The sequence below is a fragment of the Gymnodraco acuticeps genome, unplaced genomic scaffold, assembly GCF_902827175.1.
Source record: "Gymnodraco acuticeps unplaced genomic scaffold, fGymAcu1.1, whole genome shotgun sequence".
Lineage (NCBI taxonomy): Eukaryota > Metazoa > Chordata > Actinopteri > Perciformes > Bathydraconidae > Gymnodraco > Gymnodraco acuticeps.
The window spans coordinates 3,823-75,911 of NW_022990686.1; the positions used below are offsets into that span (position 1 = coordinate 3,823).

At 41.2% G+C, this 72,089-nt stretch overlaps 2 protein-coding genes across 3 annotated transcripts; both read right to left on the reverse strand.

The window, feature by feature from the left end:
- Positions 1-26,197: 26,197 nt before the first annotated feature.
- Positions 26,198-36,163, reverse strand: LOC117555404 (nuclear GTPase SLIP-GC-like). Of its 2 annotated transcripts, none has more exons than XM_034230310.1 (24): positions 36,091-36,163; positions 35,293-35,355; positions 35,044-35,128; positions 34,491-34,603; positions 34,332-34,379; positions 33,853-33,886; positions 33,639-33,725; positions 33,277-33,367; positions 32,819-33,035; positions 32,487-32,702; positions 31,801-31,995; positions 31,541-31,716; positions 31,024-31,117; positions 30,857-30,944; positions 30,602-30,723; positions 30,117-30,290; positions 29,878-30,032; positions 29,622-29,745; positions 28,321-28,429; positions 28,094-28,227; positions 27,779-27,866; positions 27,575-27,662; positions 27,449-27,494; positions 26,198-27,362 (listed from the first exon to the last, which is right to left on the reverse strand). In XM_034230310.1, exons 3-23 carry the CDS (start codon positions 35,108-35,110, stop codon positions 27,458-27,460), a joined length of 2,457 nt encoding a protein of 818 aa, XP_034086201.1. In that variant the 5' UTR covers positions 35,111-35,128; positions 35,293-35,355; positions 36,091-36,163; the 3' UTR covers positions 26,198-27,362; positions 27,449-27,457. The 2 variants fall into 2 exon arrangements, with proteins under 2 accessions (XP_034086201.1, XP_034086200.1); XM_034230309.1 differs by having other exon boundaries at positions 27,449-27,497.
- Positions 36,164-38,717: 2,554 nt separating this feature from the next.
- On the reverse strand, positions 38,718-56,095 carry LOC117555406 (tripartite motif-containing protein 16-like). Its single transcript, XM_034230312.1, has 2 exons — positions 55,399-56,095; positions 38,718-39,587 (listed from the first exon to the last, which is right to left on the reverse strand). Exons 1-2 carry the CDS (start codon positions 56,071-56,073, stop codon positions 38,718-38,720), a joined length of 1,545 nt encoding a protein of 514 aa, XP_034086203.1. The 5' UTR covers positions 56,074-56,095.
- Positions 56,096-72,089: the final 15,994 nt, after the last annotated feature.

Genomic DNA, 72,089 nt, shown 5'->3' on the forward strand with positions numbered 1-72,089 from the left:
AGTACTTTTCCCACAAAGGTTCATGAGAACTTAGTTCATGAGAACTCTTTGAACCTGGGGGAGGATTAGGCAAATGAAGCCGCTGACGTCACTTCTTCTTCTTCTGCATTGGGTTTACTGGCAGGCAGCAAACCACTTCACGTTGTATACTGCCGCCCAAAGTCCCCGGTCGGAAGTCCCCGGAGTTGGGGACTGGCTTCAGTAGAAGCTGCTGGGAGTCCCAGCAGCCTTCCGAGTAAATCGCCAGAACGCCGACACCTCCTCATATCCACCGCTCCCATGTTTTATTTTGTGTTGCCATAAGTTAGTCTCTCTGCGTTTCTGCGCTGGGCTAATGCTAATGCTAATAATGGTAATGCGAGGATAATAAAATGGCGGCTTCACAAAACTTTTTGGGAGTTTTACGGGGCGTGGTTTGCAATCCGCCCAGCCAATCAGAAATATAGCTCTTTTCTCACAAGAGAGCCGTACGAAAGTCCCTGCTCTCTAGCAGCTCTCTGCTCTCTAGCAGGGACTTTCGTGGGGGTAAAAAGGTTCTCATGAACTAATTTTAGTACCGGCTCTTTTTGGTGTGAACGCGATAAAAGAGGCTAACGTCCACGCTAGCTTCCACGCTAGCTGCTATATGTTTTGCATTGAGGTGATACTTGAGGCTTGATGTGCTGCGGTGATATGCGAATTCCTTTTTGCATAATTTGCACACAACCGTGATCTTATCGACGCTTCCATCCGTCCGTTTTTTAAAACAACATTTCCCACTGTTGTTCACTGTGGTTTGTTGTTGTCTGAAGTCATGAACGTTAGTTGGTGCTCCAGTATAATCGGTACGCCTGAAACTCATCCAGTGAGAAACGTTCCGCGGTGCAAAAATAAGTGCGATTAAAATGCGTTAATTTTTTTAACCCGTTAATTTTTGTGTAATTAATTAATCTTAATTAACGCGTTAAAGTCCCGGCCCTAGTAAATATACATCAAATGCTTCATCAACTGCAAAAATAAAGGTAGCAGATTAGGCAAAATGTATCTCTAAATAAATGTACTCACAGATTATGCTGTCTCAAATCAGAAAACAAGTGGATGGAGATAGATTGAGGCAGGAGCCTACACCCCATGTGACTCTCATACAAAATGGTAGAACAGAAACTTAACAGAAACGTTTTAACTGGGAAAACAGACGTGCCTGCCCCTAGAGGCCACAGAAGATATATCAGTTAAAAGGCAGTGGCGAGCCGTGACTTTTATACCTAGGCCCTCTGACCCCCCCCCCCCCCCCCCCCAAAAAAAAGAGATATTACGTCACAGCGTATACTTCAGCGGAATATCAAAACAGCGGCCCGGTTGCAAAACGCATCAATGACAGCGACCATCTACCCACACCCACAGCCAAGTAACAATTACAAATGAATTAAGTCGGCGCGGCGGCCCACATTGAAAATGACTTAGGCCTACCTTTGATGATCAAATCACTGAAACACAAAGTCCATCCTCCTGTCCTTTTGGATGAAGCACTTCATGGCGGGGTCATGCAGCTGATCCTTTGCCACTCCAGTTTATCTTTGTAACTCAATCTTGAAAATGACTCGGTTAATAATTTCGCAACGATGTCATCACTATCACTGAAGTGAGCCATCATGAACGAACTTATGCTAATTATAAATCTATCGATCATAAATCTATCGATTAGATTTATGATTCGAAAATAATAAAAGTAGGGTAGACATGTGGACATTATCCGGCTGAACAAAACGTGCATTTAACAGGTTCGTTTTCCACAGACCTTATTTCGAGCTATTTTCCAAAATCCTATGGAGAAATCCCATTGTTTCTGTCGAGGGAATCTGAGCGAAGCTTACTTCCGGGTTTTAGGACGCGTCACTGCACCACTTGCATAGACCTCACAGCGGGCGGAACTTGTCATTTAGGCCCAATCCCAAACCACTCCCTCGACCCTACCCCTCCGTGACGGAGTGAACTCTGTCTGTAGCCACACTCGCAGCTCAACGAGGCTCCCTCCTGTCAGATGGAGGGAGTAAATACAGCAGCAAGCTTTGGGACGGCCTCACCTCTCTCCGGCAGAAACAGGAAATGCCGTAACTGTATGTAACAACGGTTTCAAATCAGCATCTCTTAGACAAAAAGTTTAAATTAATAACTCAAATAAAACCCCAAACATCTTTCATTGTGTTTCAAAGCTCTTTTAGTTTTAAACCTGATGTTTATAAGCTTCTTAGTTTTTGCAACGGTCTGTAAATATACACAACTTTAGTAAAATGCATAATTTTACCTTTTTCTAGACTAAACACAGGTTTGATCCTAAGTTAAAAACATATGAGGTCATCATGAGGTTGTTAACATCGTAGTTTATCAGTGGATGTTTGCAGGAACTACTTGTTAACAGCTTGTTTCCTGACGGACACACACAGCGTGACTCCGGTCAGGTAGAGACCGGTCTCAAGTCAGCACCGATGCAGACTCGCTGTTTGAGGGCTTGATAGCCCACTCCCCCTCCACACCGCTCCACACTCGTTGGTTTGGAACAGCATTTAATGTGGCGGACCCTCCGCGCGAACGCGCAAACGGAGGGGTAGTGTGTAGGGGTAGGGTGTAGGGCGTGGTTTGGGATTGGGCCTGTGTGTAAGGCAGTGGGTGTGTGCATGCATGTCAGTCATAGGAAAGAGGGAAAACACATACTGCTTTTACTAATTATTCGTCTAATGTAATTGTTGCACTTGCGTGTTTATGATTTAACTGCAGATATCATTATCTTCCCTTCTCAGTGAGAACAGACTACACAGCTTTTTCTAAGTCTAACTCTTATTGTCTTATTGTAGTTCAGTGTTTCACGTCTTCTTTCAAATCAACAGACAGATGATCATTATTTGGAAGTAAGTGATGAAATTATTGCTTGAAACATATGGCAATGTGCAATGAAGTCGCAATGAGAGATAATAACAATGACAGCAATGATCTATGGCAGGCTGTTGACTGCTGACAATGTCCTCGTTTGAGCTTTTAATGCCCTCGCCTGCTGCTTGACTCTCACTCTATCAGTTTGAGTGATTGGGTTTCATTTGTCTCTAAATGTGCATTGTATCCATCATGGTGTTTTTTCTTTTAAATTATGATCAGGCAATCAAGGTCTAGTGACACTACCATTCAAAGGTTTAGGGTCTACTGCGACACATGATTGATTAGGGAACAATTGCATGGTGGACAGAAATATGTTTTTGTTTTGAATTGTCTTTCATGCTTTTAAGTTGTATAAAGTCTTCTTTACAAATATATGTTATTTTGTAAGACATGTTTCCAACCTACTGTACTGCCTGTTGAAATTGCAAAAAGAGACAAAATTCAATAAGAAGAGAAAAAATCAGCAGCCATTGGTTCGAAAGACTGGAAGCTTATCATCCAGATGTGTGCAAATGTAAAATGGTGTTCCAGGATTGTTTTGGGATTCACTTCTGGTTCAGTAATGTTTGTCAGTAAGTAACTTTGAATTATTTAATTGCTCTTCTTTTTGGGTCAATACTATTTCAAGTGTCAATAATACATTTTTGGTCTGGATTTCTTGTGTTTTTTTACCCAGTCTGCCTGATGGCCCCTTTCTCCAGTAACTTCTCACTCCCTCCAGACCCACCATGCACCTTCCTATGAACCCTCTGGACATGTCATTCCCAATCCATCCACCAGATGCCTTAAGACTTTTGCACTTGACTCTCTGATCCATCTGCTCACCTGTTTCCACTTTACTTAATCAGCACTATCAGTACATATACCCACCAACTTTTCCACAGTCAATTGCCAGATTATCAATGCTGCTTCTTGCCTTTATTTTCCTGTCTCTTTGCTCTGCAAGCGGGGATCTGTTATGGTTACCTATGGATCCTCAGTTACCTCTGTTTGGAATCGCAACTAATGTCACTACATTTAAGTAGTGATGGCGAGATGAAGCCTTATGAAGCTTTGAAGCTTTCCAGCCAATTGGTTCGCAAAAGGGTTCATCTCATGAGGCTTCATCATGGGCTTCATTTGAACACAAACCCCCTGTTGGTCAAAGTGTGTAAAACAGGCAGGTTGGACATCTCAACAGTGTGCTCTCTCATACCGAGTTCCCAATGAGTAAAGCCTTAGAAAACATCTAAACAACGAACATTAAATCATATTTTCATGTTAACAATATTGTTTTTATTCCAGTTGATTGTGATTGAAAAGCCTAAGGAGGCTGGTAAACATTGCAAAGAGGGATTTGTATTCCTTAATAATATTCGTAAACTTAACCATGTTGTAGCCTGAGAAAGGCTAAACCATATCACAGAATACATTATTAACTACATTATCTCATTTAGCTGTAGCTTTTATAAACAACAACAAATAGGTATTGTTCAGTCGTTGAACCAGGGACCCTGCGGTCATGAGTCAACTGCTTTCCAGCTGAGCCACAGCACACACGCTGAGTCTCCCTGAAAACACTGTAAGATATTTATTCCTGTATTTATTCATGTTTTTATTCCTACATTTATTTATGCTTGTATCTATTTATACTTATGACATGTTCCGACCTCTATAAGTGAGGGTCTGAGCTCTCTTGATTCCATCGTGTCACCAGGCCCAGGTACAGGAGGGGTAATATGGTTCTTATTATACATCCATGGGTATTATGAGCGTTGTGGTTCAACGGGTCAACCGATCTGAATCGCTTCCTGAAGCAGTCACGTGGTATCGACAGGCAGCGAGGCTTCGTTTGTCATCGATGACGTCACTGGCCCAAAACGATACAAGCCTCGATACAAGCTTCACAAAAAGCTTCCGGGATTACTCGACACACGCTCCGAAGCCTCGGCGCAATACGTAACATCACTACATTTAAGTATCTTCACTCTGTCAACGACTAGTGAAAATATCCCACTCTGCCTTAATTATTGCATCTTGAATTTCCTGGAAAATGGCTTCTCCCTGAAAAACAGTGCCTTTTCTGTAAATGCAACTGAAGTTGTCCAACAGCTGATCAAAGTTGTGGATTTGGTTAACCTCACTCAGTAAGTACCCAAGTCTGAACATGCATTGAAGGAGGATTTGGTATCAAGTTATTCTTTTTTACTTAACCAACCCTGCTTTGAGGTTAGTTCATAATGCAGATCAGAGATGGCAAAAGTACACACATCCTTTACTCAAGTAGAAGTACAGATTTGTGTTTAAAAATACTCTGGTAAAAGTAGAAGTACTGACTAAACTTCTTTACTCAAGTAAAAGTAAAGAAGTATGGGCATTGAAATGTGCTTAAGTAAAAAGTACCCATAACTAGCAGCTGCTTTAAAGAGTACCTGACCTCCCTTTATATTAAGAGAACAATAATGTCATTGTTAGCTAATGAATGTTTCCATGCTGAACAACGGCAACATGACAACGTTTCCATTGGTCCCTCTTCTTTAGAGAAGACCAGGAAATGATGGATACACGGATCGTGTTCAAATCAATAGGCACGCAATGACTCTAAAGAATAATGATCACGCATCAAACACACATTCAGACTAAAGGAACCAGCTGTTTGGAAAATGAGAGAAGTAGAAAGTACAGGTATTTGAGTTCAACATGTAAGAAGTAGAAAGTACAGGTATTTGTGTTCAACATGTAAGAAGTAGAAAGTACAGGTATTTGAGTTCAACATGTAAGAAGTAGAAAGTACAGGTATTTGTGTTCAACATGTAAGAAGTAGAAAGTACAGGTATTTGAGTTCAACATGTGAGAAGTAGAAAGTACAGGTATTTGTGTTCAACATGTAAGAAGTAGAAAGTACAGGTATTTGGGTTCAACATGTAAGAAGTAGAAAGTACAGGTATTTGGGTTCAACATGTAAGAAGTCAAAGTAAAAAGATGGCATTAAAATAAGTAGTGGAGTAAAGTACTTATACCAGAAAAATGTACTTGAGAACAGTAATGAAGTATTTGTACTCCACTACTTCCCACCTCAGATGAACAGGAGACAAACAAAATGTAGAAAACACACATGCCGAACATCTACAGATCAAACCCTTTCAATCTAACTGTTTCGTAGTGTTTTAAGTCCCAGAGGCGATCCAAACTCAAACTCTGGCAGCAGCAGTTCTCTCCACATTGAGCTGCAGAGGAAATGAGACCCCTAACCCTTGAAGACTTAGTATCACACTTTTCCCCGCTGAGCATCCCTGCAATTAAGTTAAACGGGCACACAAACCATATTGCTAATGTTTCCATGAAGCGGGAGCGCAAGAGAAGTGTGGAGATTGCAGAATCCATCAGTGAAATTGCTCACTGACATGCCCCACTAAGTTTGACTGCACGATGGAGCTCACTTATCCAAAATGATTCCAATATAGAAATATGTCTAAATATGTGACACGGCATCAGAAAAAAACACTGACAGGCTGTTGCAGACAGCAGCTGTTTGTTCCATGTTGGAGAATCATAATCCACACAGAAAAGCGGGGCAATCAAATGTTTTTACTCCGACCGGATTTTACAGCCAACAAATGACAGTTTGTTAAATTTAGACTGAAAAGCCAACAGAAGGGGATTTTACAGCCAAATGGCAATTGATTTGCATGGAAAAATCCTTATTAATAAAATCATTATGAACTCAACAGACTTTATCCAGTAATCCCTAACAGGGAGGGATCATTTATGTCACTTTTGTTATTCATAACATTTTAATTTGACTTCTATTTTAACCCAAATCAGAAAAGCGTGCTTAATTGCTAAATCCTCAACAGCAAAACGTCCATGAATTAATTTCAACAGTGGTACCTAACATATAGGATTAAAAACGTAAGAATTTAAACCAAATTGAAATCCAATTGGACTTTAGACGGTTAGCTTTACATTTCTTTATTCGTAACATTTGATCTGTTTTCTATTTTAAACATGTAAACACATAATGCTTTTTGGGGTTTTCCATTTCCTTTCATGAGTTTTATTGGTTTTTGTGCATGTAAATGGTTTGCAAAGGCTAAAATCCCTGTGTTCCCTCCAGAGGAAGTTTCTCTCCCACGTACAGGACATCTCGAATTGGTTGACGAATCACAACAGAGCAGGCCAGCCAACCAATTAGAGCAGACTGGGCTCTGATTTCAGACAGAGGGTGAAAAGAGGTGCTGCAGCACAGGCAGTATGAGAACAATAAAGAGCTTTTTGAACATTAAAGCATGGAGACATGTAGAGACACTACATACTGATATACACCTGAACATCAGCAGGAGAGGACTCTTTAAAGTAGAGACACTACATACTGATATACAACAACCTGAACATCAGCAGGAGAGGACTCTTTAAAGTAGAGACACTACATACTGATATACACCTGAACATCAGCAGGAGAGGACTCTTTAAAGTAGAGACACTACATACTGATATACACCTGAACATCAGCAGGAGAGGACTCTTTAAAGTAGAGACACTACATACTGATATACACCTGAACATCAGCAGGAGAGGACTCTTTAAGTAGAGACACTATACTGATATACACCTGAACATCAGCAGGAGAGGACTCTTTAAAGTAGAGACACTACCATACTGATATAACACCTGAACATCAGCAGGAGAGGACTCTTTAAAGCAGAGACACTACATACTGATATACACCTGAACATCAGCAGGAGAGGACTCTTTAAAGTAGAGACACTACATACTGATATACACCTGAACATCAGCAGGAGAGGACTCTTTAAAGTAGAGACACTACATACTGATAAACACCTGAACATCAGCAGGAGAGGACTCTTTAAAGTAGATACACTACATACTGATATACACCTGAACATCAGCAGGAGAGGACTCTTTAAGCAGAGACACTACATACTGATATACACCTGAACATCAGCAGGAGAGGACTCTTTAAAGTAGAGATACTACATACTGATATACACCTGAACATCAGCAGGAGAGGACTCTTTAAAGTAGAGACACATACTGATATACACCTGAACATCATCAGGAGAGGACTCTTTAAAGTAGAGACACTACATACTGAATATACACCTGAACATCAGCAGGAGAGGACTCTTTAAAGGCAGAGACACTACATACTGATATACACGTGAACATCAGCAGGAGAGGACTTTTTAAGTAGAGACACTACATACTGATAAACACCTGAACACCTGAAAACTCGAGCAGGAGAGGACTCTTTAAGTAGAGACACTACATACTGATATACACCTGAACATCAGCAGGAGAGGATCTTTAAAGTAGAGACACTACATACTGATATACACCTGAACATCAGCAGGGAGAGGACTCTTTAAAGTAGAGGACTGCATACGATATACACCTGAACATCCAGCAGGAGAGGACTCTTTAAAGTAGAGACCTACATACTGATATACACCTGAACATCATCAGGAGAGGACTCTTTAAAGTAGAGACACTACATACTGATATACACCTGAAACATCAGCAGGAGAGGACTCTTTAAAGTAGAGACACTACATACTGATAACACCTGAACATCAGCAGGAGAGACTCTTTAAAGTAGAGACACTACATCTGATAATAACACCTGAACATACAGCAGGAGAGGACTCTTTAAAGTAGAGACAACTACATACTGATATAACACCTGAACATCAGCAGGAGAGGACTCTTTAAAGTAGATGACACTACATACTGATAAACACCTGAACATCAGCAGGAGAGGACTCTTTAAAGTAGAGAGACACTGCATACTGATATACACCTGAACATCAGCAGGAGAGGACTCTTTAAAGTAGAGACACTGCATACTGATATACACCTGAACATCAGCAGGAGAGGACTCTTTAAAGCAGAGACACTACATACTGATATACACCTGAACATCAGCAGGAGAGGACTCTTTAAAGGAGAGACACTACATACTGATATACACCTGAACATCAGCAGGAGAGGACTCTTTAAAGTAGAGACACTACATACTGATAAACACCTGAACATCAGCAGGAGAGGACTCTTTAAAGTAGATACACTACATACTGATATACACCTGAACATCAGCAGGAGAGGACTCTTTAAAGTAGAGACACTACATACTGATATGCACCTGAACATCAGCAGGAGAGGACTCTTTAAAGTAGAGACACTACATACTGATATACACCTGAACATCAGCAGGAGAGGACTCTTTAAAGTAGAGACACTACATACTGATATACACCTGAACATCAGCAGGAGAGGACTCTTTAAAGTAGAGACACTACATACTGATATGCACCTGAACATCAGCAGGAGAGGACTCTTTAAAGTAGAGACACTACATACTGATATACACCTGAACATCAGCAGGAGAGGACTCTTTAAAGTAGAGACACTACATACTGATATACACCTGAACATCAGCAGGAGAGGACTCTTTAAAGTAGAGACACTACATACTGATATACACCTGAACATCAGCAGGAGAGGACTCTTTAAAGTAGAGACACTACATACTGATATACACCTGGACATCAGCAGGAGAGGACTCTTTAAAGTAGAGACACTACATACTGATATACACCTGCACATCAGCAGGAGAGGACTCTTTAAAGTAGAGACACTACATACTGATATGAAGCTGAACATCAGCAGGAGAGGACTCTTTAAAGTAGAGACACTACATACTGATATACACCTGAACATCAGCAGGAGAGGACTCTTTAAAGCAGAGACACTACATACTGATATGCACCTGAAAAGGAGCATAATAGGACCTTTAACATGTATTTTGTCCAATGAAAGGGCTAAAGACAGCTTTTAAATATATTGAAGGCGTATTGCAGACGAACCAACAGTGCTACAGAGAAAACTTCAAACATTGCTGAATTATTGTTGGACGAAGAGGGGCTGCAATAATCACAACACATGAGTTTCCCTCCTGCTGTGCTTTCAGAGCGCTGCATTGTAAACAAAGACGTGTGCCGTTTGGGGAAAAGATGCCACCTTCTGCTAGGACAGCTGGCATTAAAAGTGCAGCTCATTGTCGGATGCAGAGGAAGCATTAGCTAAGTGCTTTCTGGCCCTAAAATAGCGGGATTTGAGGCGTTACATTGAGTAATGATTTCTCAAAGAGGACACAGTTTTCACTTCAGCGCTGATGCAAAAAAAAGGCCAATGGGTCATTAATGAGAGTATAGGCTTAGCGCTTGTTGAATAACCGTTGGAGTTCATACAAAAGCCATCAGGAGTAATCTGCAGTGTTTACGGAGGATTTGCATGTGCAGAACAATGCTGGATTAATCCTAAAAGGCTGACCTGTTGCCCAGACGAATGTAATTATGATTACCAGAGAAATTAAATGTATGCACATACATGACACAGAGTCAATAGAGAGAGCACTGAAGTGTTTTCAGGTTTATCAGACTGTCGGGCCAGTCTACTTGTGTTGGTCTTTTTGAACAGCATTTTTGTGAAATATGAGCGGATATAAGCAAAGACTGACACTACGATTTCCAAGATATTTGAAAATCAACAATACGTTTGGTTTGGTAATTGATCTCGGTAGCAAAGGTGATGCTATCAACCCTTTCCATTAAATCCAGACATTTCTCATTTACACAAAATCCACATACACCATATACTTAATGCTTTCTCTACTGGAATATTAGTTAAGATGCCATTTCTAAACCGTGCGCTAGTAGTCTTGCTAGTTATCTAAGCTAAGAGTTGCTAATTAGAGCTAAACAAAAAGTATAGCAGAGGCTGATAAATGGGATTATCTTATTATGTATCCAAGAGGAAAGTCGGATTACAGTTCACCCTGATGGGGAACATGAATTTGCAAAGCGGATAGAGTGCTGTACATTTTTAAATGACTTCTTGTTCACCTTCTAAGTCAGGGGTCCAAGGAAGCTCATACCTGATGCACATTTGACTCCTTTAAGCTCTAAATTGGTGCTTTATAAATAAACTTGATTTGATCCGACGAGTTTGATTGCAATGAAAGAGATTTGGTCTGTAATGGACGTCTCTTTAAAATGACCGCTCAGAGGAGAGGAATTCTCATTTCTCTAACTATGAGTTCCACAAATATATAAATATAACCTGCCGCAACGTGCGAGTAAACCCAAATATTCTAAAACAATGGATTCAGAAAGTTTAATTTATAATTCGTTGACTTTTGGGATTTAGTTTAAATACTCATCTGCCAATCATTGGTTTAACCCAACAATATGGTAATTTCTGCCTAAAAAAACACCAAAAGTATAATAAAGTCACTATAAACAAGCTACAGTTGCTAAAAAATGTTTGGTTCAAAAATAAACGTCATGATTTAATTACAATATTATGTAGAAATAATTTATTTCACAAAATTAGAGTATTTGGTTCTGCCCATTGAAGTTAAACTCAAATAAATAGGCTATTTCTGCATCCAAAAATGTATAATGAAGTCACTTTAAAGACAATTCAGTCGCTGGAAAAATGCTAGAAGAAGATGGTATTAAAGCCCAACTTATTTGGGATACAGACAGGACCTGTAGTTTGATGACATGTAGATTGCACTTTGTTGTTTCTTTGACAAAAGCACCAGCTAAATCAATAAGCAGTGTTTATGTACGGCATACACATTTAATACATTGAGGAAAAATGCCATAAAGTACAAAAATGTCTCTTCAGACGGATGAAAGAGAAGAGGAACCTGTTGAGGATCATTTCAAGGAGGCCATAAGGGATTTAAATCCATCTCATTCAATAAAGTCAGTTTAAAGCAAGCCACATTAACACGAGTAAAGGTATCACGTCAGTTAAACCACATGGACATCACCAAACATCTCTGCTCTCACTCACCTTTGCCTTTGCACCTCCTCCTCCTCCTCCTCTTGCACTTCCCCTTCACATCTGACCTCTCCATGTTTCTGCTCCCATGCACCGGAGACTCCTTCTTCTTCTCCTTTTAATCTGTTCCAGTAGTTTGTCCTCTGCTGCTGCTTCTTCTTCTGCTTCTTCTGTGTGAGGCAGAAATGCTCAGAGAGGATTGTGAGTGCAGCTCTGCAGCGAGAGTCCTTTACAGCGAGTGATCCCCCCCCCTGCTGTTCAGACTGTGACATCATGAGGAGACGAAAAGCTCCGGTTCAAGCTGTGATGCAGCGTCAATGATATAAAGACACTCCGTTTTTAAACATGGCTTGTTTGAAGTGAACATGTCAGTACTTCTCTTGTCGTCCTTTGTTTGAATCCCTATGGTTATCCCTCTCTATACCGTATATCTCTATATGGTTTATTCTACTTACTGTCGCTTTGGATCAAAGCATCAGCTAAAGGCAATGAATGAATTCTGTTTGGAGGGTAATGTTGTTCTAAGATGGTTTGTCTGCCACTTTGGTCCAGTCTGAATTATGTCAACAAATATCAGAATTCGAATAAAAAAACGTTATAAATCCCAAGTTTCGTGATAGTTGCTCGTTTTTAAAATGAAATTGAATTAAAAAAACGAAACAAAAATATATTGATAAGCACAACAAGTTAAAGAAAAGGATTTGCAGTAAAAAAAAAATTGAAATTAAGGAGAATAAATATAGTAAACATAAGAAGTCAATAAATCGCGTTAAAAATTATTTTATAAGAATTTAAAGTGAGAATATGCAATAAACAAATTAAGATATTTATATAAACATAACATGTTGAAGGGGAATAAAATATCAAATACAAATTATACACATTTATTTTTTAACACAAGAGTACAAATTTGCAATAAAAACATAAATAATATAAACAAAATAAAATGTAATGTTATAAACACATAAATAACCATTAAGAATGTAAGTCCAATAAAATAAACACACACCAAATAGTCGCTTTAGTTTAAATTGCAGTATAATGCATCTTGTACACACATTATGTATTTTATGTATGTATAGTAGGGAGGCTGCAGTGGATAGTGCGTTGGTGTTGGGATCAGGGGAGCACAGGTTCAAACCCCACTGCAGTCAGCATGTCGTTGTGTCCCTGAGACCCTTCACCCCAAATTGCTCCTGTGGGGATTGCCCACAGTATTGAGTATGTAAATTGCTTTGGATAAAAGCGTCTAAAATGTAATGTAATATATTCATGTAGTTATCATTAAAGGACTTCAATGCAGGTTAGAAAGCGATCCAGCTGTGTTTCTGCAGCAGGAAACAAACTGCTTTTGGAGTCATTCAACACTTGTATGGAAGATTAAAAAGGGCTAAATTATAATACACAAAACAATTAAGTGAATTACAACTGTATGTATTTCCTTTGTATGTATGCCGTCATAATTAAGAGAAGACGTGCTTTATAGCCAGAAGCAGATTTTAAAATTCTAGTTTTCAAAGACACCAAATACGTCAAGATGAATTTAGGGGATATGTTGATGATATAATTCAGAGGAAAGTAGAATATCTGATAGAATAATAGTAACGAAGGCTTGTGTTGTGAGGTTTAATGCATTACACACAACATGTAGTATCAATAACGAGCTGATGCAGATAATACATAGGCCTAGTTTATGTGATGCAGCTTTTAATTGGTGAAAAAACATCAAAGATAATGACAAAAAATACGCTTTTTTAAGAGCAGTCCACCTGCTCCAATTTGAACTCTCTGCTTCACTTATTCGCATCATAATTGTTTTATATTAACAAACACATGTTAATCGTTTGATTGGCTTTTATCTGCACTGTCCCCTTGATTCTTATATATGGAAGAAGTATTCAGATTCTTCATTTGAGTCAAAGTAAAAAAATACCCCATTACAGTTAAAAGCCCTGCATTGATAATGTTACTTAAATAAAGGTGTAAGGATATATCGGAGTAAGACCCTTTGTTGTCATAAACATGTGCTTCTTATTGAATATGTAGGTCTTCTTGTTTCATTGCCTTGTATCTGCATTGTCCGCTTTGCTGTAACAATGTAAATATCCCCGCTGTGGGACATATATCAAGAGGAAGTATTCATATCCCTAATTTGAGTAGAAGTACACTGAAAGAAATCTCTGTTACAAGTATAAGCCCTTCACTAATATGTTACTTAAATGAAGGTATGTTGTTGGGTAACTGACGCCAGTCCTCCTGCTCTAATTTGAACTATCCTCGTCACTCATTTGCATTATAATACCAATTTTGCATAATCTCCCCCTCTTCACATTTACTTCCAATTTACAGCGGCTGTCTAATCCCTGCCACTCACCTTCCTCAAACTGACAATCTCACTGCAGTAAATTCAAGATAAGATCAAAAATCAATCCTCTGTTTTGCCCCCCAACATAATTTGATTGTTGTTATCATGACATTGAATCACTTCTGGCCTTTCCCGTGTTCCTGAACCTCTGCTGCTGCAGGTTTCCAGTGACTGACTCCTTCTTCTGCGGAGGATTATCGGGTCGCTGTACCTCCTTTTGTTTGTCTCTCGCTGAAGGTGGCGTGCCGCTGAGCCTCTGGGATTCACATTTTTCTTGTAATATTTCACCTCACTGACTCCCCAAAGCCCCACTGCTGCCTCCTTTGTACGATTATCCACATTGTCTTATCACGTGCCGGAGTGAAAGAAGGAATAAAATGAACTCTCCTTCGTTGATTTGTTTTTTTCTTTTTGAAGCATTATTCTAATCTGTTGCTTGAGTAGTGTGAAGGATTTGATTTGGATGTATTTGTAAAGTGTACATTTGGTTTTTAGCAGAGTAGTTTTACAGGTCGAAATGTCCTTCACTTTGGTTCTGACTGAAATGTATTTTAACAACTCCACTTATAATTACAGTGGCAGACAGGTGCAAACGTGTTACAACAACCCAACATATTTCCATTAGCAAAAACACATTGCGGTTTAAAAAACGATACAAATATAACATAAATGTGACGCACACAGCTGGGAGACCAGGGGTGTTTCTCAATGTCAAGGAAGGATCCTTCAGAGCCACTATTTCAAGGATGCTACGTCATCGAATCCCGCCGAAGGACTGTTCCAATGTCCAGGATCCTTGCAATTCTACCGAGGACTGAATCCTTCGTTGCGGGAAATTTCGAGGATGGACATGTGTATCCCCGGCGGTCTTAAAATCCCCACAATGCTTTGCGCACGGAGCAATTTCCAAAATCTTAAGGCGGGGCCTTTCATATGACGCACACCTGCACACTTGCTAGCCTGTTCCATTCTTCGTTCTCCGAATGCCAGGAAGGATTAATGCCTAGCCTCTGAAGGACTTGACTCGGAAGACATGTCCTACCAAGGAAGCGTCCTCGACATTGAGAAACACCCCAGGGGACACTAAAAATTGACGCACACAGCTGGGAGACACTAAAAAGTGACGCACACAGCTGGGAGACCGGGGTACACTAAAAAGTGACGCACACAGCTGGGAGACCGGGGTACACTAAAAAGTGACGCACACAGCTGGGAGACCGGGGGACACTAAAAAGTGACGCACACTGCTGGGAGACCGGGGGACACTAAAAAGTGACGCCCACAGCTGGGAAATCGGGGGACATTAAAAAGTGACGCACACAGCTGGGAAACCGGGGGACACTTAAAAGTGACGCACACAGCTGGGAAACCGGGGGACACTTAAAAGTGACGCACACAGCTGGGAGACCAGGGGACACTAAAAAGTGACGCACACAGCTGGGAGACCAGGGGACACTAAAACGTGAAGCACACAGCTGGGAGACCAGGGGACACTAAAAAGTGACGCACACAGCTGGGAACCGAGCGCTTGGTGACGTTCAGGATTTTAAAGCTGGACAACTGTTGTTGTAAACTCACCTAAAATGTAAGTGTTATTGGTTTATTTTAATGATGTCAACACATGATTCCTTCAGATGTTATTGCAGATCTGCTGTAAGCTAGCTAGCAAACGTAGCTAACCTTTTAAATATACTGACAAAAACACTTACAGTTATGAAACAGATTAACTCTGCCAACTCTTTGAAGCATCCACGTTTAAAAAAAAAGATAATTTAACTTGTTTTGAAGTCTCTGGATCTGTGTCAAATTAAAATATAAGTCCATAAAACCCTAAAAACAAAAGCGTACACAACTAGATTTGATGCCAACTGGATGAATTTGAGCTTGAAAATCTAATTTATAAAGTGTGACGGAATGATACAATCATATCCATCATCTCCTGCTGTTTGCAGACATACACACAGGTTTAGGTGAGATTAATAGGGACTTTAGCATCATGCAGACACAACAGAGAAGCTATTACTGCGAGATGAAAAACAGATACTGTATCCCAGCCTGTGGCAACGATCCCACAGGGCAGGCAGAATGAACCGAGTCTCCCAAATGATCTCAACATCGCAGCAAATAGGACACAGCAGCTTCCTGAGGCCAAACATTACTGTGTACATTAGATCCATCTCAGTGTTCCTGCGTGAGAGCCTGCAGGCGCTCGGCAGCATACAGCAATAATGAATGTGTGTTGTTGATCCACGTGGACATATTACACAATTTGCATATTTATGTTTTTCTGAGGGTCTCTTACCTTTTTATCAGTCCACACTTTCTTTGCCTGGTTTTGTGTCTTTTTTTCCACTCCTCGACTTCCTGTTTGAATCATTAAAATGAATAACTTTATGTTTCGGCACTTCTATAGTTTAATGCAGAATATATTTGACGGGGTTGATAGTAGAAGGGTTATTTTGCAAACACAGATACCTCTATTTCTTTAACTAAATCGTATTTTGTGTGTGTGTCTAATCCAGGGATTATCAATTCAATAGGTTGGTGTGTTTTGACAAGAGGTCTCAATTTATTATTTTCATAAAACAAATTGAACATCATTCAAACTTACTAAATGTAAGAAATGCATCTTGTCAATCTTCTTTCCAATATGTTGCTTCGTGTTTGAAAACATATATTTACTTTTGTATTTCTTTAAAACGCTTCGAAACGCCTCCATTGGAGTCCTTTGTTTAATTCCAAAACAACACTCGCTAGCGAGCTAGCGCTCCAACATATTGTACGTGATAGTCCAGGCTCTCGTCATCTCACGCCTAGACTACTGCAACTCCCTCCTGGCTGGTCTACCTGCATGTGCCATCCGCCCTCTGCAGCTCATCCAGAATGCAGCGGCTCGTCTGGTTTTCAACCTTCCTAAATTCTCCCACACCACTCCGCTCCTCCGCTCCCTTCACTGGCTTCCGGTAACTGCTAGAATCCACTTCAAGACACTGGTACTTGCTTACCATGCTGCGAATGGATCTGGCCCTTCCTACATCCAGGACATGGTTAAACTGTACACCCCAGCGCGTGCACTACGCTCTGCATCAGCCAAACGACTCGTTGCGCCCTCGCTGCGAGGGGGACCCAAGTTCCCATCGGCGAAAACACGTGGGTTTAATATCCTGGCTCCAAGATGGTGGAATGAGCTCCCCATTGACATCAGGACGGCAGATAGCTTGCACATCTTCCGGCGCAAACTGAAAACTCATCTCTTTCGACTCCACTTCGAGCGTTAGAACTATTAACGAAGCACTTTTATACTAATAAAGGACTGGCTTACCTAAAGCCAGTTGAGTAGCACTTGAAATGTTTGGCTCTATGAAACCTGATGTACTTATATGATTCTGTTTTCTTCAAGGTTGTGTCTTCCTGGTCGAATGTACTTATTGTAAGTCGCTTTGGATAAAAGCCTCAGCTAAATGCAATGTAATGTAATGATAGGCTAAGGGGCGGGACATCTCTAAGCGGTCACTACAGAGCCGGCCAGCTAACTAATCAGAGCAGACTGGGCTCTGGTTTCAGACAGAGGGTGAAAAGAGGTTCTGCAGCACAGGCAGTATGAGAACAATAAAGAGCTTTTTGAACATTAAAGCATGGAGACATGTAGAGACACTACATACTGATATACACCTGAACATCAGCAGGAGAGGACTCTTTAAAGTAGAGACACTACATACTGATATACACCTGAACATCAGCAGGAGAGGACTCTTTAAAGTAGAGACACTACATACTGATATACACCTGAACATCAGCAGGAGAGGACTCTTTAAAGTAGAGACACTATACTGATATACACCTGAACATCAGCAGGAGAGGACTCTTTAAAGTAGAGACACTATACTGATATACACCTGAACATCAGCAGGAGAGGACTCTTTAAAGTAGAGACACTACATACTGATATACACCTGAACATCAGCAGGAGAGGACTCTTTAAAGTAGAGACACTACATACTGATATACACCTGAACATCAGCAGGAGAGGACTCTTTAAAGTAGAGACACTAGATACATAAAAATAGGAACCTGAAAACTAGCAGCATATGTCCTCTTTCATATTACCATTACAAACAGGAGCTTAGTCTCTTCCTATTTCACCTGGCGGCTCTAGCTTCACCCACCTTTCCCTTCCTCCTATCTGTGTGTGTGTGTGTGTGTGTGTGTGTGTGTGTGTGTGTGTGTGTGTGTGTGTGTGTGTGTGTGTGTGTGTGTGTGTGTGTGTGTGTGTGTGTGTGTGTGTGTGTGTGTGTGTGTGTGTGTGTGTGTGTGTGTGTGTGTGTGTGTGTGTGTGTGAGTGTGGTGTGTGTGTGTTGTGTGTGTGGTGTGTGTGTGTGTGTGTGTGTGTGTGTGTGTGTGTGTGTGTGTGTGTGTGGTGTGTGTGTGTGTGTGTGTGTGGTGTGTGTGTGTGTGTGTGTGTGTGTGTGTGTGTGTGTGTGTGTGTGTGTGTGTGTGTGTGTTTTTGTGTTGTGTGTTTGATGTGTGTGGTGTGTGCTTGGTGCGTGTATTTGTGTGTGTGTTTTACCTTTATTGTTTTAAGAGCGACACCGTGAAGTCAGCCGCCCTGGTCACACTTGAGTGAATTGGCGGGGAGTTTCATTACGCTGTGAAATAACGATCGTACCGTGATTAAGTTGATTAGATTTCATGAATATTTGAAAGGCAAACCGAATTGCTGATTAAATATTTACTGGAGGTTTCCTTCCTGACAGAATGGGAGATCGTATCACGTGTCCCAAATGACTGACTGTACTGTACTTTAAACTCTCTATGGCTTAGCACTACCCTCTAATATCATATAACTGTAATTATGTGCTAACCAGGTTTATTATTGTCAGTTTTAATGACATTGAATGGGATGTCGTGGATCTATTGTAGTTTATAACTGTAGTAAACACTGACACATATTCTGATATTTTAATAATGACGGTGTTCATTAATGCTCCTGTGCCTACAGTTTCCCACCAGTAATACAATCAACATGCCATTCTGCTTTAGCGGTAATGATGATTTAACAAAGATATAATGTAAAATAAAAAATGACTTTGAGAAGCTGATGACAAAATGTGTCTTTATTGGGTGTTGAACCTTTGGCACCTGCATGTGAAATCAATGCTTAGACCTCTAGGACACCATCATATATTTCAAGTGAGAACGCCCAGCGATGTTGGTGTGAGGTTTTCTCAAGTGTATTTACCTTTACGCACAAAGGCGGTGTTCATCTTTTACGCAATGCTGTTTGGTTGCTAGCCTTATGTTGGAGAAATCTCACTCGTCACCGCCTTGAGTTTCAAAACAGGATACATGTATTTATAATCCTCTCAAGAATGGAAGTAGTCATCCCATACAGTTCCCCGAATAGTGTCCTTCACATTCTGATATACAAGAGAGGGAGTTACACAGTCACAAGATGGTTCAAAGCAATCGTTGTCACATAGCTTATCATATGCCTAAAACAGTGTGTCATGCTTCTCTAGGTAATCATATATCCTGCCCTATACAATGTTATACTCTAGGGCAGGGGTGCCCAACCTTTTTTGAACCGAGAGCTACTTTTAAAGTTGCCAGTCTGCCGAGATCTACCAGTCCAAATAGAGAGGCGTATCCCAGGGCTCGCAATTAACGATGTCCCGATGTCCCGGGGACCATACAAATTCCTACTGGGACACAAATCTATTTTGTCTGGGACTATTTCGGGACAGTGAAAAAAATATTAAAAGTAAACTTCAAAATGGGTGTTATTTGCAAAGTCATTGGGCTGTCAAATCATAGAATGCATTCTACGTCATCCACTCTGCTGCTGACTTTCAACATCCGGTTTCACTATGAGTGGTCGCATTTTCGAGAGCTCCCGCTTTGGCGGTTATTCCTCACGATTTTTTACATATTTCATCCTCCTGACAATATGGATTATGGACTCCTACCTCAACTCATCAATGAGTCAACATCACTTAGAGAAGAAGAGTAATGAAAGCGGGGATAAAATGAACCACAATGACTTTTACCTTCTCAACGGCTGGGAAAGGAAACACCTCGCTTTTGGAAGTGCAAGCATTCATGCATTATTAACTGCAAACCCGACGCGAAAGTACTTACCCCCGTCAGGCAAACTAGACCGAAGAAGTATGATCGTCTTGGTCTTATTGTTAGCAGGAGACATCCATCTGAATCCGGGCCCGGTGCAGACAAGAAGCCAGTCCTGCAGGCTCGAGCAGCTAGCATCTCAATTAGCTTCAGAACTAGCATCTCTTCCGCTGCAACAACAACTACGCGACGACAACAGAGACCGTGGAGACAGCGGAGACCAAGGAATAAACGGAGACTTCGAGATTCCCCCGGGGACGCCTCGGCAGACAGACACGCATGAGGCAGTGACGAGAGGAAGAGAACCGAGATCCGAGGGAACAAATATCCGCCATGTTGTTAGCCATGTTGTTAGCCACCCTGCTAGCATATCAACGGCTAAAGCTACAACGGAGCCTCCCTCCCCCCACCACCACCACGACAAGCCGGTTGCTGTAACGGACAAAGACAAATATCTGCAAGCAGACGACATTGTGCATTTAAGCAACAAAAATGGACTACATATTTTTCATCTGAACACTAACAGCCTGAGACACAAACTGGCTGAACTCAGGCAGCTATTCATGAACGGTAAGGCAAGCATATTATGCTTTTCTGAGACCAAATTGGACAATTCCATTACAGATTCAGAGATTGAAATTGAAGATTATTTTGTAGTGAGAAGGGACAGGAACGGGAATGGAGGTGGTGTCTGCATGTACATACATAAAGACACCAATTTCAAAAACCGTACTGACCTGCATCATGAAAATATTGAATCTGTGTGGGTTGAAATTCTTTTTGACAATGCTAAATCTGTAATAGTCGGGACAATCTATAGACCACCGGAACAGAGTGACTTTTATGATACATTAGATGGGTGTTTGGCTGATGTGGGGGATGTAGAGACAATTATTATTGGAGACTGGAACACGGATATGCAACGTAAAGACACGTCCGTCTTCAAGTCCTTCAGTAGGATTTGTGATCTGCACGGCTTCAGCCAGCTAATCACCCAACCCACCCGGGTATGTGAAACAACACAAACTACCATTGATCTCATTCTGACCTCTGACAGGTCCAGGATCTCCAGTAAAGGGGTTATAGCATGCGGGTTAAGTGATCATTATATGATAGGTCCGCAAAAAGCTAAAACAAAGGGCCGGCTGTCACAAAACAGTCATATCTAGAGACCTCAAAAACTACTCTAGCGAGGCCTTTAACCTAGAACTGGAGAGCAGATGAGCTCAGTGGTACACAAGTTGAAGAAACATGGCTTGGTTTCAAAAACAAATTCTCTGCAATACTCAATGATTTGGCCCCCCTAAGAACAACCAGGGTAAAAAATCGCGCTGAGCCGTGGATGCACTCCGGCATACTGACCGCCATGAAAACCAGAGACAAAAAATGCTCTGAGTTTCATAAAAGTCAGTCAATGCTTTCCAAAAGCACGAGCAGTGAACTCCAGGCCCACGTGACTGAACTCAAAATTGAAAGAAACAGACTAAGAAATGACGTAAGCTCCATGATCAAAACTGCCAAAAAGAATTTCATCAAAGTCAAAACTGAGGAAAACAAAAATAAACCCCGTGAACTTTGGAAATTACTCCATAACCAGCTTGGCTGCAGTAAAAAAACTCAAAACGAGATTTTCTAACTTAAACATAAAGACAGATACCAGGCTCATCACAGACAAACTGGATGTGGCCAAGTACTTGAACATTTTTTTCACAAACATAGCCACAACTCTTGTAAATAAATTACCCTCCCACTCAGGGCTTTTTGGAGTAGATCACATCATGACCTACTACAAAAAACCTAGGGGTACGCAAAGATGATTTCAGTCTAGCAAGGGTAACAACAGCAGAGGTACTCATTAAACTGAGCGCCCTCCAACCTAACAAGGCCACTGGCCACGACAATATCCCCTCCAAATTCCTCAGAGACACAGCAACCGCCATCTCACCAGTCATAGCTCACATAATTAACCTCTCCATAAAACAGGGGAAAGTACCCAAAGACTTCAAAATTGCAAGAGTAACCCCCCTGCACAAAAAGGGCAGCAAATTGGACCCAGGCAACTACCGCCCTGTTTCTATACTTGCCTCCATCTCGAAAGTCATGGAAAAAATAGTATATGAACAGGTCGAAAAGTACCTCGCGGAAAAGAAACTAATCTATGAATTTCAATCTGGCTTTAGAACATCCCACTCCACTGACACATGCCTTCTTTATTTGAGCGACCACATCAAACAAGAGGTGGACGAGGGCAAGTACTGCGGCATGGTGATGCTGGACCTACAAAAGGCTTTCGACACTGTCAATCACCCCATTCTGATTGACAAGCTAAAAGCAATTGGTTTTGATAAACTATCGGTGAGCTGGATGCAATCCTACCTGGAGGGGAGAGAACAGATGGTGGAGGTAAACGGTACTCTGTCCCCCCCCCTCCCAGTGAGCTGTGGTGTTCCACAAGGAAGCATATTAGGTCCGTTACTGTTCCTAATTTATGTAAATGACATGTCATCAGCATGTGACTGCAACTTGTTCCTGTTCGCGGACGACTCAGCCCTGCTGGTCTCTGACAGGAACAGGTTGCAGGTTGAAAAAACCCTCAGCTCCGAGCTCGGCAGAATCTGCACCTGGCTCGCCGATAATAAATTGTCATTACACCTGGGTAAAACAGAGTCCATTATCTTCGGTTCGAAACATAATCTCAGCAAATCCGACGACTTCTCAGTTGCAGTGGGCGACATTATTGTCACACGTAAGAAGGAAATTACATACCTAGGATCTATTCTTGAGGCAAACCTCTCCTGTGACAAAATGGCATCCAATGTTATAAAAAAAGTCAATCAAAGAACTAGATTCCTATACCGGATCTCCTCTCTGGTAAACAAGAACACCCTGAAAACTCTGGCAGGAGCACTCATTCAAGGGTACTATGACTATGCTTGCACGTCATGGTACCATAGCACCTCCAAGGCGCTAAAAATAAAACTTCAAACATCGCAAAATAAACTGGTCAGACTACTGCTTGACCTTTCATCTAGAACCCACCTCACCTCTGCCCACTTTGACAACCTAGGATGGCTTAGAGTAGACGACAGAGTACAGCTACTTGCAATGGGCCTGGTCTACAAGATCCACTACACCTCTATGGTACCCATGTACATGTCAAAATTCTTCCCAAAGGTCAAGGAATACCATGATCATAACACCAGAGGGAGCTCCACAAATCATGTGAAACCCAGATTTGGCACAAAAAAGGGGGAATACACGTTTCGCAATTATGCCACATCAAGGTGGAACGCTCTTCCCACAACTGTAAAGGAAAGTAAAACTATACTTACCTTCAAACCCTCTCTTAAAGAGCACCTTCGGGGGAGAGCATTGCAAAACTGGCCCCGGTAATGGTACAAATCTCAACCTGTCGTTCAATGGACAGCTTCCCCCCCCCCCCCATCTATGTATATACTCACATTTTAGACTCTGTTACTAACTGTATATCTGTAGACTTGGTATGTCTTAAATGTCCGGTTAGGATGTATTAGAACGAAATCTAAAATGAAAATTGTAAATAAGCAATCTGTATGTAAAAAAACCACCTGTATGTAAATTGTAAATAAGCCATCTGTATGTCAAATATGTCTTATATGTCTTAAATGACATGATGAATTGGAAATGGGGGACCCTGATGTAAACAAGACGAAAGTCTTTCTCTGGTCTGCATCCCCTTAACAATTGTATGTTTTGAGCTGTACTGTACTGTACCCAATATACAAGCTGTTAATACACTTTTCAATCAATCAATCAATGGATGAGAATAAGAATAATGCAAGATTTCTTTTCAGCACTGTAGCCAGGCTGACAGAGAGCCACAGCTCGATTGAGCCTTCTATTCCCATAGCATTCAGTAGTAATGATTTTATGTGCTTTTTTAATAATACAATTGTTACTCTTAGAAACTAAATTATTGACCTCTTGCCTTTGACCAGTATAGTGTTATCAACAGCTCCCGGAAACGTAAGTTCTAATATTACACTAGATAGTAAACTAGAATGCTTTTAAGCCATAAACCTTAAACAATTAAATTCAATGATTCTCTCTTCTAAACCATCAACGTGCATGTTAGACCCAATTCCAACTAAGCTGTTGAAGGAAGTTTTTCCATTAATTAGCACTTATTTATTAAATATTATGAATATGTCTTTATTATCAGGCTATGTTCCACAATCATTCAAAGTAGCAGTGATAAAACCGCTTCTTAAAAAGCACAACCTCGATCCAGAGGTTTTAGCCAACTATAGACTTATTTCTAATCTTCCGTTCCTCTCAAAGATTCTTGAGAAAGCAGTCGCAAAACAGTTGTGTGATTACTTAAAAAACAATGATTTATTTGAAGATTTTCAGTCTGGCTTTAGAACACATCATAGCACAGAGACAGCTCTGGTTAAAGTCACAAATGACATTCTAATAGCCTCTGACAAGGGACGTGTCTCTATTCTTGTTTTGCTCGATCTCAGTGCTGCATTTGATACTATCGACCATGATATCTTATTGCAAAGACTAGAGCACTTAGTTGGCATACAGGGAACTGCTTTAGGCTGGTTTAGGTCCTATCTATCTGAACGCTCTCAGTTTGTACGTGTCAATGATGAATCTTCCACGCAAACCAAAGTTAACCATGGAGTGCCACAGGGCTCAGTGCTCAGACCTATTTTGTTCACATTATATATGCTCCCGTTAGGCAATATTATAAGGAATCATTCTGTAAACTTTCATTGTTATGCGGATATAATTTAAAATTCTTCTTCTCGCCTACAAAGCCCTTAATGGGCAGGCGCCATCTTACCTTAAAGAACTCATTATACCCTACTGTCCTACTAGGGCATTGCGTTCCAAGAATGCAGGGTTGTTGGTTGTTCCTAGAGTCTGTAAAAGTACAATGGGAGCCAGAGCCTTTTCTTATCAAGCTCCACATTTGTGGAATCAACTTCCAGTTTGTGTTCGGGCGGCAGACACCCTATCCGTTTTTAAGAGTGCGCTTACGACCTTCCTTTTTGATAAAGCTTATAGTTAGGGCTGATTAGATTCAGCCCCTAGTTTTGCTGATATAGGCTTAGTTTGTCGGGGGAAACATCTTAATTCTTCCTTCTCTCTGTCTATACCTGTGTACTCTCATGTTCCGATTAACCCAGCTTCCCCACATGTCTTTCTTTTTGGTGTCTATATACGCCGGGATCCGGAGTCATGGATGATCCTGCGGTCCTGTGTCCTGCATTGCGAGCCCTGGATCTTGAGTCGTGGCTGTGGTCCTGGATCATAGGTCCTGGATGGATATCCTCGTGGATTCACCTTCCTATTATACACACATGCATTTCCAAACATTTGGACTACCTATGTTGCAAATGTATTATCTTTTCAATTTACACACGGCATCTATTGCACGTCTGTCCGTCCTGGGAGAGGGATCTCTCCTCTGTTGCTCTCCCTGAGGTTTCTCCCATGTTCCCTTTAAACTGTGGGTTTTCTCCGGAGGTTTTTCCTTGTACGATGTGAGGGTCTAAGGACAGAGGGTCTAAGGACAGAGGGTGTCGTATTGTCATACTGATATTCTGTACAAACTGTGAAGTTCACTGAGACAAATGTAACATTTGTGATATTGGGCTATATACATAAACATTGATTGATTGATTATTTTAAAGAACATTCAACACTGGAGTGAGTTGAGTAAGGATGTCACCTGTTGTGCTTCAAAGAGATATTAGTATGTTTATAGGGTGGCTTTGCTGCTTCAGAAAACAGAAATAAACAAACATGCTGGTAAACTTTGGGACCAATCAGTAAGTAGCACGTTGGTGACATGAAAAAGCATACCGACTCCATAAAGACCCACCCTAGTACTGAACCTGTTTGGCAGGAAGAGCTGAGATCCTTTAAGAACATGAACAATACAAGTGCATTTTATTGTTTTATTGGAGTGTATACCACATCAAATACATGAATGCGAATTTTGTGTGGGAAAAAAGTGTAAATAACAAGGAACCAGATATAATAAGCCATTATCTAGATCTCTCTAGATTTCATATATGAATGAGAGAACATCAAAAAACATTAATTTAACAGAGTTTTATACTTTAAAATAAGAGAAAACAGATCAAAATCATTCTTTGAGAAGCCTAGTCTTCATCCAAATCACCCTCCAGTAGTGCTGTGATCAATGTTGATGTAATCAATTCATTGAAATGTCAGCCTAAACTTATCAAACCATGCTAAACAGAAAATACATATATGAAAAAGACAAAACAACTGTTGAAATATTAAAAGCAAAACGTCTCTGTGATATCACAGCAGTGGCTGAGATCCAATATCTATTCTCCGATACATAGTGAGGACTTTTTCACTGGGGGATCTCATTCAAAACATAACAGAATACAGCATAGCAACTCATAGTTTGCCATGATGGTCCAAATGTGCCCAGAGGTCTCTCCTCTCCAAAACAAAGTGACCCAGAGAGTAAAGCTGGTTCAGCACTGAATACAGCAGTTTACTTTTACAGTTAATGTTCCCTTGATGGATAAAAGCCAGAGAGGCTACAAGCTAATGCAAAGTTACCTTCTCTGCAAACAGTTCTGGAGGTTTAACGTTTCATAGTTGATCTGTAAGTCTTCTTACATTGCCAAACATTGGTACAAACCAAGGTGCTAACCTCTGATTGTCGTCCTAGAATCGGACATAAATCTGCCAAGAAGTCCTGTTGCCTGAGCTAGGGTAAAAGCCAAGATTTAAAGTGTTTAGTAAAAGTGTGCTGAAAACTGGATTAAAATGTATGAATGCTTCTAGCAGACAACTAAAATGCTGATGCGCACAAAAGCAGGGGGGGTGGATGTGGGGGTCGCTATTGACTTGGAGATATATCTTAATAGACTGAACAACATAAGGTTTTTTTTAATAGGAATTTTAAATGACATGAATTAGGGCACCATATTATGCTAACAATAAAAAACACTCAAAGTCAACAGAGATAAGAACTTTAAAAAAATGACTGAGACCCAATCCAGAGGCCTCATGTCTTTCATCCTCGGTACGTTAACAGGCGTCTGCTGCTAGTCTCCACGGATCAACCCTGAAACGTCCACCAGAGAGAAAGAGCGATGTTGTGAAATTGAATGTTAATAACAAATACTTATTAACAGTTTTCACTAAACCTACCTGTGCACATCATGGACGCACTGCAGCTGCTTGACCAGGTGAATCACTACTGTAATAAAAGCACTGTTAGTATATTCAGAAAATAAATCATTGTATATTTTATATTATGTTTAAATGGAGTTTTACCGAAGAGTTGCATCATCATCTGGGCTTACGGTAGTTCCTATCAGTTCATTGTAGTGTTTGTCTACCTTCCTAAGCTCCTCACGTACATCTGAAAGAAAAACATGTTGTTTCAAACAAGTGGATTCATTTAATACACTAATGGAAATGTATCAACTTTTTTATTACGATCAAATCAAGTATTTTTTGTGATTTTGTTTCCTTTACCTGGGAGGGACTGGGAGACACCATATGTCTTGAGTGACAGCACGATTGATTTCTGCATCGTGCTCTCCAGTTTCTCCGGGATATCCAACTAAATCAGCATTGAAATATTTATCACTTATCACTGATATTTGTGGACATGTATTGTGTATTGTGTTGCAGTGTTCCGAGTTGAATTTCACTTGAATGAATACAAATCCATTATGTAAATGATGACCAAAAGTCATGGATAAACATTGATATGTGCAGCCCAACATGTTTAAGTGAAGAATTATTTCTGTATTATTTCTTTATGACGAAATATAAAATGTGACAAACCATCAAGTCCATCAGCTGTTTCATCATGGCGTCTTTAGCATGATCAAACATGACGTCCTTTGAACGACGTACGTGCTCTTCAATAGTTTCCCTCATTTTGTTCATCGAGCCTATTCCTTGAAATATTTCTGCTCCTACATAAAACAGAAACATATTGACATAAACATTTTGAAACATAGAAATGTGTAGAAGTGTATTTATATGTCTGTAATGATCTTCTGTCTTACCGTCATAGCATGGTTTCATTTCCTCTTCGATTGTTGTTTCCAGGCTGCTGTAGATCGTTTTCTTTCGCTCACTGATGATTTTGTTGAGTTTTGTTTTCATCTTTTCTTCCTTAGAGAGAGAACGTGAAGCAGATATCAACATATTTTAAAATGAATAATTTACAAACAAGGCTCATCTTTTCCTTTATTATTTTTTCCTGATTTTACGTGGAAAAACAGATCATTATTCAAACTGATAGGACGTGTTCACAAGCTGGGGGTGCACTTTGCCCAATATCAGAATATTCTTTTGTAATCTTGAGTGTGTCGTCATGACTTGGGACAGCCTCAGATTTACAGCTGCAGTTCATTTGTCAAAGCCATCTCCAGTTCATACTGAGCTATTCCAGTACAATGTATATTTCATTTCATTTCAAACCTTTATTTATGCAGGTGAATCCCATTGAGATCATTGATCTCTTTTTCAAGGGTGACCTGCTGCAAGTAGGTTCCACATGAATACATATAAACATAACAGAAAAACAAAAAGGACATCATACAGCATATTTACAGCGACTACAGTTTACATAGTTAGTGACATTTACAGGTTCCAACAGTTTCCGATTGGATAGCATCTATCCGTGCTTTAAAAACATTTAGTGGAACCAAATTGCTCAGCTTCCATTCCTTTTGCAGACTGTTCCAAGTTAGCGGAGCTGCACATCTAAAAGCTATCTTCCCGAAGACAGTCCTAGCAGTTGGCACATTTAATAAAACCACAGCATTCGATCTCAGGCAGTAGCCACTTACAATTCGCCGTGAGATCAGGGAGCAGATATAAGATGGAAGTTTCCCTAACATGGCTTTGTATATAAAAATGTACCAGTGACTGAGCCTCCGTACAGTTAGTGAAAGCAAACCAGCTCTTGCATATAGGGTACAGTGATGGGTTAATGCTTTACAGTTTGTCACAAATCTCAGTGCACTGTGATACGCAGCATCTAACTTGACCAGGCATTCGGCAGGTGCATTCATATAGATCAGATCACCATAGTCCAGCACAGGTAAAAAGGTCACAGAGCCTTTTCCTGGCCTCAAGCGAGAAACAGGACTTGTTTCTGAAGAAGAAACCTAGCCTAACCCTCAGCTTTTTAAGCAGGTTATTGACATGAAGTTTAAAAGTAAGACAATCATCAAGACAGATACCAAGGTATATGAATATGTTGACTGATCAAAATGTATTATATTGATCACCCTTCCACTACAGTCTCCCTGGCTTTACAAACATGTTTGATGATGGACTAATGAATAGGATCTTTTACCTCTGTCCTGAGAAATGTCAGCTGCAGTTTGGCATTTTTATACTTCTTATTCTTCAGCTTCTTCTCTGTGCCAAGTGAAAACGCATTGATGACCCCGTTGAATGGTCCACTGTTTCCTTCATTTCTAAAAGATATTAACACAAAGAAATGCTTAAATTCATCAACACGTTTGTATTTCAATAATGTATTCTAATGTATTGTACAACATCATTTGTTCCAATACGGGGTTTTATGTGTTTATTAAGTCATTTCTTACGGGAAGGTCTTCTTAAATTCCTCGTCAATGCTGTCGGTCAAACATGAAGCTAATTTCATATTGACGTTTATTAATTCCCCATATTTTGGTTTGTGGATGCCATCATTCTCAACTACACACTTCAATATCTTTTGAAATACCTTGTCAGAGACGTCCTGAAACAAAACGAATGTTGTAAGAGACATATTCATATTAGGAGCAATGAGTTGTTTTGATTTAATTATAACTTAAATACTTACAGGATAAATGACCGACTTTAAGAGTTCTTCCCATTCACCTTTTGATTGTTCAACCCCCCCACTGAGGCATCCTTCAAAAACCGTAAGGGTCGCATTCATGGTTTCGTTGACTTTAAGAAGTTCAAGACTCAGCTTTTTTTCAAGTCCTGTGCACACATCGTTCTTTATGTGAGCCTGAAATCATACACAACACATTCATTATTTAAAGCATTTCAACCATAATTCAACAAGGGATTTTTTTTCAAGCCCTTACAACAACAAGTACAAAACCCTTTAATTACTGTAGCAATGCATCCTCTCTGAAGCATCACAATCTCAGCAAATCCAATACCTTGTTGGCTCCACAGGTTACATTACATGTAAGCAGTCTTTCTTTGACTTTACAATTTGTACACAACATTTTAGTGTACCTAGATTACTTATTTTATATGAATGTTGTTATTTCAATATTAAAGACAATGAAATATGTTGTTACTTGATCTTACCCCTTCTCTGCTGCTGGCTCCCTGCATCAGAGAGAGAATCCTGTGAGCTCCGGACACATAGTTGAATGTCTCAGAGTGATCGTCATTGAGTTCTTGCAGGACATTCTGCAGTTTGGGAATTTCTGTAAAAAATGTAACATACTTACATTACATTCTTGAATTTACATGTTATACTCAATTAGTATCTCCGTATATTTATTGGAGGAGATAAAACCATTTTTGTAATCCTGGCTCACTTATGGAGACTTGAATCACCTGTTTCATTTGGATCCAGACGTTTCTTTCTCAAGAACTCTTTGGAGCTCACTGTGAACACCTTGAAACACTCCTCACTGAAATGTTTCTAAAAATAAAGAAAAGGTTTCCATTTAAAAGCAGGTCTGCACAACATTAGATTTGGATTATCATGAAATATTACTCACCTTAACGTCTTTTAGTTTGTTGAATTCTGCCATCACGTCTATCTTGGCTTGCTCGTTTTGTTCTAGTATCTGAGCATGAACATCATCGTCTGACCTACTGTATATGAAAAGATTTGTTTTTGAAGAATTACATAAACTGCATATACAATCCAGGATATCATATCACTACTCATCTCGATCTTGCTTTCAATAACCAGTGATCACATGGAGTAGCTTAATCCAGCATCACAAAGTGTTTGTGAAGCAACAACATTAGGACAGAAATAAATGGCGGAGATGTTGAGGAATCCAGACACACATGCAGACAATTGAGAAACCTACTGTTATGATGAAGAATGACCTGGTTTATCATGTTTCAAGTGAACATTATATCCCTGAATACGATCAAAAATACTAATGTGCCTGTAAACGTAATCAATGTTTCCATGGCTTCTCCTCTTGGCCATCTCCGTCTCAAGCGTCAGTGTCAGTGGATGGTGCATTTAACGGTGTACTTTTGGCATCTTAAACCACTTACTGGTCATCTGAATCTTCACAACGATCAGACTTGGTGCAGATAAAATGAATCTGCCAACACTGGCCACCATTTCCCAATTGGCTGCAGGATTCTTTCAGGATCTCCCAGGGTTCTTTTTCTGAAGCTGCTCGATTTATATCAGTCACAATCCACACAGTAGAACAACTTCCAATAACCTGGAGGGGAATACAGCAAATAATAATGGTTACATTGTCAGTGTAACCTTCCACAATAATCAGCATTGCATGTGGATAAATCACCTTTTTCCACATCGTGTCTCTGCTCTTGTTACGGTCCCCATTTCCAGGAAGATCCACAAGTGTGACGTGCTGGAGAAGAGGATTGTTCGGCACCCTGACAGTCACACACTTCACCAGTGGCCAATACCGCTTAGCACCTTCCTTTTTTGACTTACTTTGTGTGTATTTGACCAATGCTGAAGATAACTTTTTAGCCTAAAATAGATAATAAATAATAGAGGCAATGCAAGGCCATTTATTTTTACATGAACAAACTTTAACTTTAAAGTGCTTTAAAGATTGTGTTAAAGAATTATTACAGCATAACATTAAAAAAAAGAGTCAATTTTAAACCCTATCACTGAAACAACAACATCTGAATTAAATTAAAAAGTAACAAACCTTACGTTAAAATGTTGGCAATAGGGAACAATTATGTTTAACATTTTTAACATGATTTTAAATGTAAAGCTGGTAGTGCCTTAAATTATCTAGAAGGTTCTTGCAAGCAAGTTAGTTACTGTTAGACATTTTATTTCCTATGATGCATAAAGAAGATATGGTTTGTAGTTATTGTTATTAGAGCCCAGACAGATCAATATTTTCTGATTTCATACCGAATTTACGTCTGCATTTGGTGTCTATCGTGAGACTACGCCAACCAAGAGTCTGTTTTATGAAATGATAGAAGTTGTAGTCTTACTTACTGTATCACTTGTCAAAGTCTTCCTACCGGAACTGAGAAATTCAGGAATTTCTCTATAGTATTTTTTATCCATGAGGTTTTCGGGAGTTTTGTTTTTCCATTCTTCTCCATACAGCAGTGACAGCGTTTCAACACTGTCTTGATCATCTTTGTCGTTTTCCTGATCTTCGTTATCACCAGCAAAATTAATCAAGGTCCACAACTCCTCTTTCCACTCCTAAAAAAATATGTTTTATTAAATGGCATGTTGTGTAGACGGCATATATATTTATTTGCAGCTTCATCATAAAAGTTGAAATAGCTCTAAGTTTAAACATATTTAGCTCATTTTACCTCTTTTGTAATGAACTCAATGTCTGCCTCGTACTTTGGGTTCTTCATGTTAGCCTCCACTTTAATCATCACTGAGGTACATGCTCTGATGCTTCCAGAGGGCAACAGATCCTCCACTCCAATGACGGCATTTATCAGAGAGCTCTTTCCAGCCCCCGTTTTACCAAAGACGCCGACCAGCTCGCTCTTTTCTGTCTCCAAATCGTTGATGTTCTTTCTGTTGTGCAAGAGTTAGAATATGGGTTATTGATAACATTTATAAATGTAACACACACTAAAACATGGTGTCAAAATCAAGAAGAAATCCATCTGCATACGAACATCCTATTTAAGCATAATACTATCGTCAGACTAATCTTTGGACTTTTACGAATCTCAACAGTGTCCTCAGTGCTGTATCATTGTTTACTATGGTCTCTTTAAACTCTTTCCCCTTGCTTGAAAACACTCATACTTACTTCAGGAACTTGATGAACTTGTCGTCTTTGTCAGGTAGTTTACCAAGGACACATCTCATGGTGTCTTTCACATCAGACAGAATCTCTTCTTCTGTAAGAGTAAAAGTAAAGAACTATTCAGCAGGAACCAATAACCAGTACATCCATTAAGATGTTTTCCCAATGAAGCAATCAAGAATACCTGAGAGTATCATTTTCATCATGTTTATACTATGGCAGGTATCTTACAGTTTAAGGCCATTATAACTTCATAAGACTTGTGTTGCTACATATATGTAAGTTCTTTAACTGAACGATTAAACATTTAACAAATGATACGTATTAACCCTAGTTTCTAATATTTTGGAAAGTAATAATATTACCTGTGTATGATCCTTGTATATCATCACGTGGTCGTTTACTGGCTGGTGATTGGCTGGACTCACCCGGAAGATCCAACTTCCTCTTTCCTGGTTTTTTATTTTTGTTGTAAATAACATATTATTTTTTATCAAAACAATTTGTTTTAGATAAAGCTGGTTTATTATTGTTTATGAAATATCAATAAAACTCCATACAAGAAACTTTGTATCTCACCTTTATCATTTGTTTTGCTGGTGGACGGACACACCTGGGGATGAACATGAACATGTGACTCTTTGTCCTCTCACAGGGCGTTACAGGCTTGAACACACATCTTTACAATTCGCACACACCTACATTTGCATTTAATTTCCCATTCAAAACTCTATGCAAATAATATATACTTCAAAAATGGCTGTCAAGTGATCACATTCAGCATTCCTTTAACTGAATGAACAGCACTATGAACAAATGAAACAGTTCACAGTTCTTCAGTTAAAGGGGACTTTGTCTCAGGACGCTTCAAATATCAATGCATGAAGGATTGAGTCAAGTTCAATGATAGTCATGGTCAATTTAAAGTAATCATCACCTGAGCAGAAACAGCTTCCTCCCATTTACATTGTGAATAAAACAAATACTCTTGGTGGCCATGTCAAATGTTGAACAGACAATGACAATATCAAAAGTGAATTAAACTGCCTTCAACTAACTTCAACAGAAGAATCAGATGTTTCCGGATCTGTGGTGTTTGGTTGCTCCTAGTTAGAAAAGAAAATAGTCTCAAATCCAGAATAGTAAGAAAAACTTATATAAAATTATAGTAAAGTCAACCAGATATATTATACTCCTTTGTAGATGATGTACATTACCTTTAACAACTTGAGTCTCTTTCTGAATGTTGACCGTGGTCCCACTTTTGGGATCAAGTCAGCAATGTCTCGATCTTCCAGACAGTAAAGTCTTTCCTTGTCAACTTCGTGATCTGAAAAAAAAATGTAAATTAAGAAATGTCAACCAATTACAAATATCTGTAGATGTGTATTTTGCATGGCGTGAAATGTGAGTTCAGCTGTTGAACATGTGTTTTAAAGAGCATTACAGACTCATAAGGTTGTCTGAACTGAATTCATATTGGTAATATTGTGTTATTTGTTATTTTCAGTCTTGATTTAAGTGCTGCTGAAAAGATGCGACAGAAAATGAGTCACTCTGAAGTTAATCTTGAATAGCTTCCTCTCTGTGTGAAGATGTGGAATCTTTATGATTGTTTGAGTATGTCAGGGATATCTCAGAAAATTACTGAGTAACGATGTTGAGGCAGTTTATGTGTCTTCAAGTAGATGCTTAGATATTTCAGTATTGGAAGATTATATCAACTTTGTATAATATGTTTGCCCAACAAAAAGCATGGGAATACTTTACCTTGAAATGTTTGTATCCATTCACTGAGACCCCATTTAGTTAATTTGTCGCAAACAAAATCATCCATGATTAAGAAGAATAGCAACTGGAAAGTAAACAAATAATTGTTTTATCAACAAAATAACTACTTGTGAGAGTTTTGATATGTTAATAGAAAAAGAAAGGGTTATTCAAGTGATAATGGCAGCCTAATTAGATAATTTAACAAGATAAACACAAATAACTGAGTGCTGCTAGCTGTGTACTTACCTGCTATTTTCACTTCATGTACACCCCAACAGTGGGCTTTCAAGTTTTCCAGAGGAATGGAATCTATTAAACATAAACATTTGTATTCTGAACAAAAGATCAATTGTTGTCAAACACAAGTACAGCTGACATTAAGATTTGAATCATGAACTACTCTATGCCTGAACATTTATGTGCAATTTTCTTTTCTGATAATTGTTTGGCTAAATGTTCAAGTAAAAATCTTCCAGGTAGTTCCAGATTCTCAGATGTTAGCTTTCCTGTGTGTTTGCTGTCCAAACAAAGTGATTATAACTGTCTTGAAGGCTACCAAACATGATTACGCCCAAATAAAACAGTAACATTAATAATACTAATCTAATGATATAATGGCATAAGATATTCAAATTCAGGGCCAAATGCCATCAGAAATGCTCAATGTGGTTGTTTTTCCCGATAAATATGCTCCCCTCTGGGATACTTTTCTGCTAAATCACACTTGTATGTTCGGTTGTGTAACATGACTTTAAGTTTGTGGTTTCTTGTTTGTGGTTTCTGTGTTCCAATTTCAATTTATTTAAGGCTGAAACACAAATGGTACAAAACACATACATACCCTGTGAAAGAACATACAGCTCCGTTACAAAACAAACACATTCGTTGGTTTTGAAACTAATTGAATGTTACTGTGTTTTTCAAGAGCCTGGGACAAAGGTAGCAACCAAACAAGAAACCCTAACACATTAAGATATAACCATTCATTTAATTCTTACAAAATTAACAATGAAACAAAAGAATATGAATCGTTCCAAAGCTTACCCGTAGCGTACAGCCTGTTGATATGAAGCCAAGAGCAGATTAAAGGAGTCTCTCGTTTAGTATGCAATAACTGCCCAACCCAACCTGGGAAACGAAACTTAAAATATCTTTGTTTCCGCTGATAGGTGCAGAACGTTACTCCTCCCACACTACATTAATCTTGCGTTATTTTAATTCAATTTGAACTGCATTAGTGTTTGAAATGTAAACTCTAAGCTGTTAAAGTTGTCCTTTTCTCTAATCATGTGGGTATTTTCATGTCAAGTATTTGTATAATTCTTACTTTTTAAGGTAGAATCAAGAAGTTTAGAATGTGACAACTCTTCAATTCTGAAACATGGCACGGGGTCTAAGGGTGGTACACTTTGGAACCAATCAGTAAGTAGCACGTTGGTGACATTAAAAATCATACTGACTCCATTACTACTCATCATAAATAAAAAAAGCCGCACCCTAGCACTGAACCTGTTTGTCAGGACGACCAAAGAGGAAATGATTTGTTTATCTAACAATAGAAATGTATGTTATTAAAAACCTAGCGCAGATAGACCCTTTAACAAGAACATGAACAATACAAGTGAATTGTATTGGCTTATTGGAGTGTTTACCACATCAAATACATGCATGCAATAAGAATAGGTGTGGAGAAAAAAAGTAAATAACAAGAAACCAGATAAGCCATCACCTAGATCTCTCTATCATATATGAATGAGAAAAAAAGACACAATTTTTTAATCCCAAATAGTGTTTTTTGATGAGCAGTGGCGAGCCGTCATTTTTTTAGTTATATTTTTCATTAGTTTTACCAAAATAACTTCATTTAATTGTATTAAAAATAACTTTTCCAAAGAAATAAATCCTTCGAATCTGCCTGTTCAGTTTCTGTTGGAATGTGAAGGGTTAAATGGCGTCTCTGCGAGTTATGTGAAGACCGGAGAGCTTGTTGGTCCTAGGTATAAAAGTCACGGCTCGCCACTGGATCTGAGTACTCAAGTACAAGATCTGAGTACTCCCACCTCTATCAGTGAGATATTTGAATACATTGAACTTAATGAGGCCTAAAGAACACTTTTTTCCAGATATGTGGTGCGAAAAAACCGGAACAATGCTTCTAAATGTGTAATTTTATGAAGTATATCATCACCAGATTTGGCACAAAAAAGGGGGAATACACGTTTCGCAATTATGCCACATCAAGGTGGAACGCTCTTCCCACAACTGTAAAGGAAAGTAAAACTATACTTACCTTCAAAACCTCTCTTAAAGAGCACCTTCGGGGGAGAGCATTGCAAAACTGGCCCCGGTAATGGTACAAATCTCAACCTGTCGTTCAATGGACAGCTTCACCTGTATGTAAATTGTAAATAAGCCATCTGTATGTCAAATATGTCTTATATGTCTTAAATGACATGATGAATTGGAAATGGGGGACCCTGATGTAAACAAGACGAAAGTCTTTCTCTGGTCTGCATCCCCTTAACAATTGTATGTTTTGAGCTGTACTGTACTGTACCCAATATACAAGCTGTTAATAAACTTTTCAATCAATCAAACCTTCACACAATTTATATTGTACATTTCACCAGAGCTGATTTCTAGGTCAGGATGTGATGAAACATCCCAGCATTCACAGCAAACTAAATCCTAACTCAAACCAAGGATAACAAGGAACATAATAGCAAGCATATATGTGAGTAAATACAAAATAAAATCATGCAGCAAAAGTTATATTGATGTTCAAACAGAGAATTAATGTAATAAACTTCATTTTTAATGTTACATCAGTGTTAGATAAGAGGATTTGTAATGAAAGATACATCAATTGCATTTCCTTTCAAGACTTTTACAATAAACAAAACATTTAATAAGGGATCTAAATAAAAAAAGACTCCCTGAAAAGTTAAAGGCACCAAAGCACACCTTAGTGTTTTATAGGGGAGAACATGCAAAGTGTGACCTCTGGTGGGGAATTTAAAATCTGCAACTAGCTCACAGTGAGCAGGATGGAAGATTAAAGTTCATTTGAAGCCACGTTGAACATTAACCCAATGAGTATAAGTATTCAAATGGAATACTGCTTCAACTCTATGCATGCTATAATACACAACCTTTTACCCAACAGCCCATTTACTTAATTACTGCATCATTATGACAAAAGATTATTTAAATAAGGTATGCTTCATTTTTTAATAAGGCTATATTTAAACTCACAATCAGTTTATACAATATGTATAGAGACATGAATACAACAATAAAAGCACAGCATCGTAATGCATCAATTCAGAACTAATTATGAGAAATTAGTTCTTGAATCTTACCTTATTGCAAATAATATAGTATATAGTATATATATATATATATATATATATATAGTAGTATAGTACTTTCCAGCATTTTTCCTTGTCATTTTAAAATCTACAAATGTAAACAATGTCCAGTGCTTTAAATGTTTGGGTTTTTTTTCAGTTGTGGAAACATTTGTAGCATTTTCCTGAACAAATAATGCCGGAATGATGATTTGCTAAATCTTTAAACTAACTGCATCATAAGTGCTAACCACTTGTTGCATTTACCAAGTTGTCTAGTATCTGAGGATTACCCCTTTTCCTCTCAATAACTTCTTAAACTCACAACATCTCAGCAGTGTTTCCAGGGGGACCATTAAGACGTAGTCCTGCATAGAGAGGCTGAGTGAAGGTGGTCTGGACTCTGTGGAGGAGGGTCATGGTTTCCTCTGAGACGCTGTAGAAAGACAGAATACCTGCACTGTGATCCAGGTAAACTCCGACCCTGGAGGACTGAGGACCTGGGACAGGAGCTTGGTGTTTCTGATGTTTGAAATCATAACGACCTTTGTAAAAACCTAATGTCCAAGATTTGTTACTATTTCCAATTATCTCAGTGTTATTATCTTTGTATGCTACAGCCACTGCAACTCCTCCCACACCTTTCTCCACCTCCCAGTAACAACGTCCAGGCAGACTCTCTTTACTCAGGACCTGACCGCTCATCATTTTTTTGTCTGTTTGACTTGCAAAACTTTGCCCTAGTCTGAAAGTTGCTTTTCGGTTCCTCTCAGATAACAACAGACGTGTGTTTGCTGTGTTTGGATCCAGAGTGATTTTACGTGAGTATTTTAAGAATCCAGCTCTGGTCTTGGGCTGTGGTTGTGACAGCAACATGTCCACATCACCCACTGTCAGATACACCTTTGTCCATTTATCTCTCAGAACATTTCGTAGTTTATCTCTGAATTTTGACAAAGCTGCTTTCACATCTTCAAGGTAGCTCAGAGGACGGATGTTGATGCTGGAGGAGTGTGTAGCTTCACTGAGGGCTGGCAGTGAGGGGTAGCTGTGCAGAAACTGGTTGTGATCCTCTCTGTGAGAGAGCAGCTTCAGCTCAGCGTCTCTCCTCTTCAGCTCAGAGATCTCCTGCTTCAGCTTCTCCTGAAGCTCTTTGGCTCGACTCACTTCTCTCTTCTGCTGGGATCTGACCTGCTGCTTCACATCAGAGCTTCTTTCCTGCATGAGACGTATCAGCTCATGCTGCTGTTGATATAGCCTGCCAGCTCACTCACTTCACAATGACTCACAGTTTCACCTACATTGAAACTTAAGTTCAGTGAAGGGGAGGGAACAAGTGATTATCTGTGTGATATGCAGAAAGAATGACGGGCTTATACGCTTAACTTCATTCCAGCAAGAGGAGCGGTTTAATAAGATACAGGGTGTGTTTAGTAGGCTACTCCTTATTCCCGGAATCAAGCACATTGTGACAACAGGACTTTGTGCTGACTGAATGACGATACCGCTGCCAAATCAATTAAGTGGAACAAAAGGGAAAATATTTCCCTTTGTAATGTAGTGGAGTATAAGTATCGGACAGTGTAATACAAAATACTTTTTATACTATACTTTTTTTTAATACAAAGAACTGTACTAGAGTAAATGTTCTTAGTAACTTTTCAACTCGTATGTAACGTACAGTAAGATTAACTGTGTTTCATTTATATATTACATTACATTACATTACATTTAGCTGACGCTTTTATCCAAAGCGACTTACAATAAGTACATTCGACCAGGAAGACACAACCTTGAAGAAAACAGAATCATATAAGTACATCAGGTTTCATAGAGCCAAACATTTCAAGTGCTACTCAACTGGCTTTAGGTAAGCCAGTCCTTTATTAGTATAAAAGTGCTTCGTTAATAGTTCTAACGCTCGAAGTGGAGTCGAAAGAGATATATTATATATAAATAATAATTTTTGATGGTAAAAGCCAGAATGAAATGGAAAAATGGATCTTAAAGAAAGAGGAAGATTATTCTAATCAAAAGGAGCTTTGTATTCAAATGACCTGCTTCCCACTTCCTTGAAAAAAGAGGGAAAACTAAAGTGACATTTTAAAGATCAACCTTATCCAATGAAACTGTCTTCTAGATTGAGGCTGCAGCCAATTGGTGACTTCTTAAATACTGACAAAAAGAAGATCCCGCATCAATTTACAGTAAATATCATATCACACTTCGTTCATGCTGCCACTTGGAGCCACCAGTGCTCCATGTTTCCTGTAATGCAACTTCAAGTGACTTAACTGAGCCAAACAAAAATCTGTATTGGTTGTAAGAAAGCAATCGTTTTTACGTTTAAAGAGCTATTTTATTATGTTAAGGTGGAAATAAAGGGCATTTACTCACATTCTGTATTCAAGCAGACTTTATATACAGTATTATAGACAGGAGGCGTGTCCCTGCGTTTCATTTGTTTTTATCTTTCTGAACCAGTAAAGGGAAAAGAGACTGCAATATTTGTTTTGTTTTTTACCTTATAATAAATGTCCAGAGGATCTTTCGAGCGAGGGGGCAGGGCGGAATACACCAAAGTAATTTCAAAATAAAAGCCCTTGTCTGGTCAACGCGGGGATGTATTAACCCTCCTATTGTCTTAGTTTCCCCCCCCTTACTTTGGTGTTCGATGTCAAATTTGACCGGTCCTGTTTTAACTGCTATTACATTAACACACAAAAAACATTAATCATCGCCAAATTTAATTTAACACCCTTTCAAACTGTAAATATTGCGAGGGTGGCAGCCTCCCCAGTTATAATCCGGAGGGCGTTGTTGATGACCACGTCAACCTCACTTGCGTGAGGGCTTCTGCTCCAGGCTGGGGCGCAGTATTCCGCTGCAGAGAAGACCAGGGCTTGGGTTGATAATAGCAGCGTCTTAGCGGAGGCTCCCCAGGTTGTTCCAGCGAGGCGGCGGATCAGCGCGACCCTTGATGTAACCTTGGCCTTGACCTCTTCAAGATGTTGTTTGAAGGACAGTGTCCGATCCAGACGCACGCAGAAGTACTTCGGGGCTTGCTGGACCTCCAGATGTTTGTTATTGACCCGCACCTCAAGTTCCCTCCTAGCTTCTCTGGTGCTAAGATGGTATGCCGCTGCTACTGTCTTTCCGATGTTGAGCTGTAGACGCCACCTTTGAAAGTTTGCTACCAGGGTGCCCAAGGCCATCTTCCATCGCCTTCCATGTTGGTCGTCTCAGCTACACTACCCCAGCTTTCTCATTGTCCTGGAAGCTGTCTTCGATGTCCTGAGAGTGTAGTGTTACCTGGTCTACTGTTGACCTTCCACGACAAAAACCAGCTTGTTCCGGTGGAAGCTGTGAGTCCACCACTGGCTCGATGCGGCTATGGATCATGCTCTCCAAGATCTTGAATGGGACACAGTATGACTTGGGGTCTTCCACAGGTTTATTTGGCTTCGGCAGAGCTATGACGGAGGCGTGGCGCCAGGTCTTTGGGAGCTTTGACCTACGGTAGCACGACGAGAAGAATGCACAGAGCCAGCCAGATGTTGTTGTGCTCTGGTGGGTGACGAACTCTGGGTGGCTGTTGTCGCGGCCCGGAGATTTGCCCTGCTTGAGCTTACTTATGGCCTCTGAGTTCATCTGCTGTAAAGTCTCCAGAGCAGAGGTGGCCGACTGGCCGTCGACACTGTCCGCTCCAAAGATGGAAGACACCTCGCGCGATGTCAGTCTTTGTCTGCGTCCGGGAAGCGGCCGTTTTTCAGGAGCTGGGATACGATTTAATCTGCGGTGACTGGGCACCAGGGGGGCGTATTTCTGCCTGTAAGCTGGTTGATGGTCTGCCACGCCTTACGACTAGAGTGGGTGAAGTCGATTGATTCGACGACTTCTGTCCATCTGGTCCTGCGGGTGACGTCCAGCCACTGGAGCAGTGCTGTTGCAGTCACGTCCACCCAGGGGCGGATCTAGACAAATATTCATGGGGTGGCAAGAGGGTGGCAGGAGATTTTGAGGGGTGGCATACCCTGACAGAAGTATATGCTGATTTAAATAGCAATCATATCAATCAATTAGGGGTGTAACGGTACACGTACCCGTACTGAAATTATTCGGTACGGGCCCTTCGGTTCGGTACACGTGTGAATATAGCGTTAAACGTAAAAAATTGAGAACATGAACAACTTTCTGGAAGTAATCTCAGGTATATATCATAGAGCGACCAAGTCATTTCATTGGACGAGAGGCATACTATGAGAGCTGGTCACAGGGATGCCTTCAAATGTAGTCAGTAATTTGAGGAACTGTCGAAATGGCGAACGCAGATAAAGTTGAGCTGAAAATCCTCCAGCATCATTGAAGTCTCCGGTTTGGGAACATTTTGGTTTTGCAGTTACGTACAAGGATGACGGACAAAGACAGGTGGACCGAACCAAAGCTGTTTGTCAGCATTGTTCAACTAACATTGGTTACGCGGCTAGCAATACATCACACTCATTTGAAAAGGCATCACCCGAATGTGAATATCACCGGTACCAAAAGAAAAAAGACTGAAGTGCAAACCCAACTCCCACTAGCATTTAAGCCTCCACCACTCGCAGAAAGTTCAGACCAAGCTATTACAAACGCCAAATATCCTTATGTTGCCATGTTAGCAAAGCGCTACATTTTCAAAACAAAACAATGGGGTTGCTAAGCCGTTGCTAGGCTAATTGTTGGAGTTGCTGTAGCAACTCCAAGCTACCCCCTGGCGCCGCCCCTGTTGAAAGGACTTGTCTTTCTCAAATTAAATATTTGCGTTTGTTTTTGTAGTGAGATATTACGTTTAATTTTTTCCAACAACGTGATTATAGCGCCATGCGCACAAACCTGGCAACCCATAAGACAGGAGTCTCAGTTAACATGGCTGCGGCTAGCTTTACTCCAAAAATAGTGAAGTTTAGATTCAAGGATTATTTTGTCGATGACGGTAATAAGAAGAGAACAGCGGTATGCAGGGTCTGCAGCATAAAGATCACGACCACCACAACATCCAACTTCATTCGTCACTACAAAAAAACCACAGAGAAAGGTACGTGCATGTGTTGTGTTAGCTAGAAAGCTAACGTTAAGTTTAAGCTACGTTAGACTTGGTTTCAAATCGATTAAGCAAAGAGAAGACAACACGGTAAATGAACACTAGAACCGCCAAGGGACTCATTTCGACTAACCCTGATACTGACGGGCTGTCAGGAGATAGAGAGATGCCTCGTTTATTTCCCCTGTGTTATTATCAGAAGTTACTGTACACTTTTGAATAATGTAGTTCATCTACTTTTAGTAGTTTGTTTAAATGTTTTAATTATGTTGTTTTTGTTTGTAGAAGTGCATCATTCAAATTTTAAATCGTCCTACTTAGTTTATAAGGAAAATGATGAAAAGGAACCAATGAAATGATTTGAACATTATATCTATGTAGGTGCTGACGCTGTTGGCGGTTCTAGTGTTAACAGACATTTAAATTAAATATGTGTAATGGCAAAAGCCATATATGATTTTCTTACCTGGAATTCTGCCTTTTTGAACAGACGTTTTGAGTCCTAGCTATATTGTCTGCAGTTCTAGGGTTAATATGAATCTAATATGATTGTCATCGGTCTAAATTAGATTTCAAATGATTAACTGTGTATGTAATGAAGATCATAGTGTGGGTTGAGTCCATTTTCATAACCACTGTCTTTTAACTGATTTAAATGCGGAAACTGGGCTTATTCATCAGAATGTTGTATGACTTGACTTGCTTGACCTGAGCAATGACTTGACTTGACTTGCTTGACCTGAGCAATGACTTGACTTGACTTCCTTGACCTGAGCAATGACTTGACTTGACTTGCTTGACCTGAGCAATGACTTGACTTGACTTGCTTGACTCTCACCACAGTGACTTGGGACTTGCTTGATACTTGTAGGTCAAGACTTGAGACTTGCACATGTAGGACTTACTCCCACCTCTGGCACAAACAACACATATTCTGAAAGCTGAGATTCCACAGATTCCATGGGTATACAGTACACCCCATCACTACAGGCACAACATTAACCGAGCTAGCAGCCAGAACATAGCAAGTAAACAATATCAGTTTTAAAATCCATGACAATAATTAGGTCTTACCTTGGCTGTTTTGTGATCAAAAGTTGTGTTCAAAGGAATAAAAACGCTGCTCAAGGTTAATCCAATGTCTCTTGTCACTTTAAAAATGATTACTGATAATCAATCCTTTCATTCACGGCAGAAGAGTAGGTCCAACTATTAACAGTCCGTGGCTTCAGCTGCGGGAGATGCAGTTTACGCATAGCTCCCCCTCCGCAGGCGTAACATATTTACGTATTTTGCCACTCGATTCGATTGGATCTCTAACGATTCAAAAAAGGTGTCAATCACCCAAATCGACCAATAGGTTCCAGAGATAGGATTTTGCGTAAGTATAAGTAAAGGCAGTATAGCTGGTTTATGCACACGCCCACTCTTTTTACGCAGCATAGTATAGCATAGCATAGCATAGCATAGCATGTCCCGCGGCGACAGGAGAGCAGAGAACGGCAGATCGATCAGCGAAACAGCAGGATTTGTTTTCTTTGTCTTCATTGTAACAATGGCAGCCAGAAAGAAGACTTTTTTGTCCGTCGAGGAGGCATTGGACATCGTATTTCAGGACTCTCCGTCGGAAGATAGTGATCTCGTCACGCATAAAGGGGACAGTAATGACTCTGATTATGAACCTCCGTCACCGGAAAGGCATGTAATCTCTCTGTTTGTATCTATTACTTATGTATTTGGTGTAAGAGTATTCATCTGTTTTTATCTTTTTGTTATTTATTTGGTGTAAGAGTGTATTCATCTATAGTAATTTCACACACGTGACAATAACACTACGGCATCCATCTTGTGATATAAAGTTATATTTCGTATATGGCTTCGCCCTCTAAGGCTATCGCTATTGGGTTTATCCTTCTGCGCCCCCGCGCAGTACTGAAAACACTTGTAGTCCACGCCCACCCGCTAGGTGGGCCCCACCCTCGGGCCTCCTTCCGGTATAAATAGGGAGGTTGCCCGGCGATCTGCTCCCTCTTTTCTTCAGCAACCAGCAGTTTACTGAAGCACGAGAAAAGCAACATCATGAGCAATAAAGAGTGTGTCCGTATGTGCCCTTCGTGCAATACGGGCTACATTATGAGCTACGATTTGCATCCGATATGCGCAGCCTGTCTGGGGCCAGAGCACGCGGACGCGGCTCTCAGCCAGCAGGTCGCATGTCCTCACTATGTGCGTCTTCCTTCATCCGACAGGAAGCGAAGGGCGGACGCTCTAGCTGCTGCGGGTGAGGAAGACGTCTGGGGTGGGCAGGAGCCCATCCAGAACACACCACCGTCGCTGTGCGCAGCCGTGGCGGTGTCCCAGGCGAGGACAGCCAGTGGTGAAGCAGCAGTGACACCAGCGGCAGCAGCAGCAGCCAACCCGGCCACAGCGGCAGACGGACAGACACCAGCAGCAACAGCAGCCGAGGCGTCAGAATCGTCCGTCAGCGGCAGCCGGGGCACCGGGGGAGTGTGAGGAAAATAAAAAGAAGCTTATTTTCCAACATGTTGGCTGAGTCATCAGTTTCACATATCCCCCACTCTGGGTAAACCAGCTGCCTATGACCTATCGGTTAATAGCCAGCAGGATTCGTTACAAAAGCCTGCGCATTTTAATCTATCGATTAATAAGCTGCGGAGCACAGTAACTACACCAGCTGCCTTCAATCTGGTGATTTGTAGGCAACATGGTTCGCTGCAGGGTTCTGGTGGTTATAACTTTCGGTTATTAAACCACAGACCTCGCGGCATTCCTCTATCCGAGATACGCCACCTACACACGATGACAATAAGCCCATGAGCGCCGTGGTAACGCCTCATGTGGTTATCACTGCACACACCTCCACCCATCCTCTGAGCGTGTACGCGCATCATGATGAGAGGCGGAGTGAATGCAACGTGTGGAGGCGTCCTCACAGCCTTTTCGCTAGGCCCACCTTGGGTTGCCTCGCGGGGCCTCCGCCCCCCCACCAGGAGAGGGGGGGTAAAAAAAGGGAGTGAGGTACTCCCGTTCGGCGTCTGCTCCATGAGAGCCGCCGAGGAGACAGAGCGGCCTTGACGGTTTGGGAGGGAGTGTGAGGAAAATAAAAAGAAGCTTATTTTCCAACATGTTGGCTGAGTCATCAGTTTCAAATGTGTTTCACATATCCCCCACTCTGGGTAAACCAGCTGCCTATGACCTATCGGTTAATAGCCAGCAGGATTCGTTACAAAAGCCTGCGCTTTTTAATCTATCGATTTAATAAGCTGCAGAGCACAGTAACTACACCAGCTGCCTTCAATCTGGTGATTAGTAGGCAGCATGGTTCGCTGCAGGGTTCTGGTGGTTATAACTTTCGGTTATTAAACCACAGACCTCGCGGCATTCCTCTATCCGAGATACGCCACCTACACACGGTGACAATAAGCCCATGAGCGCCGTGGTAACGCCTCATGTGGTTATCACTGCACACACCTCCACGCATCCTCTGAGCGTGTACGCGCATCATGATGAGAAGCGGAGTGAATGCAACGTGTGGAGGCCTCCTCACAGCCTTTTCGCTAGGCCCACCTTGGGTTGCCTCACGGGGCCTCCGCCCCCCCACCAGGAGAGGGGGGGGTAAAAAGGGAGTGAGGTACTCCCGTTCGGCGTCTGCTCCATGAGAGCCGCCGAGGAAACAGAGCGGCCTTGACGGTTAGGGAGACAGTGTGAGGAAAATAAGCGTGTGGAGGCCTCCGCACAGCCCTTTCGCTCTAGGCCCACCTTGGGTTGCCTCACGGGCAGCGGCGGCGAGGGCTCTGGCGTGGCTCGTCGTCATGACAACCACAACACATCTCGAGCATGCGCGCCCGCTGTCAGAGTGTTTCTCGGCGTGGCAGCGCATGTGTTTGATGGACAGATGGATGAACAGGCTGATCAGCAGAGGGTACACCCTGCAGTTCGCCTCCCCCCCCACAGTTCAACGGGATACAGGTGACATGCCTAACATCCCGTGAACAGTGTCTTGCGCTCCAAGCAGAGCTACGGGAACTCCTGTTGAAAGAGGCTATTTCCAGGGTTCCCCAGGAGGAAGAAAATCAGGGGTATTACTCCCGCTATTTTCTTATCCCGAAAAAGACAGGGGGAATGAGACCCATCCTCGACCTGTTTCACATGCTGACGGTCAAAAAGGGCTAGAGTGTGTTCACCAGGGAGATTGGTTCACCTCTATAGACCTAAAGGATGCATACTTCCATGTACCCATCATTCCGCAACACAGGAAATTCCTGCGGTTTTCATTCCAGGGAATAGCGTACCAGTACGACCGTCTGCCGTTCGGCTATTCCCTGGCTCCTCGTACTTTTTCAAAGTGTGTAGAGACGGCGTTGCAGCCGCTACACAGAGGAGGGATGAGAGTACTATTTTTACATGGACGACCTTTACATGGCTCGCTCCAGGGAGGAAGCGGCTTTACAGACGCTACAACTCATATCGTATCTATCAAAGCTGGGTTTCATGATAAATTGGGAAAAGAGCTGTCCCATTCCAGCCCAGAGTATTGTTTACCTGGGTGGAATTGAACTCAGCCCGCATGAGAGCACGACTCTCACGGCAGAGAGTGGAGTGGACACGCTGACAGCTCTCCTTCGACATGTCACACCCCGCAGCGTGGTGACGAAAAAGCCCCCCACAGTTCAATGGGATACAGGAAACACTCCTGTCCTCCCAGAAGCTATGTCTTGCGCTCCAAATCCGAGCTGCTGGAACTCCTGTTGAAAGAGGATATTTCCAGGTTTCCTCAAAGGGAGGAAAATCAGGGGTTTTCACTCCCGTTATTTTTCTAATCCCGAAAAAGACTGGGGCAATGAGACAGGGGCTGGAATGTGTTCACCAGGACGACTGGTTCACTTCCACCTGAAGGATGCATACTTCCACGTACCCATCATCCCGAAACACAGGAAATTCCTGCGGTTTCTCATTTCAGGGAATATCAGACCAGACAATCGTCTGCCGTTTGGATATTTCCTGGCTCCTCCCATTTTGGTGTAGAGAAGGCTGGAGCCGCTACACAGAGGAGGGATGAGAGGGTGGTTTCCTTTGGACGACCTGCTTTGCTGGCTCGCTCCAAGGAGGAAGTCGCTTTACAGACGGTACATCTCGTATCGCATCTGTCAAAGCCTGGGTTTCATAACAAGTTGGAAGAAGAGCTGTTCCCTTCCCTCTCAGACAAACGTTATCTGGAGTGGAATTAAAAACTCAGCCAGCAGCAGAGCGCTCTCTGGCAGCGAGTGAGAAACTGACAGCTCTCCTCCGGCGTGTCACAAACCACACAGCCCTCTCCGTAACGCAGCTGCTCGGCATTAGCGTCAGCTGGTCACGGGGGGGATTCCCCTGGGTCTCCCCCACAGGGGGAGTCTCCAGAGGTGCTTCATTCACTGCAGAAGCCTGCTGTTTTAACCTATTGGTTTATAAACTGCAGAGCTCGAGGCATTCCTCTGTCCCAGATATGCCTTACACACGCCATAATAAATCCACGAGCACTGTTATAACGCCTCGTGAGGACAGCATACACACACCTCTCATCCTCTGGGCGTGTACGCGCCTCATGATGAGAGACAGAGTGGAATGCAGCGTGTGAAAACTCCCTCGCAGCTTTTTTGCTTCACGGGCAGCAGCGGCGAGGGCGTGGCACGTCACCATGACGACCATTACGGCACATCACAGAGAAGCCTCTCCCCCCAAACATCTCATCTCCTCTGGCCGGTGCGCGCGCTGTCTGCTATGTAGTGCGCACGGCGGCATTGCGCCGTTCTCAGCGCCTGTTTGTGCATTACAGAGAGCGCTCGATCGGGCAACCTCTGTCTACACAACGGCTGTCACACTGGCTGTGTGAGGCTGTGTCACAGGCATATGTCTCCTCTGGGGTGGAGCCCCCGGAGAATATCAAAGCGCACTCAACCAAAGGAATTTCCTCCTCCTCGGTGTTGCGCGGAGGAATGTCAGTGGAAGATATTTGCACGGCTGCATCTTGGTCTTCCCCCTGTTCATTTATTCAATTTTATTTGAGGGATGTCTCCCTTTCCTCTCTGACACACCCTGTACTGGGTGTCCTGTCAGAGTGAGTGATGTCAGGGATCCAGCTGAGCGCCTCTCTCCTGCCTCGCGGCACACAGAGAGCGGCCCTTTTTCCCCTCGTAGGAGAGGGACGTTCCCCTTCCTCTGACACACTTCGTAGGGAGTGCCTGGTCAGAGTGAGTGACGTCAGGGATCCAGCTGAGAGCTCTCCTACCTGGCTGACACGGAGAGAGCGGCTGTTCCCCCTCTATGATCGCAGGACAAGGTGGGACCTTCGTCTCTACTTTCTCACAGCGGTCGGTATGTATTGTTCCCAGCCTTCACCCCATCAGGAAAACAGGTATGTTTGCTCCAGGGACGGGGATGTGCCATTACGCATGGCACAACAGGCAGGGGGGTGTTATTAAGCAGGTATGTCTGTGCTTCTAGTGCTGGACGGACCCAGTGGGGCGCAGACTACATCATGCTTCGCCCTTAACCCAATAGCGATAGCCTTAGAGGGCGAAGCCATATACGAAATAGAACTGAGGTTACCTACTGTAACCCAGCTTCTATGTGTATTGGCGCAGCCCTCTAAGCGCTGGGCCCCACTGGCTCTACGAATAGCTGAAGAAAAGTTATATTGTATGGGAGCAGATCGCCGGGCAACCTCCCTATTTATACCGGAAGGAGGCCCGAGGGTGGGGCCCACCTAGCGGGTGGGCGTGGACTACAAGTGTTTTCAGTACTGCGCGGGGGCGCAGAAGGGTAAACCCAATAGCGATAGCCTTAGAGGGCTGCGCCAATACTCATAGAAGCTGGGTTACAGTAGGTAACCTCAATTCTTTCACACACTCAACAACAAACAAAGAAGATGGATGCCGTTTCTTGTTCTTGTTGAAATAAACAAGACATACATGTTGAATTTAACACGGTATTACATTACATTTCATTTAGCTGACGCTTTTATCCAAAGCGACTTACAATTATTACTTATATTATATATATATATATATATATATATATATATATATATACACACATGCATAGGCTATATATAAAATATAAATATATGACAGACGGAATATTATTAAATATTGAAAAGATGATATGAACCCTGTCTCACATAATTTACACAGTATACATTTTGAGTGATATAATGTTATTTCACACACTCAAAATTACATTACATTACATTACATTACATTGCATTTAGCTGACGCTTTTATCCAAAGCGACTTACAATAAGTACATTCGACCAGGAAGACACAACCTTGAAGAAAACAGAATCATATAAGTACATCAGGTTTCATAGAGCCAAACATTTCAAGTGCTACTCAACTGGCTTTAGATAAGCCAGTCCTTTATTAGTATATAAGTGCTTCGTTAATAGTTCTAACGCTCGAAGTGGAGTCGAAAGAGATGAGTTTTCAGTTTGCGCCGGAAGATGTGCAAGCTATCTGCCGTCCTGATGTCAATGGGGAGCTCATTCCACCATCTTGGAGCCAGGACAGCAAACCCACGTGTTTTCGCCGATGGGAACTTGGGTCCCCCTCGCAGCGAGGGCGCAACGAGTCGTTTGGCTGATGCAGAGCGTAGTGCACGCGCTGGGGTGTACGGTTTAACCATGTCCTGGATGTAGGAAGGGCCAGATCCATTCGCAGCATGGTAAGCAAGTACCAGTGTCTTGAAGTGGATTCTAGCAGTTACCGGAAGCCAGTGAAGGGAGCGGAGGAGCGGTGATGTTCTGCTGTTGTTGTAGAGAAATTATTTCTGATTTGAGTTACAATTTTGAAAGTAAAAGCCAGAGAATTAATCTATTTGTTTTTTCCACATTTGTTTTCACAGCCATATCCTCATCACAGGCGATGAGGATATGGCTTCTGGATGCCCGAGTATTATGGGGAATATGCCACCAAGGTCAGGAGGTACTGCAGGAGGTGCTCTGATGCTGGCAACTGAAGGGTGAAGACACCTGTACTGCAGGAAGCGTCAGGTCCCTCTGTGCTTCACTACCAAAAATAACTGTTACAGGGCATGGCATGACTTACTGGAGTAATACTGTAACATTCAGAGTTTGTATAAAGTTTTTTTTTTTTACCCAAAAAATGCTTGTTGTATAGTGTGTTGCTAATTTTTTTTAAATAAATCTGCTCCAGTTAGTCAAATGTTTCCTAAGTTTCCTAATTTTTATTGTGCAAGTAACATGCATCTCATGCAAAGAGGGAACTTCACACACACACTTAATTTTTTTTTTACAATAATTTTTTTTTTTTTTTTTTGGAATGAATACCTATAGTGATAATTAAATGTTATACAATGATTTTTACAGTCTGGTACCTGAAAAAGGTTAAATGGCACTGATGGAACCAAATGTGCCCAAAGCTTAGTCCGCTTGGACTTTTTTTTGCTAAATCTCTCTAAAAAGGTAAAATCTCACTTGTTTTGCCTCAATCTTGATACAGGGTACTTATTATATGTTATACTTTGGATTCCTAAAGCTTTTAGGCTACTAACCCATCATTAAAGGGTGGTTTTCACTATAAGTAATGGGTTTCATTTGGGCGGAGACAAGAATTTACACTTTTTAACTATGTTCCATCTGGATTTACTCTGACACTGAAACATCTTTATTGATTCTGACACTTCTACATCCAACTCACAGATGTGACCTTGCTTTGATAAAATAAATTATTCATATAACCCTTTTAGAAGTTAAGTTATAGTCCTTTGTTTTGGTCATGTCATTTTCGAGCCTGAAACCTGAAAAACAGGCTTGGGGCTTAAGAGGTTAACAACCATAGTTAGGTAGACGAGGAGGTTCAGCCTTATTTGCCTGCTGGTTGAATACTATATTCTGTATTACCGAGAGACGGGAGTCAGAGGCAGTGTGTCAAAAGACAAAGCTAGTCTTTTATTCAACATGGAACAGCATGTAAACAAACTCAAGCCCGGGGAAACGGACTGACCGGAAAACGGAAGTTCCTCTAAACTAAAATGTCCGTGCGGAACAATACCCCCACCCGTAGTTCCGTGGGTGAATTATGTCAATCCACCACACAAGCCCCCCCAGGATTCACCCATAGTCAAAATCCTCGCCAACAAAAACATATTCATGTCAAATAAAAACTCATCTACAAAACATCGAATTAGACAAAACACCGGAAGCACTTCAAAATAAAAGCACGACGGGTCTGATTTAAAGGAGGCTGAACGTTATCTCTTTTTTATTTAGGCACAGTGGTAAAAAGTAACTAAGGAGATTTACTCAAGTGCTGTACTTCAGTACCATTTTGAGATACTTGTACATTATATTCTACTCTGTACTTCTACTCCACTACAGTTCAGAGGTAAATGTTGTACTTTTACTCCACTACATGTAGGCTATTTAATATATTTAGTTATTTTACAGATTTGGATTAACGATGGTAAATATAATCGAGTCTTAAATCAGACTTCAGTTCCATCTGGAGTAAATTCACAAGCTACCCTGCAGTATACAAAGGACTTTTACTGTAACAGAGTATTCCTACACTCTGGTACTTTTATTCAAGTGCAAGATCTGAGTACTTTTACTTTTACTTAAACAAAATCTGAGTACTTCTACTTTTACTCAAGTACAAGATCTGAGTCCTTCTTCTTTTACTCAAGTACAAGATCTGAGTACTTCTACTTTTACTCAAGTACAAGATCAGACTACTTCAACTTTTACATAAACAAGTTCTGAGTACTTCTACTTTTACTCAAGCACAAGATCTGAGTACTCTCACCTCTGGCAGTGAGATATTTAAATAAATATACCTAAATTCAACTTAATGAGGCCTAAAGAACACTTTGTTCTAGATATGTGGTGCTAAAAAACGTGGAACAATGCATCTAAATGTGTAATTTTATTAAGTATATCATCACCTTCACACAATTTATGTTGTACATTTCACCAGGGCTGATTTCTAGGTCAGGATGTGATGAAACATCCCAGCATTCACAGCAAACTAAATCCTAACTCAAACCAAGGATAACAAGGAACATAATAGCAAGCATATATGTGAGTAAGTACAAAATAAAATCATGCAGCAAAAGTTATATTGATGTTCAAATAGAGAATTAATGTAATAAACTTCATTTTTAATGTTACATCAGTGTTAGATAAGAGGATTTGTAATGAAAGATACATCAATTGCATTTCCTTTCAAGACTTTTACAATAAACAAAACATTTAATAAGGGATCTAAATAAAAAAAGACTCCCTGAAAAGTTAAAGGCACCAAAGCACACATTAGTGTTTTATAGGAGAGAACATGCAAAGTGTGACCTCTGGTGGGGAATTTAAAATCTGCAACTAGCTCACAGTGAGCAGGATGGAAGATTAAAGTTCATTTGAAGCCACGTTGAACATTAACCCAATGAGTATAAGTATTCAAATTGAATACTGCTTCAACTCTATGCATGCTATAATATACAACCTTTTACCCAACAGCCCATTTACTTAATTACTGCATCATTATGACAAAAGATTATTTAAATGGAGTATGCTTCATGTTTTAGATGCAGAATGTAATTAAAATAGGTAATATTTAAACTCGCAATCAGTTTATACAATATGTATAGAGACATGAATACAACAATAAAAGCACAGCATCTTAATGCATCAATTCAGAACCATTTAGGAGAAATTACTACTTAATTTGTACCTTTACTGCAAATAAAATAGTATATATATAGTAGTATAGTGAATGCCTGAGTACTTTTCCAGCATTTTTCCTTGTCATTTTAAAATCTACAAATGTAAACACTGTCCAGTGCTTTAAATGTTTGGGGTTTTCTTCAGTTGTGGAAACATTTGTAGCATTTTCCTGAACAAATATTGCCGGAATGATGATTTGCTAAATCTTTAAACTAACTGCATCACAAGGGCCAACCACTCTTTGCATTTACCAAAACAACAGTTGTCTAGTATCTGAGGATTACCTCTTTTCCTCTCAATAACTTCTTAAACTCACAACATCTCAGCAGTGTTTCCAATGGGATCATCAAGATGAAGTCCTGCATATAGAGGCTGAGTGAAGGTGGTCTTGATTCTGAGCAGGAGGGTCATGGTTTCCTCTGAGACGCTGTAGAAAGACAGAATACCTGCACTGTGATCCAGGTAAACTCCGACCCTGGAGGTCTGAGGACCTGGGACAGGAGTTGGGTTTTTCTGATGTCTGAAATCATAACGACCTTTGTAAAAACCTAATGCCCACGACTTTTCACTATCTCCAAATTGTTCATTTACAGTGTCATTGTCTTTGTATGCTACAGCCACTGCAACTCCTCCCACACCTTTCTCCACCTCCCAGTAACAACGTCCAGGCAGACTCTCTTCACTCAGGACCTGCTGATACTTAATGAATCTTTCTATCTGACTTGGATAATGTTGTCCTAGCGTTGAAGTTACTTTTCGGTTCCTCTTAGATAACGAAAAACGTGTGTTTGCTGTGTTTGGATCCAGAGTGATTTGACGTGAGTATTTTAAGAATCCAGCTCTGGTCTGGGGCTGTGGTTGTGACAGCAACATGTCCACATCACCCACTGTCAGATACACCTTTGTCCATTTATCTCTCAGGACGTCCAGTAGTTTATCTCTGAATTTTGACAAAGCAGCTTTCACATCTTCAAGGTATGGCAGAGGAAGGATGCTGGAGGAGTGTGTAGCTTCACTGAGGGCTGGCAGTGAGGGGTAGCTGTGCAGAAACTGGTTGTGATCCTCTGTGTGAGACAGCAGCTTCAGCTCAGCGTCTCTCCTCTTCAGCTCAGAGATCTCCTGCTCCAGCTTCTTCCTGGAAGCTCTCTGACTCGACTCACTTCTCTCTTCTGCTGGGATCTGACCTGCTGCTTCACATCAGAGCTTCTTCTCTCCATGAGACGGTTCAGCTCAGTGAACATCTTCTCACTGTCCTCCACTGCTTTATCAGCAGAGCCATTGACGGCCTTCACCTCCTGCTGAAGCAGCTTCACCTCCTTCTCTCTGTCCTGGATTCTCTGCTGGATGTTTAGTCGACTCCCCTCCAGCTCTCTCTGCCTCTCAGTCCTCTCTGCTGCAGCTGACACTGTGTCGTGGCCTTTGTGTTCGTCCACAGAGCAGAGATAACAGATACTCTGCTGATCAGTGCGGCAGAACATCTTCATCACCTCGTCGTGACGAGAGCAGATGTTCTCCTGGAGCTTCTTGGAGGGCTCCACCAGCTTGTGTTTTCCAAAGGCAGGAGATTCATAGTGAGGCTGGAGGTGTTTCTCACAGTAAGAGATCAAACACTGCAGACAGGACTTACAGGCTCTCAGTTTTCTCCCAGTGCAGACATCACAGGCCACATCTTCAGCTCCAGCATAGCAGAGATCAGCAGGAGCTTCTTCAAGTCCAGTCTTCTTCTGTTTCTCCATTAAATCTGCTAACATGATGCTTTTCAGCAGGACAGGCCTCGATGTGAAGATCCTTCTACACTGAGGGCAGCTGTAGACTTCCTTATCATCCTCTTTGTCCCAGTGGGTTTGAATACAATTCATGCAGAAACTGTGTCCACAGGAAGTAGTCTGCCAGCTCACTCACTTCACAATGACTCACAGTTTCACCTGAATTGAAACTTAAGTTCAGTGAAGGGGAGGGAACAAGTGATTATCTGTGAGATATGCAGGAAGTAGGACGGGCTTACACGCTTAACTTCATTCCAGCAAGAGGAGCGGTTTTATAAGATACAGGGTTCAAGGATTCAAGATTTCAAGGCTTTTATTGTTATTCGTACATAGCAACAGTGTAGTTATGTCGATGGAAATCTTAGGTCACATGCTCCTCCAACAGTGCAACACAATAAAACAAGATAACAGGGTGTGTTTGGTACTCCTTATTCCCAGTATCAAGCACATTGTGACAACAGGACTTTGTGCTGACTGAATGACAATACATCTGCCAAATAAATTAAGTTGAACAAAAGGAAAAATATTTCCCTTTGTAATGTAGTGGAGTATAAGTATAGGACAGTATAATACAAAGTACTTTTTATACTTTTTGTAATACCAAGAACTGTACTAGACTAAATGTTCTTAGTAACTTTTCAACTCGTATGTAATGTACGGTAAAATTAACTGTGTTTTATTTATTGTTACATTTTATTTGTATTGAATAACTTTGTATTTTTGATAGTAAAAGCCAGAATGAAATAAAAAAATGTATATTAAAGAAAGAGGAAGATTATTCCAATCAAAAGGAGCTTTGTATGGTGTTCGGGTCAAATTGACCCGATTTCTATTTTCAATGAATAAAAAAAAATATAAGGATATTTTCGTTCAACCTGAAACTCAATGGCCGGGGCTTATTTATTGTGAAGGACATGTGGAATTGCATTTATGTCCTTCATAAGAGGTTCGGGTCAATCTGACCCGGATACATTACCAGGACAGACAGACTGAGAAAAACACACAGAAACACACAAACTAAAGACACACACAAACACACAAACTAAAGACACACACATACATACATACACATACACATACACATACACACACACACACACACACACACACACACACACACACACACACACACACACACACACACACACACACACACACACACACATAGAGAAGCTGTTTGATCCTGTTTTCCCTTGATCTTTACCCTTTGTAGTGTGTACACAAAACTATCCTAGAACATTATAAACATTTTAGATCTTCCAGAAATGTATAAACATTTTACATTTCCTCGCACTGTCCCCCCTCGCACCTGCACGCCGGAGGAGGGACTAAACAGAGACATAACCTCACATTACAGTGTAGTGCAGAACTACAATCATCTACCAACAAAATGGCCAAAAGATATTCTGCTCAGAGCCTTGGAGCTAATAATGGATGAGAGTGAGTGGAATGCATTAGAGGAACACGGTGAAGTGGGACAGGAAGACATTTCTGAAGATGAGGATAATGTGGAGGTAAACTCAGAATTTGACAGCAAATTGGAAGATGAACTTGACTCAGAGCCAGCTGCTGGAAGACCCCCACGGCTAGCCGCTGAAGGACCCCCACAGTCAGCTTCTGGAAGACCTCCACAGCCAGCTGTGAGGTCTGTGGACCCTCAAAGGACTCAAAGACACAGACTACATGCAGCAACTGCAACAAGTACATCTGTGCATCATGTGTTTCCTAAACAGACTAGCCCATTGACTCACATGATGTTCTGCAGCGTCAATTCATCAATATATTTTTCGGATATATTGCATTTTATGAATAGTGACTGTTAATTGTTTTTATTTGCTTTGTGTTTATATCTGTTCTATGTAATGTTATATGGACGTTTCATTCCCTCTATATTTCACAGCCAAATACTTTTGGATGTGTGGTTCTTGTGTTACAATTGCTGATAAATTGCTTTATTTCCTTCAGGGCTTTGATTATAATATGACAGATTAAAAATAATAAACATGAATTAAAACTACGGTCGCACTTGTGCGCGCAGTGATGAGCGGGCCCTCGCGTCCGTGCGCCTGTCGGGGAGGGCAGCCGGTCGTCCCGGCGTCAAGCAGACGCGCGCGAGTCCTCGGAAATGAGCCGTTTCTCATTTCTATAATTTTCACGTCCCAGACTCCCAGGTCCTCCGGCAGCGACCCGGAAATGGATGTCGGCGTGCCGTCTCGAAGTAAAACAAATTTCTCTAAAGGCTCGTCGAGGATCGATTATCGAGGAGGCTGTCTGGAGGAGCCGTAACCGAGGATACACTGATTTAGAGGAGAGAGGAGTGTCTCTAGAGGAGCTATAACCGAGGGTACACTGAAGTATTCTCCTGAGACGATTTCAGCCAACAGTGATGTTTAAAAGAGGCGTGACGCATGGCTGGACTTCTGTGAAACGAAGCACAGCTCTGCAAACTGTTCCCGTTGTGATTATAAGTTATTTAAGATGATCAAATGTGCATCAGACTTTCTGCCCTTTACCGTTTGTTTACTCACTAATCACATGTCCCCTGGATGTTAGGTGATGTTTACAGTGAGAACAGCTGCTGAGGTCAGTGCAGAAAGCAGAACAGTGTGTGTATAATATATATTGCTCAATAATAAATGTAACAGGCCTACATTTCACACTTTATTTGTAGACTTTAGGAGATATCTACAAATAAACAGTAGGGTTAGGGTTAGGGAGTGTATAGGTGTCTGTTGTAATGAATATGCCGCCAGCAAAGGGTGTTGTTGGACTAACAGTAGGTGTGTGTGTGTGTGTCTGTCTGTCTGTCTGTCTGTCTGTCTGTCTGTGTGTGTGTGTGTGAGAGAGTTGATGTGCCAGGTAGACAGGCAGGCCTCAGTAGCTTATCTGACATAATTGGTCAAAAATGGTACATTCTCCGTTAGCCTACGAGCTCCCCGTTTGAGCGAAGGACTATTCCTTCTCAATGTAGCATGACATTGGATATGCGCTGAAGTTGTCCTGGATTGGAATTTTTCCGATCATTCCCCTATGAGGAGTTTGCAGAAATGTCCTTAAAATGCATGAAAAACGCACATTTTTCAAAATGGCCGACTTTGTCGGGGGCGGGGCTAATAAAAGCCAATTTGAAATATGTCCGCAATCATAAGAGCAATGTGTATACAGTTTTTCGTGAATATCGGAATAACTATATCCGAGTAGTTTGGAGTAATTTGCGACATGTAAATCGTCAAAAATGGTGTATTCGCTGTTAGCTTACGACCTCCACGATTGAGCTATCAAAAATGTTCTTCTCAATTTAGCATCATATTGGATAGGGGCTGAACTTGTCCTGGATTTGAATGTTTCCGATCATTCCCCTAGGAGGAGTTCGCAAGAATGTGCTTAAAATGCATGAAAAACGCAATTTTTTCAAAATGGCCGACTTCCTGGGGGGCGGGGCTAATGGAAGGCAATTTGAAAGATGTGTGCAATCATAATAGTAATGTGTATACAGCGTTTCGTGAATATCGGAAAAACTATATGTGTCGTTACACATATTTAATTTAAATGTCTGTTAACACTAGAACCGCCAACAGCGTCAGCACCTACATAGATATCATGTTCAAATCATTTCATTTGTTCCTCTTCATCATTTCCTTATAAACTAAGTAGGACGATTTAAAATTTGAATGATGCACTTCTAACAACATAATTAAAACAGTTAAACAAACTACTAAAAGTAAGTGAAACTACATTAGTCAAAAGTGTAGCAGTTAACTTCTGATAAATAACACAGTGTGAAATAAACGAGGCTATCTTCTCTCTCGCTCTCATAGATCTCGATCCGCAGGAGATAGAGAGGAGAGAGGCGGATCAGAGAGAGAGGAAGCGGCGATCGCGGACAGAGATTCGCTTTTCAGATAGCTACTCTCTCTCTCTCTCTTCTCTCTCGACTCTCTCTCTCTCTCTCTCTCTCTCTCTTCTCTCTCTCTCTCTCTCTCTCTCTCTCTCTCTCTCTCTCTCTCTTCTCTCTCTCCTGACAGCCATTCAGTATCAGGGTTAGTCAAAATGAATCCCTTGAGTTTCTAGTGTTCATTTACCGTTTTGTCTTCTCTTTGCAATGCTTAATCGATTTGAAACCAAGTCTAACGTAGCTTAAACTTAACGTTAGCTTTCTAGCTAACACAACACATGCACGTACCTTTCTCTGTTTTTTTTTTTGTAGTAACGAATGAAGTTGGATGTTGTGGTGGTCGTGTCACTGATCTTTATGCTGCAGACCCTGCATACCGCTGTTCTCTTCTTATTACCGTCATCGACAAAAGAATCCTTGAATCTAAACTTCACTATTTTTGGAGTAAAGCTAGCCGCAGCCATGTTAACTGAGACTCCTGCCTTATGGGTTGCCAGGTGTGTGCGCATGGCGCTATAATCACGTTTTTCGAAAAAACTAAACGTAATATCTCACTACAAAAACAAACGCAAATATTTAATTTGAGAAAGTCAAGTCCTTTCAACAGGGGCGTCGCCAGGGGGTAGCTTGGAGTTGCTATAGCAACTCCAACAATTAGCCTAGCAACGGCTAGCAACCCCATTGTTTTGTTATGAAAATGTATCTATATTTATACACATTCTCGCAAGATCTATCAGGGGTCGTTGTTCGCTCCCATCGCTCTAAACGCTCGAGTTTCAGGGTTTCACCGCGGCTGCCAGCTGTGTTTACTCGGATCATTCAAACAAGACGCGCTGGCTCGGGAGCTACAACTACAACAAAATGAACATATTTTACCGTGATTAAATTGTAATACACGTTTCTAAATAATGCCGAAGTAACAACATACTGATACCGGTTAGTAAAAACCATGAATTAATGCTTGACAAGTCTGCAGACAGACTGCAGTCAAAAACACTTTTAAAATGCTTGTTTTCTGAATGAAGATCGGGTCGACCAGGCTAAGCTAACGTTGTATATAGGCCTACTCCGTCCACACTCACAACAACGGCCTACAGACATAAATAAACCAGCGACTGTATTCGCCATGACACAGACAGTCTGTGGTTTGTGTACTTGTTTAACTTTTGTCCCGTTTCTGAACAGATAGAGGAGCTGTGAGCTCTGTGTGCTAACCAGGGGCGTCACCTGGACCTGGAAACATTCGGGGCTTAGCCCACAGTGGCGGCGCTACAGTCAAATTTTCTACTGCAAGACTCCCCACACGCACATACACAATTGCGCCATCTGGTGTCACAAACGTGTGCCTGCATTAGCTTTGTTACGGCAATGGATTGTGGGAGATTCTCATAGCACGTGAGGATCTCTTGAGGGTAAGGTGCCTGTATTATCTCGGTGGACAAAATGTATGTTTTTATTTTATAAGGACAATAACGTACTGTTGTGTTTGTTTAGTTTAATGTTAATTGTTTAATGCTCACAGTCACAGCAACATGTTTTTAGTGTGATTGGCTATTTTTTTTATATGATTTATCAACGTGATCATCAATAGCTAATCTGAGCACCAGAACCCAGCTCACGAGTCCTTTTATGCTGTCCATTGAAATGCAGGTATGTGAGTTTTGTACACCAGTTTATTTATGTTTAATGTTTCACATTGCTCCACATGATGCCTTGACTACAAAGTACGGCTGAACGACATACTGTGTCATGGCGATAACCGCGGTATGCGCATGCGCGGTATTCACACCGCAGGGACGTGCGGTTTTATTCATTTAAAAAAAAAAAATGCTAACACACTTTAACACAGAATTCAAAATAAAGATACCCTTATTACTTATCGAAACTGCACATACAATATATCCGATTGAGACTCCACAGATTATTTAAGTATAGTATCTAAGCGATCCGATCTCCTAACAGGGGAAGCAAGCACAGACATCACAACACGTACCTTTTACGGAGCTTTTACGGGAGATCGTCTCACCGTAGCTGTCAATCTGATCAAAAGACGTGTTCAATGGCATTAAAACGAGAAAGAAAAAACGCGGCTGAATCGGTGGATCCATAGGTTGATAATGTATCTGTGGCTTTGAAGCAATTGTTTATAATCCATAATTCAATTTTTATGTAAAAATCGGATCACAAAAGTTAGCTGCTAATGGTAGCCACCTTGGTGGTATGCAGCTTCTGGTTTTGGCTACGCATCGTCACTCTCACTCCTTAGTTGTTCATGTGTTGGTGTGTGTAGAACTTCCCCTGATATTTGACCTTTTTAGACAGATTTAGCACCAAAAAAACCCTCTTTTGGGGCCATTTGGGTGGATTTTCCATATCTCTGGCCCACCTTGCTGGATTTTGACATGTGACATCTCTTTCTGACCGTCAGAGCCAATGGAATCGAGGGGAAATCACACAGTCCTTATTTGGTAATGTGTGTGTGAGAGACTTCCGCATAGCCAAGACCGGAAGCTAACTTTTGCTCTGCGATATTTACATACAAATTGAATTATGGAGACATCTCCCCTCGAAGCTACGTAAAGGTACGTGTTGTGATGTCTGTGTTTGCTTCCCCTGTCCGAGTTCAGATCACTCAGTGATGATACTATATACCTAAATAATCTGTGGAACCTCAGCTTTAATCGGATATCTTGTAAGTGCAGCTACGATAAGTAATAATAAGGGTACTTTTATCTTGAGTTCTGTGCCAAAGTGCGTTAGCATTTTTCGCTCAGGGGTCATTGAGATGCTTCTTATGAGACTTGTGTTTTATTTTGGTATAAAATGGTTTGTATCGTCAGTTAGCTGAGATTATTTCCGTTAATCTGGTATAACACATTAATAGGTTCTTAAATATTACGATCCCCTGAGACACTGTCGTGAAAAAAAAAGTAAAGTACCCGCCGGGACTTTGGGGTTTAACAGGTTAAAAAAAACGCAATATATACCGCAGGGGGGGGGGAAACCGCGATGTCAGTTTTTTTCAATACCGTGCAGCCCTACTACAAAGTCTTCCATACGCTTCTTCCTCTGTGTCAGAGTTTCGGGAATATCAAGATCATTGCACAGGGCCTTGGTCTTGTCATAGACCTCATGTGCTTTCTCGTTACTTTGGTAACTTTTCAGTGTGTTCTCAACTGCTGTTTTGTAATCTACTGCCTGCACCAAGTCAATTGTTTCTTTCTGCAGGTATTTGTGCAGGCCCTGAGTGGTTGAGAGCAGTGTCTGGAACATGACAGCATGTAGATGGTACTGCATTTTCAAAGCTTGCTTTCCAGTCCCTTTACTAGAGGGGCTGAAAGGCTCCCTAAAGTCTTGATCAAAGCAGGGAGGTTTTTGACATGCCCAGCGAACAAGTTGTTTGTCCCCTACCTCTAGCTGTTTCTGAAATGTTTGCAATCTCTGATGGTGGAAAGAGATGTGGAGAAGAAAGAGTAGAGACACTCCAGTAGATCAATGCAGGTATGTGAGTTTTGTACACCAGTTTGTATAAGTTTAATGTTTCACATTGCTTGTGAAAAATATACTACCACAATACGATCACTGATGTTTTGTTGTTGACTGGACACTTATTTTGTAAAAGAGATAGCATGAGAGGATCTCTTAAGCAATGCAGCTCACGTGTCCTTTTTATATGCTGTCCATTGAAATGTAGGAAAGTAATCACCAGCTCTGAGTAATCTGTTGACGAGGGGACACTACACCGGAGTTCAGGGCCGGACTGGGACAATAAGTCAGGCTGGGAATTATACACCCAGCCAGGCCACTACCAGTTTTTTTTGCCATTTTGCTGGATTTATTTGTCAATATTTACAGTGTTGCTGCCCATAGTGATAGCCCTCTAGTTTAAATCTACTACCCAAAAATAAACATATGGAGATGGTTACTATTTAAAAAAAATGTGCAAATCTATTTAGGAACCTATTCATGTGAACATTTTTTAATTGGGGGTGGACCTCAAATCCTATAGGGGGGTCCGGGGGCATGCTCCCCCGGAAAGATTTGTTTTTTAAATGTTGGACTTAAATGCATCAATCTGGTGCACTTTGAGGGGGAAATAAAGAGACTACACCCATATGAAACAGAACTGTAGACATTTAAATAATCATAAAATCATAAGGACATGGCCATAACCAATAACATACCATATCCAATATGAAAAAACATTGAAACTTGTGTATTTATTTGTTGTTGGTTCATTTATATGTGTGAGTGTGTCAGCTCCTGAATCAGCCTCTCCTGTCTCCCTCCTCTCCCCCCTTCTCCTCTTTGAGGCAGCAGCAAAGACTAGTTTCAGCTCTCAACACGTTTTAAAAGGTTATCTTACCTTTTTTCACCTAGTTAAAATTGTATTTGTATTATTCATGCATATTTCACTAATCTCACTCCCCCTCAAATGGAAATATGTGTTTACATAAATGGTGACCAAACCATTTCTCGCTCGCGCCACACATACACACACACCCTCCCGAGCTTGAATGACACACAGAGACCAATCGAGGGCATTAGTGTATGATCTGTATGAAAGTGGCCATCTCGGCAGGCCACATCATGTAGACAGCCAGTCACCCTCTGCGAGGCAGAGTCAGACCCACATTTGCGCAGCGTTGCGTTCACAATACATATTACGTATAAAAAAATTCCTCAGGCCAGCAGGCCACTTAACAGGCCAGGCCATCGGGAAACCTCCCGGTCCTCCCGATGGCCAGTCCGGGCCTGCCGGAGTTACATAAGCAGAGATAAAGTGCTATTTTGGGAGGAACTCACCTCCTCTGGGGTCCCCCAGGAAGACTTTTTTTAAATACTGAAGTTAAAAGCATCAATCTTGTGCACTTTGAGAGCAACATTAAGAGATATGGATACATCTCTCAACACCCATATGTCAAAAAGAAATCAAAGAATCAGAATCAGAAACGGGTTTATTATTTAAAAACACTTCATTTTCCAATTAAATCATAAACTATGTCAAATTATTAGAAGTTGTTAGTAATCAGATTAAACAGAAAAAAGGGATGGAAGGAGGAAATAATAATCCCTCATCTCTTGCTGTTTGCGGTTGAAATGATCTCTTTTGCTGGCCAAACATGCTGGATGGAAAGCAGTGATGTCTCACTTGCCTTGGCCCTGTATCTGCAGTCCCTAAATCAGTCATGTTACTCATTGACTCTTGTCTGTTCTGATGTTCCTATTCATTGTTGTCTCCATTGTCGTTCTTGTCTGTTGTATCTCCTTCTTGTGTGTCCCTTTCTCCTGTTCTCCTTTCTTCATCCTCTACTCTGTTTGGCTCATCTGTGATGACTGTGTAGGTAAACACAAACAAGTATGTATCAGTTTCCAGCTCTGTCAAATAAATGAATTTCAAGATACACACATTTGTCTTCATTAAAATGAGTGTCACCACACTGTCACAAAATGTAATACTAACCAATTGAAAATAGTTACATTTACATCTCTTGTAGATATCACTGTTAGAGTAGTTATCTGCCAATAGGACAGAATCATTCCTATACAAATGCAGTTTGAGTAATTCACTTAATATATTTACTTAAAACTTTAATATAGTCATTTTCACTTAATACTCTAATATAGTCATCTTTCTGCATTCAACACTAAGGAAAGCTGTACAATTTGACATGATAATGAGGAAAAAAGGCCTCCGACAATGCAGATCATTTTTTGATCATATCAATTTTAAGATGCGGGTCAAGGCTTAATATTTGGGAGCATAGTGTCCCTTCCCCCTTTCAGGAGCCCCACTGGATTGGCTTTGATCTGAAATATTTGTATAAAAAGCTTGTTAGCTGGCTGTCCATCTCATAATGTTCACATAGAAACTAGCTGTCAATAGGAATATCAATCTGAAGAATTATATTATTTACTGCTGCAAATACGTTCAAACATGCTGTCGACACGTAAAGCAGTGGCAACTATGCCACCATTTCAGCTGACTTTTTCTCAGAAATACTGTCACATAACATCCATATATATATTTCAGTGCTAGGTTGATGCTTAGCTAAGCTAACTATGAAACACTTTAACTGACAGGACTCAGGAATCAGGATCAACTGTGTACTACTGTAAGGTAGCTTCTAGCTTCATGTCGAACACAGACAGTAAGTCAACATTTCCCAGAGAGCTTTCTTTGAAATCACCAAGTAACGCTAAAAAACACAACATTTAGATTGTATGACAAAGTGTTTATTTAATATATCTGGCTAGTTATAGCTACTTGCTAACGGTTTAGCTTACCCGCGCGATTCAAAGTAACGTCAACGTAGCTATAATGTATGCTTTGCTTACATGTTCGCATAACTTGTAAGTTTACTGACAGGTACATACCTTGTTCATCTGGCTCAGGTGGTGGCTCTGGGGTTGTTGTGTGAGCCACCACTTGAGAATTGCCGTCTTTTTTATTAAAGAAATGTCTGATGTCCATCTTCAGAATCTCCGCGTCCGGGGCTGACAGTTTAAAGTTTAAACATTGTCACAGAGGAGAGGTACGTACCTGTGAGCCAATAAAACACGTTTATTTCCATGCAACTCTCTGATTGGTCTGGTGGCGTCGTCTTGCCTCTGTGTTGCATTCACTGAACATGGGAAATTACAATTATACCGTCCGTCCTATAGGTAAAGTAGGTTAATGTATTATATTATTGAGGGATAATTTGTCCGGGGCTAAAGAAAAAACATCCGGGGCTAAAGCCCCGGATGCCTACCCCAAGCGACGCCCCTGGTGCTAACTGTTAACAGCTAACGGCTGTTGTTTTCTGGTTTAACGTCAGTGGCAGGCTGAGATCCTCACCACTGCTGCGTGTGTGTGTGTGTGTGTGTGTGTGTGTGTGTGTGTGTGTGTGTGTGTGTGTGTGTGTGTGTTGTAGCGACGAGTCGACTTCAAAATATCGTCGACGACATATTTCCGCGTCGACGCGTCGCTACACACACGTGGGTCACCCAAAGCAACAAGCAGTTCGCAATCGCACTTCAACACAATGGAGACTGAAACGGCTACCACCTCCTCCTCACATGATTGCGCACGAAGCCCCCAAACGAAAACATCTCGCCCTAGGTCTTCAAAAGCATGGGAATATTTTAAAGTTAGTCCAAAACGCAAAGATATTTATATCTCACTGAGACTGCTGCATTGCCTAGACCGGAAGCAGCAGCTAGCTGTGGTGGCTACCATTAGCAGCTAGCATTTGCTCTCCGATTTTTACATAAAAATGGAATTATGGATTATAAATTCAATCATTCTTTTATACATAGACGTTAAAAACCTATGGATTAACCGATTCAGCCGCGTTTTTTCTCATGTTGATGCCATTGAACACGTCTTTTGATCAGATTGACAGCTACGGTGGTGAGACAATCTCCCTAGAAGCTCTGTAACGGTACGTGTTGTGATGACTGTATTTGCTTCCCCTGTCGCGAGTCCGGATCACTCATGCCCCTTTCACACCAGCGCTTTTTCAGCTCCGGCTCGGAGCTGGAGCCTGAAAAGCGCCGGTTTTTTCCTGTTCACACCGCAGCGGCGCCGGCTCTTAGCTCCGGAATCGGGTTCACTTCCAGCTCCAAAAAATTGTCGGTCTAGAGGCAAGAGCTTCGGAGCTAAGAGGTGGCGTCGCTTACGTCTCTCTTACGTCGAGGCGTGCAGGAAACTAAACCCTCCTCCCCTGAACATGGGTCGACTGTCATGCCTGCCTACAAGCAGTAGTGCTTATAAACACACTTTATAAAGTCAGGCAACACTAACCAGGCTTCGTGTGATTCTGTTTATTTGTACCTTACTTTGACCATCCGTTCATTGTTATTGATCATTGTGGAGAGAGGCAGACGTTTTGTTTTGTATTATAGCAGCTATCAGAGGGAATCAATACATGGGCTGCACAGGTTGTCGTGTCCGACTATCACAAGTAGAATCATAATAAAAATACGCCGGTAAAATGTGCCTGTAGAAAACGGTTTATGCCACAATAGGATAGCAATAGCAAGTAGTCAGTTTAGCTTCGGTTGCTATGCTAACATCACCCATTTTATACCAGAGAAACATTCATAACAGCGTTGTGATACCAAACCGCGTCAATTCAGACTGACACACATTCACTTAGGCTAAGGGGAACTAGGGATATGTATCAGCTGCTTGTGTGAGTCGGACAGTGAATACTTTAGAGCGGCCGCAGCAGTGTGAGCTAACCGGGAGCTAACGGAGGAGAATAAACTCCCGTGGAAGAGCAGCCAACACTGCAGCGGTCGGTAAATGCTGCAGAAACACATTAATAAACAATGAACCACGGCACTCTGGAGCAAAGTATAAGGTTGGAGAAGTCGTTATTCAATTTAATCTGGCTTCGTGTGATTAAAAGCAACACGATCATCGACCCGACGCAGTTCCCCGTTGTTGTTGTGAGCGCCGTAATGCCGTTGGGGAGCAAATCAGCGATGTAAACGGTGACGTCATGACGCAGCAGCGGCAGTACCAGTCGGGTGCTGGGCGGTGTGACCAGAGCGGGAGCAGAAAAGGGAAACCGGAGCTGAACCAGAAAAGCTCTAGCTCGGAGCTAGAAAGAGAAAAGCGCTGGTGTGAAAGCCGCATCGGCTGCTGACTGCTGCTAGACTCGCGCCAATGCAACGGTCACGACAGTTAAAAAAAAGTAGAAAGAAATGCTGAGTTGGTTGAATAAACAGCCCCTGATGCAAGCCCCAATTCTGCCGACTCCCGAAACGAAAACATCCCAAGTCCTGGTCATGATGCATCGTCTTCCACTCTGGTAAGTTAGTCTTCTTAAGTGTCAATGTTAGCTAGTGCTAGCGTTAGCTAGCGCTAACTAACGCTAGCAACTGAAGTGTGCCTTACAATGCATACAAACGTCCTAAAATGCGGTGTCATGTTCTTTTGAAGTTTGTGAAAATGATGTGAAATACAGTTGATCAGAATAAGAGGTGTTGCCGATCATTTTTGTATTTTCTTTGTCAGCCAGTCAGTGACCAGGCTAGAATCTTTAGCTGCATTTAGCTAATCATTTAGCTTTTCATCTTTTTTTAGTGTTTTAGTTTTTTTGGGTCAAGAACGTCAGTCAGATTGGGTGACGATTATAAAGGGGGTCGCAAGGTAATTTTAGTTTGTCAAGAATCAACTCTGGTATGAGAATAATGTGTCATGTTAAGAGAGAGTAATGTTCCAGTTGTTTTTGTGCCTATATTATATATTCCTATAGTACTACTGACTTGTGAGGATAACTTGTAATTATAACTGAAAACAGATACATGTATTAAACTGTATTATGGAACTTCTGTTTTTTTATTATCATTCATACCACTTTTATTGCCAGATGGAGGGTTCCGATCATAAAACACAGAGGCCATACAGCCATACCATATTGAATTGAAAAATACAAATCAGAATTCTTCTATGTTGACATGACAATGATAAATTAGTCTGGATATTGAGAAACAATAGAAAAACATGTCTTAAAACAACTCTCTTCCCTTCTACTCTAGGAGAGGCAACATATCAGACTAATATTCATATGTTTAAAAGAACAAGTATTTTAAACTTACATGGTGGACCAGAGTCTATGGTGTGATGATTAAGTGACAAAAAAGTATCAAATTATATGTATTCTGCATAATTGGGGGGGGCGACGATACAAATTTAAATTTGGGACACTGCTGGTTATATCCGGGACAATACAAAGTAGAATTCGGGACAGTTGTGGGACACTGAGGAAAAAAGTTAATTTCGAGCCCTGCCTGAGACACAGTATTGTGAAAAAAAAAATGTTTACATTACGTTTTTTTTACATTACGTTTTTTATGAATTGAACAACAGAAAAATAGTCGTTAGATTAGTGGACTAATCGATCAAATAATCACCCGATTAATCATTTTCAAAATAATCGTTTCCCCCCAGCACTAGTGTGTGTGTGTGTGTGTGTATATATTAGGGGTGTAACGGTTCACAGAAGTCACGGTTCGGTTCGTACCTCGGTTTGGAGGTCACGGTTCGGTACGGTTCGGTACAACAAGAAAAAGCAAAAAAAAGTCCCAAATGCATAATTCCAGGTTTGTTGTTATTTATGATTGAACAGTAGTGCAAGTTTCAGTTTAAAAATAAAGAACTATTTTTTTAATAATGAACTGTATTAAACAGTTAAAAACAAACCATACACAGTACACTCAGATGGCCATATTATCTATAATGGCTGATGTCAAACAAAAAGGTTTCATCAAGCTGTAAAGCTAAAAAGAATGTCTTGAAAATATGACATCATACATAGGGATGGGTATCGTTTGAATTGTATCGATTCCGATTCCGGTTCTGCTTATCAATTCCGGTTCTTATCGATTCCCCGTTTCGATTCCAAAATTGTAAAAGAAAGAGGTCAAACGTTTAGATAACAAAAATATCTTTATTCTTTTCAGCTTTAACTGAAATTGTTACAAATAAAAAATATACATGCAATACAAATGTATTGCACAATAGCTGTGCTTTATTTTAACTGAGCTATGCCTGTGGCAAGCTATTAACACTGTGCCCAATTGTCTTTTTATTTTTTAGTGTAGTGGAGCCTCACTTCAGAGCGTTTACCGCGACCCATCTTTGGTGTTATGAAGTGACTGAGCTCGTGAACTGTCTACGGGAGGGCGGGGGGAGCCTCGCTGCGGGGCAACTGTGGACCTCTGTCGCCTGTCAGCGCAACTTACATGATGCCGTTTAAAAAAATTAAGGGCGGTGCCGGCCATCAGCGTACCGAGCCGGCCGTCAACGGCCCGATGACGACCGGCCGTTCTGTGATTCTCCAGGTCCGCCCTGTATTCCACCGGGTCGCCGCGGTACAGACGGACCCGCTGGAATACAGGGTCTACCGCGTTTAGGAACCGTTAAGCAAAACCGAAAAGGTGTATTTTGTACGGGTACCCGGTACCCGGCATTTTCTTATCGGTTCTCATCTGGAACCGAGTTTCGGTTCCCAACCCTAATCATACATAATAAGAAAGTGTTTTAAGAGCGCATAGTCGTTGAAAAACATATGCCAAAAGCTTCCGTTATTTATTTTGGTCTCACGGCTTTCATTTCTATTGGTTTATAAAAACAGCGGGGATCAGCTGTTGAACTGCTGCTGTCTTTCGCCGGGCTCCGGTGATTGGCAAATCTGGGTGATGCCTTCTGATATGATTTAGCATGTTTGGCATGTGTTACCATTAGCATACCGCACCACTGTAGAACAACGGCGACACACCGTCCTCGTCCGATCCACCACTCGTACACTCCATCGTTATTGTAGTCCACAGGGAACCCGAAATGTTCCCACACAGCTGATTTAAAAGAAGCAGGTGGGTTCTAGCTCCTGTGTGTTATCTGAAATCGCCATACTAACTTTTCTTCTTCTTGTATTTTGTTCGTTTTGTTGTTGTTTCTTCTTGTTCTTCATTTGTTGTTTAAGGGCGGCTGGCAAACAGCTTTTAGGCGCAATACCGCCCCCATGATTATATATAGTGTAGTGGATACTGCCCTGAATGACAGACTTTTTTCTCACTCATAAAAAAAAGGCGTATTCGTCGTGTGACTGCGTGTGCCGAACCGTGACGTCCGAACCGTGACGGTACGGGACGAATACGGATACCGTTACACCCCTAGTATATATATATATATATATATATATATATAGAGGTTAAATGCCAGTTGAAACAGTGAACGATCGCTATTGTGTACTTGTACGCTCAGGGTGTAATGGTATTATACACAAATATTGTAGGAGCACAAACAGTGTTCAAATTCTGCTTTTACAAACTTATTTTGGTTGTGCTTACCTTGCAAAGTAATGTTATAAGTGTCAAAGGAATGTTTTTAATGTAAATATTAAGGATACTATTGTAGCGTGTCCAGGGGCGCCGTAAGGGGGTGAAAAGTTTAGATTCTAAGGGCCCGTGAATGACAGGGGCCCCAAAATGTTCAGAACATTAAGAAAAAAAATGTAAGTAACCTTTCATCAATCCTCAATAATTAACATTAATAGAACGTTATATTGATAAATTACTCACTAAACTTACGATTCATTTAACTTATTGTCTTCCAAAAGTTAATTACCCAAAGCCTCTGTACACCCCCTTCTATTTACATGTAATGGTTTGGTCCTGCCTCCAAACGCGGTGCTGCACCGGCACTTGCAGAGAGTGA

Excerpts from the sequence above, each read along its gene's own strand:
- LOC117555404 (XM_034230309.1), bottom strand. The coding sequence starts at position 35,110 with ATGGATGATTTTGTTTGCGACAAATTAACTAAATGGGGTCTCAGTGAA. Across the intron at positions 30,945-31,023 it reads ACAAACTAAAAGACGTTAAG|AAACATTTCAGTGAGGAGTG; the intron begins GTGAGTAATATT and ends CTTTATTTTTAG. Across the intron at positions 27,498-27,574 it reads GATGATGATGCAACTCTTCG|TAGTGATTCACCTGGTCAAG; the intron begins GTAAAACTCCAT and ends CTTTTATTACAG.
- LOC117555406 (XM_034230312.1), bottom strand. The coding sequence starts at position 56,073 with ATGAATTGTATTCAAACCCACTGGGACAAAGAGGATGATAAGGAAGTC. Across the intron at positions 39,588-55,398 it reads GCTCTGATGTGAAGCAGCAG|GTCAGATCCCAGCAGAAGAG; the intron begins GTCAGATCCCAG and ends GTGAAGCAGCAG.